Genomic DNA, 72089 nt, shown 5'->3' with positions numbered 1-72089 from the left:
CTATTTTATTGACATATACACATAGTACAAGTTATCGGTATTAAGTACAGATTATATATATCAATCAGCCATGGATCTGAATCCCCGACATTTTCCTGTCTAGCGCTCTCTGATCCGCGTGTACCGTCATTTCCCCGTGTCATCATGTACATTGTACAGTTGACAGAGGGTGTGATTAGTTGTCTCGTATTTCTGTTGGTGAGGGAGGGGGGGGGGGGGGATAGTTTTCATTGCCCCACCTATTCTGGAGACAGTATGATTTTGCTTTAACGTATCTGGGTATATCAAAAATAGGTTTGTAAAATCATTTAACTAATTTTACGTCCGCTATATCCGTGTTTATTGGCGGCCTTTCGGTTAGAGAGTAATTCATGTTTTGTATCCAGATCATATCCTGCTTACATTGAGATACCAGTGATAGGACTGTAGAAGTTACGTCCCTTTGATGGGATTTTTTTCTTTTTTTTCTTCATAAAGTACTCCAATTTTTCAACATAATGACATACAATCTAGAATTAAATAACTTGTTTTATCTTTCTTACTTCGGGTCGATGTTACATTTTCACATAGTTTTATCTTTAAGAACTTTGTGTTATATTTGAATTTAAAGTGTTATATTAAGGTCTAATTTATCACTTTCACTATTGTAGAATTTGTTAAATGTGAATAAATAATGAATAAAATCCCAAAATATCATTCGTAATCCACCTCTATATTTAAGTTTTACTTTTCCTTTGTTGTCGTCGTCATCTCCTCCTCCTCCTCCTCCTCCTCCTCCTCTTGTACATTTTTTTCATGACAAGCAGCATATACGCTGACAGCGAATGCTATGAGTTAAAGACAAGCAGCATATACGCTGACAGCGAATGCTATGAGTTAAAGAGTTATTCTATTTTATATACTACGGTGTATGTGTTAAGTCTACAGACTTCTGCTATTGAATATACTATTTTGTTCATGACAAGCAGCATATACGCTGACAGCGAATGCTATGAGTTAAAGAGTTATTCTATTTTATATACTACGGTGTATGTGTTAAGTCTTCAGACTTCTGCTATTGAATATGCTACATTGTATATAATAAGTGTAATAAAGATCTACTACTCTATATGCTACAGTGGAAATAATAAGTGCACAGTGTTTATAGTAAGTGTACAATGGTTTGTTAATTTAGGTCTCACACAACTACTTTTTCACCATATGTTATTACCAATGACTCCATCCCCTCAATCGCTCATTTGAAGTTCAGATGTTGTGAAATTTATATGAAATTAAACTTTGAAGATTTCCCTACCAGAAAAATGATGTTATTGGATAGGTTTTACAGCATATAAGAGCATACCCTGACATTCACAGTGGACAGGAGAGCCCCTGCCTGAGGAATTCCCCCTTTTTACACATGGAATCCTACATCTTTCTATTTATACCAGGAGTGTATATGTGTAATTTTTAAAATCTCCAGACCCTACTCTTTACTTTCGTATATAGAACGTATCCATTGCATATGTTATTTACTCAGAAAATAGCTACAAATCTCAGAAAAACATTTTCTTCGCAGGCTTGGTTCCGGAGACTTTTACTTGAGTTCTATTTGATAGTGTATAATCCCTCTCTGTCTTCTGTGATGGATAACCGAAAATGGGATCAATTGTCGATTGTTTGGATGAAAATATTGTTTGTCAGAAAAGAATTTCGCATTTAAGAACATATTAGTTTCATAAACGGAAAAGTTTACCTTGATCACAGAGCTCAAAGAGTTAGCTCCCTTGACCCACCAGCAGAATCCGTGGAGAGAACGTTTAACTATAAATTCAATTAATTCTAACAAAGTTTTATCGCGACAGCCCGCCAATCCAAATATAATTGTAGAAATAAAATCATCGGACGTGACCTTTATTATAGATATTTTCGTCCTCAGCAGTTGAACTGATTTTTGAAGAAAAATAATATTTGAAAGAGTCGTACACTTTTTTTCTTCTAAAATCTCGAGGTTCCGGAATTACACGTAAAAGTCATTTTTATTGAGCTGGCATCTATGAATTTAAGAGGATTTTAAAAGAGACCTATTATCAGGATATAATTTCACAAATGTATATACATGTAATTAATTTATTCGATAGGCCCCACTGTTAGACCCCTGTCGTGTCACTGTGCGCTTTAGAACAAATCGTATGTGAAAATATTAACACCTCTTCCTGTTTCAACTAATAGTTAACTCTGACTGCGAATAAATTAGCATATATGCAGTGGAAGAAAGGCTTAGCGGATTTATAAGCACGGGAATCGGTAGCATAATTCTGACGTCGACTATTTGTGACGTTACCGGAACGTCAACTGGCCGGCGCCATTTTGAAAGCACTGATCTACGCAATTTTAGCATTTTCTCCTGTTACCCGATGACCTCTGTACAAAAAAAAAAAATTAACGTCAAGTGAGTATTTTGTCAAAACCTAAACTGATTTTTTTTTTTAAATGGATGCATATTCTCAACGAGGTAAGCTAACAACAAATGGCTGAAGCGTACAGTTCCTAGAGAACATTTGACCACGTCACTACTAAATCTGTGTCAATACGTATACACGTTGTGCTGGACAACTATAGTTAATTTGAGACGGAAATTCTGGACTGTGAATATAGGTATTAAAGAAAAACGTTGAGTTGCGTCTACTACCACTTTTAAAGACTCGGGTTTGTCTCGGCCAGGGGACAGAACCCAAAGCCTTCCTCACAGCGGCGAACGCTCAACTAAAGGCCCAAAGTGAGGCATTGTCAAGGGAGACATTAGAAAGAAGAAAGTTGTTAAGAAAGGAGAGGAAAGATAAGATCTCGGAATCAGTCGCCTCTTACGATTTCTTACGCCCTACCTGCAGGGCCATACTGATATAGCACCTAGGTCTATAGTCAAAAGGCTGATAACGGCCTCCAATTACATTTACCTTGTATCTATTTTTAGATATCCAACGTAAGATTCAAAATAAATACCTATACACAATACAGCGTAAACAAGAGGCCAGAGGGCCTGTGTCGTTCACCTGGATTTCAGTTATCATGACAAAAATATCTTAAGACATATGATTAGTAGCGATTTAAAGGAATTACCCCTATTTCCCCCTACCGGGCGTTGCGTCTTTGGCCCTAGGGAGTCTTCCATGGCATCATGATAGACCACCATAAACATGTATGTTTAAGGGTCAACTCAGTCTAATACCGGGACGAGATGACCCCGCGCGCAATTGTACTAGGACCGAGGTGTCCTGAACTGATGTTTGTTACAAAACCACAAGGCGTGTTGGTCAGCGGTCAAGTGTAGGCCACATATAAACATATGTACATGTTGTCCTTGACCATGGATAACTGCGGTCATACAGTTCGCCCATCGTCTGACCAGCTTAAAGGTCAAATATAGGCTAAGGCAGAGTTTATTATTTACAAACGATGCATGATATGTATCCAACTAGCTTGTCATGTGTTAGAGGGGAACTTATCGGAAATATATGCATGCTAAACAATCTTTATTTCTAATGACATGATGAATTATCGGCCTGTTTTCCGAAAAAATTGTTCATGTACAAAGAAAAATGTAATAACATTTTGCAAAAATACAGATTCACATTAGGATAGAATGCAACACACATTTAGGTTCTTGGTTTTCTATACTTTATAATATGCTACTGCCTGTAGCCATATGTACAAAAAATAAAGGCTAGAGAGGATATAGAAAAAGCGGATATATTTCAACGCCTTCGAGTCGCCCACACAATAAAGTAAGCAAGTTGGCAATAAGCTTGGGTTTCGGACAGTTAATAAGGACGACATAGTGAATCTATCACTATGTCATCTTTTACATACAGATACTTATATATATTAATTTGTATTTTATATATACACAATCGAGGGAAATCTATACGTTTTATGTTTAAATAATGGCCAATTGAGGTTATAGCGTACAGAGGTATGTATATAAGTGTCCTCGTGGGTTATAAAGATATATTGTACGTACATACTTCATTGTTTAAAAAATGGCGTTATGCCCCATTAACAATGTAAAGTGATGGTTGACGAAAACGAATTATTAATATATACCACCATATATTAGCCCACCTACCATATACATATAGGTTTCCAATCAAATTTGATGGTTATCAATTTAATGGCCTGATTTATTTGTGTCGATAAGATGTCAAAAGACTAGATAGCCAACGAACGAATGACCTAACCTATATATGCAATAACTTGTTTGTCAAATTTGAATTAATTTGAATTATATACATGTACTGGACTTCTCATTATTGGCAGTTATGAAACTTATTGAAGTGAAGGGTTTTTGCATCAACACCATCCTCATCCAGGTCCTATTTCCAGATCCCCCTACCTTTCCATAACTCCTCTCCTTCCAGACCTCACTCCCCATCCAGTCTCTCCTCACCCGCCAGACCCTCTCCCTTCTAGACCTTCCTCACCCTAGTGTCCCTGTCCCTTCCTGGTCCCATCCACCATACAAAATGTACCTTCTATATCCCCCTTCTAGACACTCATCCACTTACAGACCTCCCCTCCCTCCCTTTACAGACCCCCCCCCCCCCCCCCCCCCCAACGCCCCCGCAACCCCACCCCACCACACCCCAACCCACCTCCCATCCAGCCCACTTCTCCTTCCAGCCCACTTCTCCTTCCAGCCCACTTCTCCTTCCAGTCCCTCCTTCCGAATCCCCCTCCCTTTCCAGACCCCCTCTCCTTCCGAATCCTCCTCCCTTTATAGGCTCCCCTTCCAAGATTTCCCTCCCCTTCCAGATTTCCCCTCCCCCTCCTGAACCCCCTCCCCTTCCGGACTACCACCTCAAATCCATATTTTCTCTGTCTACCGCGTATTTCGAGTTTTCGCTCGCCTCCTATCACTGACGAGTCCTAGAACACCAAAACACGCTGTATTATGCCGTTCAATAGATACTGTTTCTATTGTATCAAACTTAAACCGGCCACCATTCAACTAATTCCACGTAATATCTGAAGTAAAATGTAATGTGTATTGAAATTATTTGAAATTTGCTTTCTGATCTGACATAGATAACAACTTTCATATAACCTTAAGTAATATAAAATGGATCAGGCAACTGCTTGACAGACTTTAACACTAGCCCTCCACCTCTGGGTTGCGAGTTCGAAACCTTCGTGGGGCAATTGCCTGGTACTGACAGTAGGCCGGTGGTTTTTCACCTGGATTTACCTGAATAAACTAACTTATTTTCCATTAAGCCCAATTGTATTGAAATTTTTAAAATGAGAGATTTTAAAGATATTTAATAATACAATCTGTGTATGATTAAAACAACTTGTGATTTGTGGTGCAGGCAATCGAAATGGTTCAAATTTAGCTATAGCCAGCACTTTAATCGGATCCATTATCCGATTGGAATTTGCTGGTATTCCATAAGTAAACGAGGAAGTTCAACATAAGGTGATCGGAATATTCATGAATTAATTTACTTAGCGAGAGTCAAAAGCGATCGGAAAATTTCTCTCCTTGTCCATAATAATTGATCGCTAGCCAGGATATCTGAAACTGTGGAAAGTAACGATGTAGTAACTGTAATACGACGCACATTTACTTATACCGAATGAAATATCTTAAGATTTATTTCGACGAAATTTAGCGTTCATACATATGTGGAAATAACACGCCTGAGATAATATTGGATTTTTTTTTAATGAATTGTATCATTTATTTTTCTTTTTGACATTGTTTCAAGTAATATAGTGATTATGTTTCTCTTCTTTAAGTGAGCATTGCCTCTGTTGATATTTTTGATTTGGTATAATCTTTTTGAATATTTTGATATTTTTGATTTGGTATTATCTTTTTGTATATGTTGATATTTTTTATTTTCATATAATCTTTTTGAATATGTTGATATTTATGATTTGGTATAATCTTTTTGAATATTTTGATATTTTTGATTTGGTATAATCCTTTTGAATATGTTGATATTTTCTATTTGGTATAATCTTTTTGAATATTTTGATATTTTTGATTTGGTATAATCTTTTTGAATATGTTGATATTTTTTTGATTTGGTAAAATCTGTTTTAAATGCGGTGGCCGTCACCTGTGCTTAAGGATCAGGTCTCCGGTGCAACTAATACTAATTATTCCTTAAATAAAACCTACCTGGAAAACTTGGTCTGGTACTTCTTACTTAGACATGACTGAGATAAAGACATCGATGAGTTAACAGCGGCATACGATGGCGGATTGATGGTTTGGTTTGTTTTGTTTAACGTCCTATTAACAGCCAGGGTCATTTAAGGACGTGCCAGGTTTTGGAGGTGGAGGAAAGCCGGAGTACCCGGAGAAAAACCACCGGCCTACGGTCAGTACCTGGCAACTGCCCCACATAGGTTTCGAACTCGCAACCCAGTGGTGGAGGGCTAGTGATAAAGTGTCGGGACACCTTAACCACTCGGCCACCCGGATCGATGGTATGGCAGGGGATGTATTCTCGCGATTTTTAAGAGGCATGAAGGAGGGAAGAGACGTACAGTTATCCCACATTCTCTAATAACTGCCTTCAATCAGGGGGTCTGGAGGGTTAGAAATACACTAGCATCAAATAGGCCTATCTCGAACATATGTCACAGTACTTGCCACGACCTATCTCGAACATATGTTACATCCTATATCGAACATATGTTGCGGTATATCTCGAACATATGTTAGGCCTATCTCGAACATATGTTACGGCCTATCTCGAATATATGCTACAGCCTATCTCGAACATATGTTACTGCCTATCTCGAACATATGTTAGGCCTATCTCGAACATATGTCACGGCCTATCTCGAACATATGTTACGGCCAATCTCGAACAAATGTTACGGCATATCTTGAACATATGTAACGGCCTATCTCAAACATATGTTACGGCGTATCTCGAATATATGTTAGGCCTATTTCGATCATATGTCAAGACCTATCTCGAACATATGTTAGGCCTATCTCGAACATATGTCCCGGCCTATCTCGATCATATATTGCGGCTTATCTCGAACATACAGTATGTTACGGCCTATCTCAAACATATGTTACGGTCTATCTCAAACATATGTTACAGCCTATCTCGAACTTACGTTAGGGCCTATCTCAAACATGTCAGGGTCTATCTCGAATATATGTTACGGCCTATCACAAACATATGTTACGGCCTATCTCGAACATATGTTAGGCCTATCTCGAACATATGTTACGGCCTATCTCAAACATATGTTACTGCCTATCTCAAATATATATTACGGCCTATCTCAAACATATGTTACGGCCTATCACAAACATATGTTACTGCCTATCTCAAACATATGTTACGGCCTATCTCAAACATGTCACGGCCTATCTCGAACATATGTCACGACCTATCTCGTGGAGTCGTTAAGTTAGCCTGGCGCTGAGGTATCGAATGAACAGGACCATATTATAATTTTTATAGATATTTATCATACATGCAAGTAAAAGTGGGCACATATTCATATAATTATTTAGAAACATATACGCATGGTGCATTTAAAACTGAACATACATTGTACGTCCAAAGCGGCAATGCTAGGTAACAATTTCAAAGCAGATGTAGACCTAAGCATATATAAATTAAAATATAAAAGCTGCTTCTCGTAACCCGATATGATGAATAATGCAGACATTTTTATTTCTAATTAGCTGGAATCATGTTCAAATATACCGTCTGTGTTCGTCAGTGACGTTTAATTTCAGTAAGCACACAATAACAAATAGCATTCCTTCTTAGTTTGATCTCATAACACCAATTGATATATTGGTCTCATTTGAAAATATTCTATTCCATTAAGCGATATGAAGTGCGCGTTTGTTGCTTGTTGCACAGTTGCTCGTTATCACTCTATTTCGCATTTGTGATTGTGGCTGAACCGAGATTTGACCTAGATTCGAAGACGCTTACTCTCCCGTAATACCTGGTAATTTTTTTCTCTAAGTCTCCATGCAAATCTATAATGTCTGTTTATAATTTCCCTAGTTTAAACGACCTTGAGGTTGATCTATAGCTTCCTTTTTATGTCGGTGTGATCAACATTGGTAGAATTCTCCAGATGAATACTAATGGCAATCAGGAAAATGCCATTGTAATTTTTTTGTTATTTTTGCGATTTTTTCAAAGTTTTATTTTTTCAGTCAAAGACCCGCCAGTTTATGTTACTGTAAACGTGGTTATTTTCGCGGGGGTTCAATTTCGCGATGTTGATATGTAAACTATACGCGTGATGGTAGCTTTCACGATCGATCCAACCATTTGCACTTCGAGATTAGGCAAATTGATATCAAAATAATACGCATGGGACAAATTTTCGCGATACAAAGGGCTCCGCGTAATCAGCAAAATTCACCCAAATGTTAAAAAACTAATATTTCTACTTTCTATATTTGTAAATATTTTCCTATTGCTACATCATCTAGTGTCCTACCACCCAATTTATTACATAATGCTTATTGCTATATAAACGTGCATATAGTACTCACCCAAAAGTACACTAGCACTTGCAAGTAGTTCATGTATGTAATATAAACACACGAAAACATGCGTATGAAATTCCTGTGTGAAGGATGGAACGTCACATACGACTCTAAATCGAGAATGACCTGGACACGGTCCATGTTTAGTGCATGTTCTCATTTCTGACCACCTACCGACGAAAAATTGTGTAGTGCATCCTAACAATCGTTGTCCGCTTATATTTTGCTACCCAAAACAGTAATCCGCCCGTTGTTTATTTGTCCGAGATCCATGTCATAACTTCTGACACGATGAAGGTTTGTATGCAAATGACGTTAAATACATTTAGGATTTTTAAAAGTGTGGCGTCGCGTACAATTTCGGGTCCGTACGCTCAAGGTCAAGGTCAGAATGAGGTGAAATATCAAATGATATCCGGGACTTATTTTTCTGCGACCTGACGGGCAGATATATGTGTGTATGGATATACATAAACTGTTGTTTGGATGGTGGCAAGGTTGTGTGTCATGTACAATTTTCGGCTATGTATGCTTGAGTTCAAGGTCATGAACACTCTTGTCCTGGACTTCAACTCTGACTACTGAATGTTAATGTCATTGGATGGATGTAGTTAGGAATCTTTATCAGGCGGAGTATCTAAGGTTCTTCATATTTCAAAACCAGAGTAGAGTGATAATATGATTTTAGTAAATCAACGACATTTCCAACAGATTTGAATGTACACAATTTGTTATGCCTCTGCATTCCAAATCAATGAATGCTAGGAGCATAACCCACAGATGTAACTGGTACGAAAATATAAGTCTCGCGAAAAAGATACGATTTGCATAAAGCACATTTCTCATAAAAATGATACTTTAATTAACTTTTGAAAGTGAATTGTTTTGATAGTGTAACAGTAAATGTCAAATGAGAACGGTCCGGGCCAATCAGTATAATCTTTAAAACAACAACAAACAAACAAAAACAAATACCTGTACACGGAAGTACATGTATATATATGCCACTCCCAAATTCCGTTTCCCTAGTAAGCAAAACGATTGGTTTTGGTCAGGAAGACTATTCTTAGGATAAATATGATACTATCATATACTGATTCTGACAGTATGATGTTATGACATAGGATAAATTAAATATCTATCTGAGTGTAATTCTGCGAAAAGAGCTATAAAACATTGAGTTTGCTACAAAAATTGTAACATTGAAATTTTCGTATATTAATTCAAGACGCATACCTTGAATAGTTCTCGTTTTTTCCGTCTTTGTCCTATATTGGTACTAGTGATACCACTGACTTGGCAAAAAAAAATGAAGAGAATGTTATATACACTACACTCTATGTTTCAGCCAGCTGTAAAGCGCGTGATCACGAGATGATCATTGTCCTACTAACACACTCGTATATTGGGAGCACACACGTGTCCATTCACACTGTACTACACGACTACTCTTGACATCTGTTCAGCTCATCACCAGTTTTTAGATAGGTAGATTGCTATTACAGATCATTCTGTTTTTGTGAGTGTATTCAAGCCTTTGACCATTTCCCCCTTTTAACATGGGTTCGAGTTACACAGGTGCCGAGAATGAATTATACGCGTGATGGTTTAGCTAATTCCCCGACGATGGTACGTTTCCGATATATATATCTCCATCTACTGTATAGTGAGTAATATTTGAGGGAAATTTGATTTCGCTTTATTCGCGGTCGTTAAGCATTCCGCGAAATTAAGGTCGTTAAGCATTCCGCGAAAATAAATTCAAAGCGAATATTTAGATATATCCACATATGTGTAGAAGTGTTTTTTGCAGAAAGTTGACAAGGCATTATTGCGCGTTTGATACCCGCCAACTAAGTCACATGGGACAACCGCGAAATTTTTGCCGCGCGAAATTATAAAACTGTACAGTAATTTCCAAACCACAGCATGTGTTCCTTGGGCGGTATTGGAACAACACAACTAATGCTTGTTGTTGATTTTTAAACGAAATAAACCCAAGTTTTGTATTCATCTTTTTCATTTGTGGTGTAGAAACATGCAAAAGGAATGTTTTCGACGATTACAACTTTGATGCGCTATGTGCCTACAATGTGACGCGATCAAACAACGGAAACATATTTCAATGATCAATATTGTATATAAATTACGTGTTATGAACAATTATCTCGTTGAAATCATCGAATATAAGAACTACGACGTATTGCATATCAAAGAGTCCGGGAGGAGATTTGGAGACCATTCCATGAACACGATAAAATACTAACACATAAAAAGACCGGAAATTACCAGATCGGAAAGGAAACAATTCCAGTTCTAGATCAATTGATTCAGAATCATACACTGTAGACCATGCTACAAAATTAAACCAAAGTGATGGACAGACAGAATAATATCTAAATTTTAACGTCCTATAAACAGCCAGGGTCATTTAAGGACGTGGAGGTGGAGGAAAGCCGGAGAACCCGGAGACAAACCACCGGTCTACGGTCAGTACCTGGCAACTGCCCCACGTAGGTTTTCGAACTTGCAACCCAGAGGTGGTAGGCTAGTGATAAAGTGTCGGGACACCTTAACCACTCGGCCACCGCGGTGATGGAAACATCTAGATACACTGTGTACGTCCTAAAAACGAGACGTTTCGGTAACATTTTTCATCTCAGTGCACATAACATTATAATGTAGCCGATATGTCTTTTCGATTTGATTACCATCTCGTACTCTTTACACTTCACCGTGCATACGCTTCGCTATCATTTGTATGATGGTGGAGGAGTTTAAACAGCGAAAACGTCACGGTTATAATCCAATACAGGTGGTGATACACCAAAGTCTATTGACAAGATATCAGGTTATGACTTTCCAAGCCACTGGGTTTTCTCGGGGTATCCAGGTTTCCTCCCAAAGTACATGTAAGACATCTCACGCGCTCTCATTACGTGGGTTCGTTTGTTTGTTTGCTTGGTTGATTGTCCAGTTAATATGGTTATTTTGAGGCGGGGTCTCCTTGTAGCAGTTGGTGACTACCTCATTGAACAACATACGGGAGCCTATCGCATGCCACCCACATCAATGAGAGTAAAGTTTCTTGCCAATTGACACGACCATGACAGCACAGACCAGCCTGTTTCTCAGCTTCCCAAGAAATACGAAGCCGACGCTCTAACCAACTGATCTACCACGGCCCCTATCACCACGGGTATATATAAATGTACGTAAATCAAACTTTTTCATTGTTGACGTAAAATACAATGTACCTAAAGTTTATACAGTTTCTATTCGCGGTACTGATCAGTCTCAGTCACATGTCGCGTGATCGCGTGATAGCGTGACCTAAGACATGTTAGCTGGCGACTAAACGAGATTTCTGAATGTTATATAATTGTACATCGAAACGATCATCTACTGTATGTGGGATACAATGTAGCTTTATGCTTTATTTTCCCCTGGCCAATCGATATTTTTGTTTCAGCGATTTCTGTCCTTCGTCATCCATCTTTGTGAACTTGAAAGTGCATTTAATGTCTTAAAAGAAGCAAGAATGTATCGTTTTCATTTGAACTGTTTACCGATTGTTGGCTAGCAGTAAGCTAGACTAAAAAGTTAATGAACAGTGTGGTATTTCAGAAGACGTTTATCGCGATACTGTACACAAACTGAAGTATTGTAATCAATGTTTTTTTTCGCGAAGAGACTGAATCTGCAAGATAATCTGGTTTTGATATATACTGCTATAATTATATGTCACAAATCAATAACATTATTGTGACGTCATACATACATGACGTTTCACCAATGCTTTATTAGAGATAAAAGGCCTATTTCAGCCGTCGCTATCGCGATAAGTTATCAAATTTCCCGTAATAATGATTCTCGAAATATGTGGTTTACATTGTATCAAATTCACGTCATTGGCGTTTTACATTTATCAAAACAGTAGTTGATTTCATTTGAAATCAATTAATTGGGTGTTTCATGAATTTAATATTTTATTAAAAAGAGTGTCAGCACCTCCATGGATACAAACCATATTAAGCTTAGACCTAATAGCTAGTAGGCCTTCTGTCGTAGAATGATAGCTTAGGTGTTATTAAATACCGATATTACAACTCGTAGACATGTTTTGAATACGGTGGTACTATCAAAAGGATGAGACAGCTGTCCTACCCAATCCAACACCTCCGAAACCACTGGACAAATATTTCAAGCACCAAGACGCCACCCGAAACCAGTGGTAAAGACCTCAAATGCTATCATTGTATACATTTAAATGTATAATATTATATGTGACACTCAAATAAAACATTATTGTAATGTATTGTATTGTGTTGTATTGTGTTGTATTGTATTATAATGTATTTTATTATATTGTATTACATGTATATTGTATCGTGTCGTATCGTATTATATCGTATCGTATTGTATCGTATCGTATTGTATTGTATTGTATTCTATTGTATTTATAATCATTCCCGTCATCCCAGAAAAAGTTATGTCAATTGAAACGCACACTACGTGCCCCGCTTAGGCGTTTGGGCCGCCTGTTGCTTTTGCTTGCAGATTTCATTCAATTTATAAGTAAAATGGTACATGTACCCATGAAAATGGATCAGATTGACTCTCTGTCCATCTATTCATCGATCTATGCTAGTGAAAAAAAAAATACTAGACATATGAAACAAGATTGTGAGTCTTTCTTTTTTACCTCATCCAAATGCACACTATATCAATATATTATTGAGTATGTTGTCTGCAACCTTACTTAAGTAAGCATTTTCCTGTTAAATATCAAAAGGCAGTTATCAAAATACGTTTGTCTTCACATAACCCGTTAAAATCTGGACGAAATAGAAAAATTCCTCACAATTTAAGATTTTGTCCTTTCCGTAAAAATGACGTAGAAGATAAATAACCATTTCATTTTAAAATGTCACTCCTTAACGACCCAAGAATGAATCATATATCGGGTTAATCCCTCTGTCTATAAGTTGATGAATTTTCATAAAGTGGAAATAAACTACAGCTGTTGTATTAGTTTTGTAGTAGAATGCTGTTCAAGATGTTCAATTTCACCTGTTATATGCCTGTACTTTATACTATAGAAAGTATCATGTGCATAAAAAAGAAATGTAGTAAAGGACGATAACGGAAAGGAGTTATCGTTCTTTACGGAACGAAAGTACGAGACAATACACACATTTTTCCAGATATATTAGCGATGCGAGAGGAAAAAAATAGCACAGAAGATTTGCCTGTTTTACCCATGAAGGGTTTGACAAGAGAATGGGAAACTGACCCTACCCCCTCCGGCCCCGCCCATAATGACAATGAAACTACGTGTATTTCATCCGGAGACCAGCCCAGCCTAAAGTCAACAGAAGCTAACCCGTCCAGGTTTATCCATCCGTCAGTAACGGCATGTGCTTCATCAAATAGTATCAGTTAAATTTTAAGGTGGCGATTTAATGAGAATTTAATGTCAGACAATTGAGAAGCATTTATATAACGTAACCCAATATAATGTACATACTTTAATGTTTATGAGTTGTACCAGAAAAAAAATAAGTTTATTAGTCACGAATTTAAGGAACCTTGTAAAAACAAGCGACTTATTCAGCAAAATTAATCAATCGTATTATTTACCGCATATTTAATACATTTTAAAGATCAAAATGAAATACAGAGACAATAACTGCTAAAACAAGTGACGAAGTTATTGACACCATTTCACTTGAAACATACTTGATTTTGCGTGACAAAAAATCTAATGCGGAAATAATAACCAATATCTGAAATTTAAAAAAAATCACGGGCCTTTTAAAGTAAAAGACATTTAAATCAAATGAATTCCAAAATCATTGAAGTGAATTATTTAATCAAATAATCATCTAACACGTGCACTTTCTTTATATGTATCAAAAATTATTCATCAAAATTCTCATTTGAAGTGAAAGAAATCTTTCGCGTCTCGCTCATTTATGAACAGAGTTTATGTTCAGACTGATATGAAGGGTTGTAAGATTATAATGTGCAGGTTTATTTTCAGATTTTTTCCATCTTGGTTATCTTTCTAATTTACATATTGAAAATAATTGAATCTGTACCTGTGTGGCGATAACTAGAAATATATATGCTATGTGTATGAAATGAATCTATTTTTATGGTCAGGGTCAAGGTGATCGAAATGTTTTTACATTAGTCATAGTCAGCAAGGGTTATAGAGGTCAATGCCCTGTTGGTTTTTGCTTGGGAAGCCAGCTGTCTCATCACTTTGTACAACATATGTACTTCTCGTATATTGTATCCGACAACGTTTGCGATAGCGATATTCAGTCTGATTTTAACAGCTCTCCTGTTGAATCAACATGACTTGGTCAACAGATTTCCACAAATACTTCCCAATCAAACCAATTTCGGATTTTTTGACAGTGTAAGTCATGTCCAAAGTTAGGTTTGTTTATTTGTTTTCTTGACTGATAGCCCTGTAAACAGTCAGGATCATTTTGAGGCGGTGTCCCCTTGTAGTAGTTGGTGACTACCTCACTGAATAACATACGGGAGGTACGTCGTATGCCCTCCAGAGCAATCATGGTGAATTGTCTCGCTCAAGGACAAAACCATGACAGTAGAGACCTGCCCGTTTCTTAGATTCCCGTGAAATACAAACAGACACGGGTAGAGAACGCCCGACCATGCCCCTATACGCGGCTTCCTGGACTAACACTAAAATATATTTAAGGACATGACAAGGTGTGTGTAATTGTTTCCGCCGTATCACACCTGTATAGTTCCTTCTTTATTTTTTGTATTTTTGTGTATGAATACCTCCCCGCGTTTCTCGCAGGATATAGTTCCTACAAACTATTAATTCTGACAGTTTGTACTCGGTACTGGTGTATTAAGTACAAGTGGTACGTGTACCGCAGTACACTAAAGTACACAACATACTGTCTTACAAAATCAGGCCAGTATTGTAATAAACAGATTGCATTAGTCAGTATATGCAAGTCTTCGTCTGCAATATCAACAGGCCGGTATTACTTTTGTCACGTATACAGGCGGAATAACGAACATCTGACGGCAGAACCATTATTCCCACTGTTTGATTTAAAATACATGTAATTTAAGACCATAGTTAAAATCATGAAATCATCTCGGCATTCTGATTAACAGACTTAACTTTAATATGTTACTACATACCGTGTTCATCAGTTTTCTTAGGTGTAAAAAAGGACAGAATCGATGAAAGATTAAATGATACTGTTTGGGAAAACAACTGATTTCAGAGAGAAGTATATATGTTAATTAAATTATGCCTATTGCAAATGCAAAGAATCGACGGGATAATTGTGTTTTACATTTGTGTACATTTTGTTTATTTTTTGTCCCTTTCCAAACGACACAGACAAATACAGAAATAAATCGTCAGGACTGGTCACAGGACCAGAGTTGTCGACTCCTTGGATATGCAGTAGGAATTCAAATATCTTCTATTTCCGTAGTTTAATAACTCCAAGTAGTGTACTAAAGCTGCAAAGAAAACCGACATAAAAAACTGAATAACAATTAAAACTAAAACTCAATTAAACGAGGGCAAAATATACACAAAACAAAAGGACCAGGTGACATGAAAGAAGTAGCGTCCTCTACTTCGTCGACGACACGCGCCATTCAAATCTAGGTCAAATCGGGGTTAGTTCACAATCTCAAATCAAAGTTAGGATGGTGAATACGGAGCAAACCTGACAACAAGCAGCATACACGTCTGACTTAAATAAACTTTAAATGTTTATTATAATACCAATAAGTCTAAAATAACGTATATCTTGCTCACCACCATTTGATATAGTGTCTTATATGTTTTATTTCGTTATTTCGCGCTTAAGTTACGAAAAATATTATCGTTTTCCTGATTAACAATGTCGTTTTGAAGGCACAGAACGTCAAAATGGCAATTCAAAGTCCCCGATATTTTCATTATTTAGTACCACCACGCGACAATTTGATCAACTTCTGTTTTCACTTTGGGCGAGATAACGACAAATTACATATTTTAGGCGCCCTTTTTATTGAAAACGGGGTGGACGAAACGAAGATTGTCGTCTTTTTGCTTCATCGGGCGACAAAGCGAAATGCATTGTTACACGTACATGTATTTTGAAGCATGACAGCTTTTATCATCAATAGCTATCAATCATAACTAAGCGTAACAAAGAAATGAAGATTAACGCGTTATTTTTCGCAGTGCGAAAAAACGATAAAATGTGAAATAACGAAATAGTAAATATCAGCCATCATACTTCTCGACATAAAGTTAACCCAACACATTGTACATACATATATATATACTGAATGATATACTTTTCCACGGTAGTCTTGCGATCAGCTGTTCACGTTAGGCTCGCGTGCTACTGATACATAGGAAGGAAGTTTAGCCAGGACTTTCCTCGGCCAAGATAGCAGACTGTGCTGAGTGAGTACTGTGATATATATATATACATACTATATCTAATTAAACATAATTTGCCACTGTAAAATGAAACAAAGACTTTATATATAGAATAGCAATCCGTTTTATGATATATACTTAGGATGTGACTTGTATGAATACTAAATGATATATCTACAAATTGTAGGATGATGGTGCTTGTCCTATATGAGTTCAGCGTGGTTACATCCAGTTATTATAACATTGATATTTTTGTTACGATAACTTGTAGTTTTACAGCTAAGGATCCAAATGTTGACCGACTGCTTCTTAAAAGTGGCCAACACATTAGAGCAAATTTACAGTGTTATTTCACTTACCGGTCACGTGACGACCTTATTGGCATGGCAACCTTCTGCTTCGTTACATTATAATGAACAAATATATATGGACACTGGAATATATCATATATATGTTATATTTTGTATGCCCTCTAGTGTTCCGGATTATCGGCCAACGCAAGGACGAATTCATAAACTTATACAACTGTAAAATTGAAAAGACATACTTTTCTATATAGAAGCAAGGAAGACATGTTCATATTTACTATGTAGTTCAAGATTCAAACATAGGTGCTTAGCACGTTTATAAGTCCAATACCGATTATAGACTAATATATAGAGAAAGGTCTGGAACTCCTCCGTCCTGCAAAACATGGTCAATTTCATTCAAAGTGTCGTCAAAATTTTATCAGAAAAGATTTTTCAGTGGCGATTGACCCTAAACAAAAGGTAAGATAGTAATCTTTAATATGACACCAAGAACTCATACCTAAATAGTCTAATTCTTTCACGCATAGCTTCGAAACTTTGAAAAGGGATGGACTTTCTTTAGTCGAACACGATCGAGAACAGGTATCGACAGGTATCAGTGTCAAGTCGACGGCCATCTTGCCACTGTCAATAGCCGATCAATGAAATCACGGTTTCCAAAACTTGAATGGTAAGTAGCAAGATGGCCGTCGACTTGACACTGATACCTGTCGATGCAGAAAACAACCATGGGGAGCACGGAAGGAGAAATGGAATGAAGCGTTAGACAAGTAAATAAGTTTGTTTTGACCTCATATTTGTTAACACCAAACCCTGTTATTGTAGACCGTCACGTTTTCTGTTTTTCGTTTGAAATCTCGATCGTGTCCGACTAAAGAAAAATCTTTTCTGGTAAAATGTTGACGACACTATGAATGAAATTGACCAAGTTTTGCAGGACGGAGGAGTTCCGGACCTTTCTCTATATATTAGTCTATAATCGGTCAAGTACTTATAAACTTGACAAGCACCTATGATTCAAACAAAATAAGTCAAACACAGATTTGGTGAAAAACTGCCGCAGATAATTTTGACCAATTTCTTTAAAAAGTAGTTGAATTAATCTAAAAAGAAATGATATCTGTAAAGAGAATTTAACAAACCGCTGAAAAAGTAGACACCCACTGGTATGCTAGCATGCACGAACCACGACCCTTGATTTTGCATGGTTACCAGCAAGAAACCACGTTCGGATACCCATCCTGAACACCGAGATCTCGTGTTACTGCTAACCATAGTACTGTGTCCACGTAAATCTGAAACGGCTTACACCGTACCGAATTCCTAGACTTGCACAAGACCTAATTCAGGTCATGGCCCCGTATATTAATGCAACATATAGTATATGTATTCACTTAAACTAAATCAGTTTAAATCAATAAAGCGACTTTAACATCGGAGAATATTCAGTATGAAATCGCAAACACCAGCCACTTGGTATGGGTTGTAGCAGCTTACATCTTGCGGAAGGTTCGATAAGATATAGTATATGTTTTGGTTTATAGATGAAACAATTTATCAAGTCAAACTTCATAATACCTTGGGGGATTTCTTCATTCTCGGTCAATTCAGTAAAGTATGTAATACACATCCTAAAATAGAACGTGAAGCAACCCTGCGCAATCTCCAAGTTACAACCCCGAATCGTTTATAAAATTTAAATCCCGAATTTAAATCCCGATAAGTGATTAACAGACTAACGTTGACTTTGTGTAAGTCGTAGATGATGCTGTGCTTTTGCACACTCTTAGTACGTCTGATCGACTTTGTGATTTTGCATTCTGATCTATTAGAGTTGCATCCCTTAGTTTCACTCTGTCAGAACTGCACATACAATGTATGTATATAGCTTGACAGCCGATTGGGGCGAAACTGGGCTTACGGTTCGTGGATTTGATCGAGAGTGGATTCCTCGTAATCGGTGGGTAGTTCCCCGATTAAAAATGCAATTTCAACATATCTATCTTTAACTGATTTTTCATTTCATATGAGATTTTATGAGACGCTTCTAAAAATTGTTGCGATTCTTTGAATCAATCATATTTAAGATAATTTTTATCATATACTGTAACTCAGAAATCTGGCCTTCTAACAGATTTTGAAGTCTAATTGTGGAGAACAAAATCAAACTGAGGCAGCCATTTTGTTTGCTATTCGCAATCAATGACGTAACGTCATTATGCACATTATGATGCCACAATCGAATTCTGACTGACAAAGTCGATGAAAGGCGACAAGGAGTAATTTGCATCAGTGATGCATGTAAAATTATTACATTTGGTAATTCACTGGAGAATTAGGCGATATCTGATAAATTTACACTATAAGTACCCAGTCAAAACGACATACTCACGGAGAAACATATATCAATGTTTACATTTTGAGCTGTTTGCAGTTTTCGGACTTGATACATACCTAACATACCTATCGTGAGTCAGAAACTGAAATAAAATGTGTATTTATGACAGTATACGGGGAATTCCCAGAAATAATAACTGTGGCTGCCGGGCCAAGTTTTTCTGAAAATTAGTCCCATAATGCAACGGCGGGTTTTACAGTCCATACAAAATGGCGGAACGCCGCAAGCGTGGAACTGCGAAAACGCAGACAGATTCTGCCCAAAAAAAGACACAAAAGTGTTAAATCGGCAGAACCCGATTATTTCCTTAGGAAAAGAAATGATTCGTTGGAACTTAGCTAGAGAAGAAAAAGCAATAGACTCGAATTCCGATTTTTCCGAACGTCTATTGTATTGCTGGTTAGCTTTTGAACATTGTCAACTTCACCGATCTAAGATTTTACAGATGTTTTGTTGTGTGCATATTGCTACATTTTAAAATTAAGCTTTTAAATGTAAACTATGTTTGTTTTGTTCAGTTACCTGGGTGTTACGCGAATATTCTGTTAATATGTTTAAATGAAAGTGTTATTAGGCACAGTTCACGTATGCTCGATATGTAAACAACGGCCATGTGTGTAGTTTATGTCCAGTGCACGTTGTTATAGCCTCGTTCTCGGCTCCGTGACAAATCTCGCTATCAATATAAATGCGGAGAGTTATTTTTATACACTTATGTCTCAAGGTCTCCCCCGGTCAAGCGTCCAGGCCAGTTGTCATTTTAATGTTGGGGGAGCGTGAATGAGCATCTTGGATTGCCATTAATACACCTGTGCAACTAGAATTTTAGATTGTTCGGGAGTATGTGGTTTAAGAAAAATATATTTAATTCTGCTAGAATATTGGAGATGTACATATAGAAAATGTGTATATTATAGAGAGTAACGCAAGCCTCCTAACCAATCCCTCTACCCTCTCCCCACCCTCCTTCGTTAATCAAGAGTAGCAATTACCATTTTTAAAACTTAGGTATATCTCAGCCAGGGACATAACCCAAAGCCTTCCTTACAGGGGCGAACGCTCATCTAAAGGCCAAAAGTGAGACATTGTTAACGGAGATATTAGGAAGAAGAAAATTGTTAAGAAAGAAGAGAAAAGAAAATATCCCAAAGTTAGTCGCCTCTTACGACTCTTATGTAATGGGGGCAACAGGTACAATTCTGACGCCCTACCTGCAGGGCGTTCAATTTTACATATTACACCTAACATTGTATGATACACTTTGTATAACGATGTTAATTTTCCCTGTGAACATGTTAGATAAATAATACATATAGCGACTGGTCGTTTTCTCACGCATTCGCCTGAAACACTGGGCTGACACTTCGGGATCACTTTGTCCCTCGCCGCGCCGTGTTGTCTTCGGTGGTGATGGCATCGGTGTCGCCAGTTCAACTTTTATTTCCGGACTTTTTTCGCAATTTGTATGTGGCTGAATTATAACCTATTACAGATCAAGGTTGAACTCAGTTTCATTTCCCCTTTTTTAAGAGGTATGGCCCTTTGCATATTGAACATTCTCAAAGTCACACATGTAATTTTTATCTAATCTTTTTTTTTTTTTACTAACGCTTGTCATATAAACTGTAAGTAATTTGATGCATGACTTTATCATGATGGGTTACCGATCACGTGACAGATCGAGTTCGTATACAGTAAAGACAAAATGCATTTAACTGTGCCATATAACTGTTTCGTCATTTATAGGACTGGTCATAGTGGTCAGTGATGCTCAGGGCCTAAGGCATTGATCAGAAGAGGCGACAAAATTCTCGAGCCTACATGTATAAAAGCTGCGTCAAAGTTCAAATAGGAGATGCCCCAAGAACTTGAGGTAGGACGAGGTGTCCAAATGTCACAAAATCTTTGGTCTCATGGATTGTAAATAAACAAGACTAACTGATGCAAAACAGTCCGTAGTTTCCAATATATATATACATATATATTTGTGTCAATTTCAATTATTTATTAGTCCTGAGAGTATACGTCTCATCGACATCAAAGATATACAATTAAGTAGAATATAATTCAAGTCAGCTCGGGTAAAGTAATGCACTGGCATATGACATTATAACATGCATATATATATGTATAATGTGATTCAATAAAGTTAAATGAATAGTAAGGATCAAACAACTAGTTACTAAAAGCCATCAGAGTAGAACGTAGCAAAGATGCGTGGTATAAAAAATTGCCCAGATTACTTAATTCTTTACCATTACCAGTTGATAGTAAATTGATTAACTTATAGACAGAGGGATTAACCCGATAGTGAGGCTCTATATATTTTATTCTAAGACCGTTAAAGGAGGGACTTTTAAAATTACACGGTATTCATCTTCTACGTTATTTTTACATAAAGGACAAAATCTTAAATTGTGAGGAATATTTATGTGTCTTGATTGATTGAAATGTACACGTGTCTCCCTATCATAAAGTACTTGATACACATATACACTGTACATGGGACAGTAAAGCGCCTGTGAGATGAAGATTTACGTGACTTGTCGATATCATTTCTGTCGTTCATCCAGGTAAAACAGGTGTAAACAGGTAATATTTTCAGCATTTAAAACCTCTGAACCGAAAACTAGATTACATGATCGTCGTCCCCAAATGAACTGACAGGTATGACAATAAGGTTAGAAATTAGCTCATTTATCAAGCTTTTCATTCATACAAACTCCTGATCATGTCATCCGATGTTGTCAATAGTTATGTTGAATAAAAATATCATAGCGTTCACACGTCAAATTGTGAAGTTCACTCATCAGTTTGCTTTTGTTAATATTCAAAACACAGGGAGTTGGCACTAATAACCAACCCAACGGTCCATATACAATTTAAATGTACATGTATTATAGAATCTTGTTATTCGTGTCAAGTCCCTGTGATACAAGATGTTATATGAAATAATATGCTTGTGTATACCGTACTATTCCTATATAACAAATCAAACAAATCAAGGACGAAAGCCCCTAAGAAACATCTTGTCTTAAATTCCAGCCATGCATTTTCCTACCCTTAATTAATCGAAAGTTCTGAGATGTTCTATATGATTATATCGCAATTGAATGTGTGAATTTTATTTTCGAGCCGCCGTACACTTTTGAAAAACTTTTCTTATTTATTTATTTATCTTATTTATTTATTTATCTTATTTATCTATCTATTTATTTATTTATTTAGAAGATAGCAGAGTCTTGCAGTGTAATTCGTTATTCGGCTAATTATATATTCGTTTTACAAAAAATGATAAATACATCTGAAATTCGCAAGGGTGTACATATGTATGTCAAAATATTTATATATCAGTATTTTACACTCCCGGGTTCGTTCCTGTATATGTTCTATTAAACATTTTAATAAGAACGTTAACAAGTTGTGATGTACTTAACATGTACATCCTTTACAGACACAATCTACAAACCGTATCTTAAAATGCGGTTTCCTTCCTTGACAGTAGAACACGCGTATATGTGTGTACACTGTATGTTGGTAATGTAACAGTGGTCGGGGTCATTGGTTTGGTTTGGTTTATTTTGTTTAAGGTCCTATTAACAGCTAAGGTCATTTAAGGACGGCCTCCCGTGCGTGCGACATGCATGCGTGTGGTGCGTGCGTATGTGTGTTTTGGGAGGCTGCGGTATGTTCGTGTTAAGTCTCCTTGTGATAGGCCGGAACTTTTGCCGATTTATAGTGCTACCTCACTGAAGCATACTGCCGAAGACACCCAGCAGCACACCCCACCCGGTCACATTATACTGACAACGGGCGAACCAGTCGTCCCACTCCAAATATGCTGAGCGCTAAGCAGGAGTAGCAACTACCATTTTGGTCGGGGTCAACTCATAACATTCATAAACAACCAAACAAACAATAATTGAAGTAAGAATATAAGACAATACGGCTTATAATAAACATATTTTGACCTTACACCTTTGATTCCCATCTCAGAATTAAGAGGTGTTTTTTTTTTCCTTCGGGGACAATTGTTTCCTCTCTCGAATTAAGAGTCACTTAGTAAGACAAATGGCGACGGAAGACAATTTTATGATTTGTGCCCTAACCGGGTCTCGAACTCACGATCTACGGCACCTAATCGCCTAGTCAGGAAATACCCACATCTTTTACCACATCCAAGATCTTACTGTATATAAAGAACGTTTCAATGGCACGGTGATTGTCGGTCCGATTCTCGGACATGATCATAGAGCCAACAAATACATATGCACGCTAGCATTAAGTTCAACATGTGTTAGAATATTTCCCTTAATTTGATTGATACGTAATCTAAATATATATATGATTCCTAAACCATAAATCTGGCGACATTGTGAAGATTATAGCTTCAGATTAGCTTAACATTGCAACATCGTCATTTTCAACTATTTAAAACAAATACTTTACTGACGAGGGCATCATGATAGAGTACAACATAAATACATGCATATATGTGTAATGGTTAGCAAAAGGTGATGCACATTTATTTTTAGACATTTTGTGTGTAAAGTAATATATCTCGTGAAAATAATGATCACTCATTCATTTATTCATTAATCCATTCATTCCATTTCATTTCATTCATTCATTCATTCATTCATTCATTCATTTATGTTCATTCATTCATTTTCATTCATTTCATTTCATTCATTTGTTCATTCATATTCATTCATTCATTCATATTCATATTCGTTCATATTCATTCATATTCGTTCATATTCATTCATATTCATTCATTTCATTCATTTCATTTCATTTCATACATGTTCATTTCATTCATTCATTCATGTTCATTCATTTATTTATTCATTCATTCATATTCATTCATTTTCATTCATTAATTCATTTCATTACATTAACTTTATTTATTCATTCATTCATGTTTATTCATTGATATTTCATTTTACTAAATTTTGAAATAAAACATCGGTGTAATTATAAAGCATTTCACACAAAGGAAACACAATAGCCCGTTTGTGTAATGAATTGTGCAAAATATACAATGGACTGTGTTTGGATAAGGATATAGACAAGATATAACATATATACAACAGATATAATATTCAACGTCTCATACTTCCTTAATTCTACCATGAGTCACATACATGATTATTTTGATTTTTATGTGTACGTGAGTATGTCCTTAGATGAGACTTATGAAACTGTTCTTCTGGTTTTCATTTTGTGTTTTGCCCCAATCCCTGACAGAATATGAATGAACAGGAAGTAAAGAACAGTTTTGATTTAAAGTAGAGAGAGATGGCAGCGAGAGCAATGTAACACATAATTCGAATCATATGAATGAATGGGGTAGAATTAGAAAGGATGGGTTCGCACAAATCTAACATTTCATTAAATAACAAAGTGTTTACTGAATTATGAAATTAATGTATAGGATGGTGGTATCGATGTTGTTAACCATATTGAGTAAAGGTCACGAACCCTAGAACTGACAGGACATGAAATAGTCTCGAAAAACGAGCGTCATATACGAAATTTAATACGCACGCCCACGACAGCAACAATAGTGTTTAGTATGTTAACTTGATTTCAAATAAAGTTTCCTTTGATAAAGAAAGATTTCTTAATAGAAATTAAATCAGAGAAATTGCTAGTCCGATAATTCTGCAATAATGTTGCATTCAAAATGACAAATGTAATATTGTACGAAAGTTTGATGACAGGCCCAGCAAAACGTATAAACTATAGTGGTATGTGCTTACCAAGTACACTAGCCTGAAGGTGTCCGGGAAAGGCGATGCTAGCAATATTGGATTGAGTGAGTATCGGCCATTAAGCTATCAGACTGAAAAATCAACCTCTTAAGATCTTGACCATGACATAAAGACACGGAAATGAAAAGTAAATAAAAAAAGCGGAGAAGAGTTTGGTCATTTTAAAGGAGCGTTGTTTGTCAAGCTGCTGGATGGGATAGTGGACCAATTGGAAAAAAAGAAAGAAAAGAGGTTATCATATCATACTGTTTTCACGGATGCTTGACCTTCGTGACGTGTTGTGAACATGAGATTAGTAAATCTGTAGTAAGGAACGAAACATTAATCGATCAACCAGGGTATGGACAAAACGAAACAGTGACGCAAACGTTTGCTGGATTTGATTTTATGAACATTTGATATTTCAGACGCCATTTATCATTTAATATATGTTTTGTATTCAAGCCATCGAGTAATCGATCTAGACAAACCTAGGCAAAAGATCACGGGCTCTAGTTACGTACAAGGCACGAGTCTTTAGTCTTTCGTCGCCATATCCTATAAAATACACTGTATCATACCGACACACACTACAGGCATCTGGTTAGTATTTTTGGAATAAAATATTAGCCCTTACTCCTACGCAGGTTTTGAATTTAAAACTCTTCTTGTTTGGTAATTCAGATCTTTTTGTAGACCTAAATTCTCTTGTATTTTCGACACCTAGTTTTCAAACTAGGGGCAGATTATCTAGTATTAGAATTTAGCTTGGCATTTCTTAATGATAAAAAAAAACAACAACAACTTAGGGTTTGGTGGCCAGTCTACATGAAAGCCAGCAATAGATTTATATATATATTCTTGAACTCTTTCTTGTAAATTTGTGTCTATATAATATGCTATATGTCTACTTTATGTTTAGGCCTATATATGATGGGAGAGGCGTCTGTAAATTGAAAAAAGCCTATGCATAACCCTTTGTCGCAATCTAAATGGCATTAAAATATGTTTAAAGCCAAAAAGTCAAGTCCTACGACGACAATGTGTTGACACTGTGGAACAGAAGCAGGTTATCTATTTCAGAGCGGTTTCGCAACGGGCACCCTAATTAGTCGACAGGTTTAAAACAATACTAACTATAACGGTCGACCAATCAGAGCTTCCGTTTAAAACTGCGCTAAGAAAGATAGTTCCGTTCTACAGTCGATGCACCATCCGATCTTCCAGCGCTACACCACGAAGACGATTGATTTATATTTATAATTCAATGAAACCATATTATTGAGATATATGGTTACAATTTGGGTAGTTGGTTGGCACATTGGTAAGTTAAACAATTTCTTTTCACCTGACATGATATTTAGCTAGCCTAGTTAAGGAGAATCTCGACGTGTTTGGACGATTGTTAGGCGTTATATTGGGTAAGGCCCTACATCAAGATCTTGCCCATGCAAGTAAGCTATTTATATACGTATGTATAATGTAGAGTGATTAATAAGCAACAAATGTCCGGTCGCGGACGCTAGACCTGTTCCATTTATAGTGCATTTCCGATATCAATTCGAGAGTTCCTGTTTTTCAATTAAGAACGTTACACAAAGGGGTATTGTTCAAATGGGAAGACTATGTCTCCTTTGTTTTTGTTTTTCTTTCGACAAGTGCTCACTATTGTCTTCGACATGCTTCTGATAAATTCATTAATATTTGAACCATTATGTGCCAACTTCCCCGGATTGCTCTTTGTGAAATTCATATACTATTGATGCTTTGAAATTAAGAAATATGATTAAGAGGTAAGTATATATTTTGATGTTTTTTGGTGTCAATTCAAATATATATATAATGCTTTCCTTGTTGATGTAGCGATATATTACGTAAATCCACGTACGTCGCAACCGTTGTGTTAAGTTTTGGACATTGAATGAATTCCGATATAGTAGAAACTGCACCTAATATACACAAAACAAAAGTTTTGAAAAGGTAGGGTTATGAAAATACCCTCTGTAACCTTCTATTACCTTTGACATTCAATGGAACTGTCGACCTCTGAAGTTTTCTACGTGCATAATTATGGTATTTACTTCGTGGGAATATTTTGTTTTGTTCGGTTTTATGATTGATACACACATATAATATCAATTATTTGTGTTAATTTGTTTACTAGATATTAATGGGAAAAACCCACTTAATTCAAGGTCTTTAAACCCTGACCGATTTGCAATTATGTATATGACAATGCTATAATTGGTTTCTTTGCAAGTGATTACATGTACGTGGTGATTATCACGATTCAATACATACAGAACACTATTATTCTATTTTGTTACTCAATGGCAAAGTGCAAGCAAATTCTTAAGATACATATTTAAAGAGACAAGGATATGAAAGCAGAATATATGTATTATGCAGTTCAAGTTCAAGATTTATTCATTGTCAATATGTTTATGTACAAAATGACACTGCCACTCGTGCATCAAAAAGCATTCAATTAAGACAGGTAAGGTATATTTGCATTTAGAAAGTGTTGGCTTATGAGATGCAATAAAAATATAAACTACCACTGGTTCGCAGTTAGTATAATTAGGTCATACTAGGTTGGACTTGTACATTAAAACATGGAAGGTAAATATGCCAGTTGACACTGATTGACAATGTCAGTAACTGCTCATCGCAGTCCCATGCGATACCATACTTATAAACCACACGGTAATTAATAAAATTTTCATTGTGTTAAACTAGTTAATTTGACAAGACTTAACATATAAATTAATTACCTTGTCCTTGCAAAATAAGGGATGCTCAAAAAAGCATATCTATGTTTGTGTTATCCCAGTATGATGGTCAGAGAGTGTTCTCATGCCAATGTGCCCGCGACCTTTCAGTGGATTGCAGTATAAATTGACCCTTCAGCTTCTCATACATAAGATTATTCACTTGTACGCGATTTAATTTGATCATAAATAGCCAAAAAATAAGAATAATTAACCTATGCTTGTGTGTATTCTACCGAACCGAAAGTCGCCTTGACATATTGCTTCTACAAAACCTAAATATCGTGGTTCCACAAGCCTTATCAAACCCTCAGATATGTGTTAACCTTGAGCTGCCTCTCATTCTCAAGCGTTGACGGCAGTAGTTAGAGAGTAATTCGTTTATCACCCCGAGGTTACTGGCGTGTGCTGTTCACTCGACTAGAACAATAACATACAGTAAGGTATTTTGAGGAAGACAACTTTACGCGTTGAAGTCCAGTGAACGTGCCAGACGACTGTATTAATAGTGTCCTTACCTAGGTTCATTTCCAAGTACTTGTGTATGATACAGTATCAAATCAGTGCTCGAGGTTTAAAACGACCCGGTAACAGCAAAATAAATGTAAACGAGGTGTTACAGTGATTCAAACAAACGAATCTGTAGTAGAGGCTGAGAGTTTATATAAATAGTGCTAGGAGGGGAGGGGAATGGGTTTATATATGTCTCGTAAGCAGAAGGAAAAGGAGTAGATACTTCATTCTCGCTGCGAGGGGCCCCTCATTAGTACCATGCATTAAGTGAGGTACCTCAGGGGAGCAGTCTTAAGATGTTTTCTAATTCTCTATATTGATGGGAAAATACTCGTTTCTATTGTTTCGATGATAAATAATTCGCTGTGATCACTGAAAATTCGCATATCCACATATGACAGTCCTATAAGACTATGTCAGATGTATCTGTCGGTAAATAAAAGAGAACGCTACCTTGAGAAAATAACAGGTTTAAATTATTATGAGACTTTCGGTCACGTTGTAGATGATCATGGCTGTTGTTATGACCCCTATAAAGTTGTATCACACATTAAGACGCCCCCTCGTGGTGTTATGACACCCATCTTGTCCTTTGACACAGGTTTAACCATTGGTGCTATGGGTCAACGCCAGGAATGAAGAACCTACGCTCATTGGTCAGCAGTTTATTCCCCTCGCTTTACGTTAAAACCAAACCAAGAAAAAATAGTTTTATCAATAACGAAACCTGTTTAACAACTTAAGTGAATATTTTAGTTCAATATCAGTATTTATAGCTACATTATAAAGGTTTGTTAATGGCTGTTTTATAAATTATAGATATCAATCAATGTTGTCCACAGCCATAAGTTAGAAACGACCTTGCACCTAATTAAAGCAATTAGTCAGATTTTCATACATGTCTGATTTTCAATTTAAACATGTAGTTTCTCCAGTATGTATATTTTAAAATCCATTCATTTTGTGTTTAACATTATAGACGAAATGTCTTGTTCGCGTAACATCATTCTTACCTAGGTGGGCCGCCTTTCTTTATTAAATAACATAATTTGACAGGTTTGTTGTCTACCTCTTTTTTTGTATTATGCTTAGGTTGTATACAATTATCTAACCGGCATGAACAGGTTTGTTCCGGTTTTAAGCAGCGCTCCGTCTATATCAAGTCGTGCATTTATACGAACTGAACCCAGTTCTACCGACAGGAGATGTGAATAGGGAAAAAAGAGCCAATACAATTTATTACCGAGTCTCACAAGAACATATCATGCACCATAGTCCATCAAAGAGGCGATGAAATCCTATTCAATGTAAAAATTTGCGTATTGATTAGTTCGTCATGCCTCAAGTGCTTTCGAGTATGTGCACGAGGGCGTGTCCTAACCTCACGTGACATCACCTATGTACTCTGTTAGCGTGTATAAACATTAACACGATAGATTTTTCCATATACAGACGAAAGCATTTATCGGCCCAACACGTAAGTACTTTTTAAAATACATTTTTTTTGTTTCAGTTACAGTATTCGCCTCAACTACACCTGCAATCAAGAATACGAACACAATATTTGTGTGTGTGTGTGTGTGTGTGTTAAAATATACACACATCCATTTCTTTGTTTATTTTCTTGGATATGATGATCGCACGGGCCACACAACTCTAGTTATGTTGCGTGAAACCCCGGCTCTTTAGTAAGTTTTGTTAATACAGATATTTTATTCATTTTTTCTTTATATCGATATTTAGTTTCTTGATTATGTTTATAAAACTGATATAGAGGTAGATTCAATGATGGATTTATCGTCATATGCCGGAGCTTTATTCATACATATATATAGTTACTGTTGCAATGGATTCCTAACATGTGTATTATATATACACATAGTCTGCAAAAACTGCTTCATTCATCAGACAAGGCATGTGCCCTGATTGATTAAAGTCTTATCACAGTAAGGGACATCAGTCCTTAAAATACGGCCCAACAACTATAATGAATATGAAAGTGATGGGAAAAGACCATTTCCAGTTTGAGGGCAGTTCTCTTACATATCTTAAATTATTCACGATAGCGTTTCCATGCAGACTTCGAATTAGGATGTGTATATAGATCATGAAGTATATATGTGTGCATATATCTTAACCTCGAATCAATTTTCACTTGGACACTGTCGCTGATACTGACGTCCGCCATCTATAATTGAGCACAGATCGATTTTCACAACTCTGATCGAACGAATAGTCTCATTAATCTAACATATTGAGAAACAATGCCAAGGTACACTGCATTAACATTAGCTGTAAGAAGATCTATAAATAACAGATGCATTTATTTATTTTATTTTTTGTAAACAAATCTCGGTATATCTTAATAAAAGCATCAAAGAATAGATCCCAGTAAAATTTGTTTTGGCCCCCTTATCCTTGAATGGTGTCGTTCTAATTGAATACAGAGATGCTTGGTATATTATATGCGAAGCTGCTACGTGTACCGAAAGCGTTTGATCGAATGCTTTTGTTAGGGGCTCCACATGGGACTCGGATAAAGTCTTGAAAAACGTCATGGGTAAACGACATAAAGTCTCTGATTATTTCACCATCTAAGGCCTCAATTCGCAATTCTTCATAGGAAAATATCAGCGTTAAAAATAAATCCGATTAAATACAAAATAAGAATCTTTTCAAGGAATATATATCAGTATATGTTGTAAAGTTAAAAATATGAATGTTCGTTATCTATTTTATTTGCAGAGATATACATCTTGAAACGTCAATACATGGGTACACTTTGTAACGAAATATTATCAGATGTTTTTTTTATAAAGTCTCAACTTTACTTTGAAAAATACGTAACATTGGTCATAATATGAAAATTAACATTCTAAAGCATACAAAGCGTTTATGCCTCTCCAAACAAAAATCCTGAATTTTCCTTACATTGGCCGAATACAACATTTACAAATCAAATACAGTTAACATTATGCTGCCCGAAAGTCCCAGACAGAACATCCATTATTTTCCCATGAATTGTTTTACATGTCTCCAGACGAAAGAGCTAACAATTACTTTCTTTCATCTTACTTAATTTGATATACCATTTTATCACATAATCGGGTTATTATCCAGTGAATTCGCCCTCATATGTCACTACTATAATATAACTTTTAACGTTTTTCAGTGGCTGTGCCATTCAGAAATCGCTTGTGACGTCATACTATTTACAATGACGTTACGTCATGAATTGTAAATTTGGCAACACAATTGCTTCTCCATTTGATTTTCACCGAAGAACATGTCAAAATGCTAGTTTTCTGAGTCATGTCATTAAACTCGTCTCCTGAGTAATACAATCTCATATGAAATGAAAACTCATTTAAGAGCCTATATATAAATATTTCCCTGTGCAATTCTTCGGCCCGAAAACCCAATATCTAACAAACATCATCATATATATTCTCAATCAGTTGATACATCTCAAATCTAAATCTCAAATCTGGAAAGCAAGGCGCATAAATAGATATGAACAACCATCCACTTGAGAGAATTAATTGAATTAAATTATATTATAATAATTATTATTTTATATCTGATTGATAGTCACCAAATAAATCAAGAACACCGTGATTTATTCAAGAATTTCATTAATATGTTTCTTTTATCTATTAATTCAGAAAATATTAATGAATAAGGTGATTCGCCACTTTATTTGTGTAGATATTACTACAATCGTACATAAATGTGCTATTTACATGTGGGTAATATATATTGAGAATATTTTAGTACCGCTGTAAGCACAGAAAAAGCATCGCATATATATTTATATATGTTAGGGACATTAAAATTCTGATAAAAAAATTATATCCTATAAATAAAGCTTTCTTTACATTTTATTATCACAGAAAAAAATACATCCATGTCGCATTTCACACCGAATAATGCATCTACGGGTATTTGTATTCATATTGCATTTAAGAATGTTTGGGTAAATTATACACAGATATTTGACGTTTTAATGTGACACTTCATAGTTATATTTTTTACTTAAATTATCTAGTTTGGCGAAAACCATATTGAAAAACACATCTGTAAGAAGAAGAACCCGGACGTGCGACGTTGGAATGATGCGAGTTTAATTATTTCGCGAATAAATTATCTATAAGTGTATTAGCGTTAATGTCAGTATACAATTATTCGGAAGCACGAGCAGCTTACAAATGTTGTTATTGCATTAGGTTTCACTTCACTGTTATATGATAAAACGATATATAATGAGACTCAACCTATCGTACGGTCATGAAGCGAAGATACGGCTATCCATACATATATTATACTCTAGTCTGATCAACCTGTCACCTCCATGTGACACACAATGACGTCACTATGAAGACTAATATGACATCATTGTTTTTCTACGTGACACCCATGTAGATTATTAATTTGAAGAAAAACAAAAAACTTTAACATTCAAAATTTTTATAACGGTTTAATGCATTTTTAACATAATCATATATATGAGGAAAACAATCTGTTCACTTTCAAATGAGATAGATCGGTATTGAACGCATGGAGGTAACATATTTATTAATAATTCAATTCTGTACAAGTTTATGCGTAATCAACAACTAATGTATTTGTTTAACTTTCTTATGATTAATTTGTCTATATTTAATGTTATATGTACATGCATTATATTATCGAAGTTGTTAGGACAAATATTTAATTTTGACCAGTTTATTTATCTCTTCAAAAATGTCTGATTTGATTTAAGCACATTTATTCTAGATATTACAACTTATCTACGTCTTCTCTTAATAAAGATTTACACAGAAGAGTATTGACCCTCTGGGTTGCGAGTTCGAAACCTACGTGGGGCAGTTGTCAGGTACTGACTGTACGCAGGTAGTTTTCTTCGGGTACTCCGGCTTTCCTCCACCTCCAAAACCTGCCACGTTCTTAAATGACCCTGGCTGTTAATAGGACGTTAAACAAAAACAAACAAACAAAGAAAATACAAATACAATGAAAAATGCAATATTTTTACAATAAAAAAATGTTACCATTAACATCTGATGCTGGATTAAATAAACGTTTGCGCATATCTAATAACATTTGAATTAACGCCTATTGTAAGATGCAAGTTTCTAAACAAAACTTTTTCTAAGTTGCATTAAAAAGTTGAATTTTTGAATATCCTTTCTTTTCTAAAAAGACGACATTCTATAAAGTATAGGAAGACATTATCACAAGTACATGCAGCATTATTTAAAAGGTTTTCCCTAAATAGATTATAATTTAAGGGGACTACAATGGTGTCCGAGCAAAATGAAGATATTCATCTTACGATCACCAACCCCAAAATATATAGGTGGGGTGAGACTGCAAATCTGATTTTAAAGAGTATATAGATAAATCTAACGTATGTAGTGAAAGCACTGCATCACTTAAGATGTTCCAACTGTGACGAGTAGAATGAATGAAAGAGGAGATGATAAGGAAGGGTATAAATTGGAGCTAGTATTAGAGAGTCTAAATTGGAGGTGGTAATAGGACGTCTAAATTGTAGCTGGTAAGAGAGAGTCTGAATTATAGCTGGATGAATTGAACAATCCTGTAGTTATTTTGTATGAAAATATCCATTAGTTACTTTGATAGTATTGCTGACTAGTTGTTAAAGAAATCTGAAGTCAATAGTCGGTTGAATGATTTATTAAAATCCAATTGAACGTAAGTTTAATGCTACAATTGAAATGATGAATAGATAATGAATCAGAATACATATAATTAACGTGCTGTTAACATGAACATAAATACATTTATCGACCAGATTTTAAACCTAGAATAAAAAAGAGTATCATAATATGAAATATATTTCTTACATCAAAGTAAATATTTTCTTACATCAAAGTTTATGTTTTGTTATTGGTGTTTTACACAGCGTGTTTATATTTGTGTTTATTTGAATGCACTGCCTGACTACAGTGAACACAAAATAATTATTGAAACATGTGTTTATATGACTGTACATTAAACACCTGTGCAACATATGGTTTCATATGATTTATCTGTATATGTGTACCGTACAGACATGATCAGTTGATGAGCAGTGGATATTTCATGGTGCATATTACTTGGCACTTGTCATCGAGCTCTTCTGTTAGGCTTTGGAACCTCTCTGCGCCATTTGGCGTTGTTAAAAAGCGGCAAATAGGCGAGTAACTAAGTGTTTGATTGATGCAAACAATCCTTTTGAATGATTGGAAAAGCTTAATTTTGTCTAAATTACATACATGTTATTTTTTGTATATACCTAAAATGCATTGTGTGTTTACAATATTCCCTTCAAAGCAGAACGGGGTCACACACATATATATACATACACATGTTTCATAATCATCTTTCTAGCTTTTTTATTAGTTCATATGTTCATTACGGCATTCCTTTTCATTATTTATGTAATACTTATAATGAATAATACAGATTAGTCTCAAATTATGTAATAAACCATTGTTCTTTTTGCAGGCTCTGATGATAAAAGAAATGGAGTGAGCTTCCAGCTATGCAGTTTATTCAACCTGGATATCAACAGGAATAGATTGTCGTTGGATACCATACACGACCTTGACCCCCAGCATAAGTAGACTAATGAACTCCTGTTTTCTCCTGAACACTTGATACAGACAGAAGTCCCATTGACTGTGTTGGGCTAGGGTGACTCAATAAGAAAGTGAAGCAGTGAAGGAGCCAAAATGTCTTTCGATGACATATTTCAGGTGCTGGGCGAATTTGGGACTTACCAGAAAAGAGTATACCTCATGCAGTGTCTTCCTCAAATATTCAGTGCCATACAAACTTGCCTATCTATCTTCATTCTTTTCACGCCAGAACATAGGTAAGAAAACAATCAAGCGTGACAGTGATCATATAAATGTGTGTTTTATATAGCAATGGAATATATTAGAGGCAAATAAGGTAATAAATCAATAATGACAATAACAGTCATATAAAGTATATACAGCATAGTGTTATGGCAACAACAAGTGTATTTAGTTCACCAAAATATTGTTGTATAAACAACCAATGTTTGTAAACATACTTACACAAGTACATATACCATAAAGTACGTGTGCAAACGTCTCATATGCTTCTATTTATCACATAGATCACAGACGACACAAAAATCAGTGTCTCATTGACGAATATATTTAACCTTATCAATGGAATCACATAAATATGTAGCACGCTAATGTAAGGATAATCTGCACGTGCCGTCCATCACCAAATAAATCGTAATAATGATACAGAGATATATTTATCAATATGATGACGTAGTGGTATTTTCCTGGATTCTAAGATGTCTTGAAGAATTCCCTGCTGAACCCCTGTATAACGTACCACATCATACTACAAATTATCACTGTGTATGAGGTGGTCTGGGGATCCCTTGCAGGATAATAACCTATCTACGTTTTGTAACGCTAGTAAATAATGTCTCAAAAACAGGTCACTGGTTAAATGCATACCGGAATACGTAGCTGCATATCATGATAATAAATCTGTGCAAAATGGGATGTCAGAGTCCCTGCATCCGAACACAAGAGGGGGATTAAATCCGCGTAATTTTCATGATTTCCCCCAAGAAGGCCCCGTCACTCTCTCTTTGCCTCATGATTTAGGTTCTCATTTTGATATGAGATTCACTCCCTTGCGCAATTTGTTGCTCCTTATCAAACTGAAGAACACACAAAAACATGTTTTTATTAGGAGCAATACATGTTAAACGGAAGCTTTTTTTTAAAATGCGCTGATTAATTAAATAAATGTATACAAGCATTTACAGAATGGGTCCAGATTTTCTATATATTAACTCATATTTATTTAACCGGAAACGATAAATTCAGTAAGAAACATTTTTTGAGGAAAATAACTTCATGCTCTGGCTACTTTGTTAGCCTTGTCGCTCCGACTTGTTGTCTGATCAAACAGAAGGCGACAAGTAATATAAAACTATTGATTTATCCGGATCACATTCTAAATGAAACGTTTATCATGTATATGATCAAGATATGATATCATTTTGATGATGATTGCTTCATTTAATACTACTGCTTTGTTTATAGAAAATCTGTTATTGATACATAATACCTTTTTTGTATGTATGTTCGTTAGTTCATTATCCGTGTTTTGAGATAATTCTACCAGTATTATACTGCAGGCTAAAAGTTTATAAAAACTGGACTGTTATTCCTGTTCAATTATCATTATGCAATGTCTTTATATCTTATATTAATTCCTGACGCTATTCTGCTTTCATATCTCCTACACATCAAAAATCTACGTTATTAAAAAAAAAAAAAAAAAAATAAATAAGCGTATAAAACTTTCTTTTTGCCTTGAATATTACACGAGAAAACGCAATATTGTTTGTTAAAAATCGGTTCAATAATAATGAGATAGCAGAAGACAAACCAACAATATCCCCTTATATTACGATAATGACAGTGAAAACCAAAACAATGATAACATTTAAAAAAAAAAATGCATTTATTCACCTTGAAAATCGTGTACGGTGGAAATCGTAAATACTATAACTTAATTTCCACGTGGATATCATAGATACTAAAACTTTAAGTTTTTTAATCAAATTTATATTTTTCATTATATAAGGTTTACACACGTTTGAATCAATCAAAAATAAAGTTTACAAAATTGTTTTATTGCAGATGTAGCATTCCATTTTACGAAAACGACACGTTTCATGTTCAAAGCATTGAACATCATGGCCTGCTCAACTTGACTATTCCATACGAAGAAGTTTTTGACCAATATGGACATCCGATGACAAAGCATTCTCGATGTGACATCAATAGGGTCATCCCACTAAACTCAAGTAAAGAGGGCAATGCTTCTGTTGTGACTTACAAGTGTCATTCCTTTGTTTTTGACACGACTATATTCCAAAGTACTTTCACTACTGAGGTGAGTTGTCCTACAACGGACATAGGAGATAGATGTGTGTCATTTTTTATCCAGAGATTTGGTTGTTTACTTTCTGATGCAATATATTTCATATTATAAATGCACCAGGTCACTATTTAGAATACGGAAATAATTTTAAAGTAAATTTTATTTGATATTACATACGAGTTTAAATTGTTCATTACCATTGTACCTACGACTGTCGAATAAATCATTACTGTTTTAAAATGTGAGACTGTGTTCCATAACAGGAAAACTTTCGCTTCAGGACAATCTTGTGTGTCAACGAAAGAAATACATTGTGCACGCCACAATGTCCTTTATGGCTGGCTTCACGGTCGGGTCGCTCTTACTCGGGATAATGGCGGACGTGTAAGTAAACTGCATTCAACACCACACATCCTCTTTCACCCTCTCCCACACCCTCACTCACCCTTCCTCCCTCAAATTCACCTCGCACACATTCACACACCCTGACACCATCCCTCCTCCACTCCTACCCTTCCTCATACACCCTCACAAACACACCCTCACATCCCCCTCACACACATCACCCCCCTCCCCCCCCCCCCCCCCCCCCCCCATGTGCAAACACACAAACACACATATACATAACATAACATGTACATTTGTATTCTGCTGTGGCATTTTCATTAAATAGTTATTTCAAAATTCATTGATGCATGCAGTATAATGGGGAAATTTGAACATATCTCGCTTACAAATCCACGATGTTATCAACTTTATGTCTCCTTGTGTCTGCTTTCAACGTCCCTGTTGCAAATTCTGCGTCCATTTACCAGCAGTTTATCCTGCAGGGATAATTGTTTGTGTTCAGATATTATTAACATGTGTAAAATGTCCCTTGAAACAATATATGATTCCTGATAATCTCAACACATATATACCTAAATGCCACAATGGTGTGACAGTAGGTATCTAAATATCCCACATTTTGCTGCAATGCTGAATGCGGACAAGAAGGTCCAGAGGGCCTGTATGGCCTCCCTGGATGATTTAATAGTAGCAATTCATTTTCATTTGAAATTTTTTGTTCATGTGTGGATATCCCTCTCACTGACAGGCATACTACAGGCAGACAATTATTTCTTATACTCAACTGTTTGGTGTCTGACTCCTAATATAAATTAACATTAATTCAATGGAATTATATCAACCTTAAGATTCATCCTGCTCCCCCACTGAGCCTTGTCCCTTTGTCCCTTTTCAGTTCCATGCTTCACTTGGATGCACTTTAAACAACACACATTGGACCTAAAACAGCTGTCGCACATTTCAGCTGATCTAAACTACTGCCAATATGGTAATTAGAAATGTATAAAATGCCATATCATCGTCATAGTGCCTAAAAGCACGAAACAGCTGTATGATATAGATAGATTAATTCATTGTTTATACCTGGAGGTCCTCGATCTCCTAAATTAGATAGTTGTCTGATTTAGATGAAGGAGGAGAAATGTCACTACTGTTTATTAGGTGGTAGAAGGGCTCTGGCTAATAATGGACTATATGCCCTTCTCACTAATGTAATGCAGGTCAAGTCTCGTTTCACTTTTTTCTTTTTTTATTCAAAGAAGTGATAACGGGAATATTGGTCAGTGCTTTCTGCTTCCAAATATGTTCTTTGGACAGTGTTTAAGTGAAAATTGAGGACAAGAATGTCAAGCTTATAACACGCCGTGAAAGTTGTGATAAAATTAATTTAATCTATGACTTCTAATAAGATTCTACAATCATTCGAACAAAGAACTAAAACTTTAACAATGTCTAAGAATGAAATGGAGGCCTTAAAAGAACTGTCAACAAAATTTCGCAAAAGCTGGGAATGAATGTCATAGATTTGGGGGAAAAAAAGAAAATAGATACATGATAAAAAAAGATATTAAAAAAATAGAATAAATGAATGAAAACTTAGAAAGATTTATAAATAAATAAATAAATAAATAAATAAATAAATGTTTAATTGACCCAATGACAAAAGAAACATCAGCAAAGAAAAATCAGCCATATGTGATAATCGTTGGAAAATATGCATAACATGTTGCTAACTTATTAATGAAAAGGGTATGTATTTCTGATAAAGAAAAATAGTTTTCTCTTGTTGAAACTTGTTAATGTAACTTCAGAAGAGAACGGCGATTTTTCTTTCTGAACAACTTAAAGGTTTTTAAATGTCCCTTTCAAATCGTGGCGACTTACGGGTTGACAAAAGAACATAACGATCACCTCAGATAAACCTGTTTCTTTTCCTTGTCGTATATAGATTAGATTATAAGGGAGATATCGTAAGAGTTATAAAACGTTAACCAGGAAGTAAAAAAATTTCAATAGTGACATTGGTGACATGCAAAGTAAAACATATACGGTGGTAGAATATGTGTCTGTATAATTAGGAACTCAACATTTCAGTTTTACTTTGAAAGGCAAAAACCACAGGCGTCTGCATTAGCCCCTACCCGTATTAAATCAACAAGGTGTAACACTCGATAGACTGGAAGTGTGTGGGGTGGGGGTGAGGGTTGACGAGCTTCAATTCACTTTAAATTTATGTTCAACTCGATTAAAATATCAAATGCACATCAACTTCAATAGTGTACCTTGGTTTAGAATCCTTAAATACCAATGCATGTTATTCTTTTGTCGCATGACAATGATCTGATTGGTCGACAGCTTTGTAAACAATACTAACTGTAATTGCCATTCCACAGGTGATACATCGTAGACTTTCAAGTGTTACACCTTGTTGATATAGTAGGAGTAGTGGCTATTTTTCTATTAATACTAAACAGATGCGGACAACTGTGAACAAACATTTAGAAAATTTAAGAAAACAATATGTATTTTCCCAAATTTAAGCAGTAGCATCCGACGGACATGGATGGCATTTCATGTCAATTAAATAATGTCCCGACACTTTATCACTAGCCCTCCACCTCTGGGTTGCGAGTTCGAAACTAACGTCGGTCAGTTGCCAGGTACTGAATATAGGCCAGTTGTTTTTCTCCGAGTATTCCTGCTTTCCTCCACCTCCAAAATTTAGCACATCCTTAAATCACCCTGGCTGTTTATAAGACGTTAAAAAATAAACCAAACCAAACTATATTTTAAATTTTCGATGAATCTTGAAATGTTGAAAGATATAATTAAGTAAAGGTAATAAGTCATCGCAGGAAACAACAAAATGTGTTCATCAATAAATATTAAACTGTTGGTTTCACTCTCATGATATTTGTAAACATAAACGGTCACTGTTTACTGTTCAACAAATGCCATCAACAAATGTTTGTATATGTGGTATTTGTTTCATGTATAACACACGAACACGGCTCCAGCAGTGCTCATGCTGTTCATTGAGTGCTCAGATATGTATCTTGTTTGCGATCCGGGCTTTTGATGGCTGTATTACCACAGACGACCATAAAGCTATTACCCAGTACATACAAATGTCTATTGAAGTATATAAAGCTAGTCCCCCCCCCCCTAATTACCCCCTGAAACATATTACTTTGTATTTGGTGTTTATGTTTTAGTAACAGAGACTTGCTGAATTAATCAGTAGGCTATGACTCTCAAACATTTCAACAGTAGTCTCCTATCTAAAGCTTGGATCTCTACCTCGTGGAGTTGTGCTTATACTGTTCCATGCTTTCTATGAGATAGTGCCTTATCGGTTATATAAGAGAAACCAGAATACATACATACAAACAAACAAACAAGCAAACAACCATACATACATACATACATACATACATACATACATACATACATACATACATACAAAGAAACAAGCAAACAAAGAAACAAAGAAACAAATATACATACAAACATACATACATACAAGCAAACAACCATACAAACAAACAAACAAGCAAACAACCATACATACATACATACATACATACATACAGACAGACACACATACATACATACATACATACATACATTTTATCCCATTAGTGTCATTAAAAACCTATTTAGATAGATGCAGGACATTTAAAACATTTAGTAGTTTAAACCTTTCTTAATAAAATGTATTCATAACAAAATTACCCTAATGACTCATTATGTTACAGGATGGTATTCACATATACAAAATTAAAATATTAAAAAAGGTAAACTATATTATATCAATCGCGATTGCGCGTGTTAGTGTTATGCTAAACACCGACTGAATAATGACACTTACAAGCTGTTTCCCTGAAGAATCAGCCATGTTTTAGTGTTCATCATATATTATTGATGTTGCATTTCATTATCATAGATCTTGTAAGTAATACCGATATTGATGACCAATATGGGTTCCTGATCACCACGGTTTGTTGAATGTCTCTGTATATCATGTGGATGTAGTACTAATTGCTGTCTGGCCATTGCAATTTTAAAATGAGCGAGGTCCAACGCTCCTTTGTTATGAGAGCATATAAAACTATTGTATACCGTAGACTCATTAATGAAATGTATACACTATATCTCATGAGGAATACAAATTGCCCATAGTCATATATAAGCATCATAACATCAAGGTGTATGCCTGATTCGACTTTGGTAGTCATCAACCAGTTTAAAAACCAGTCAAAGATTGCAATCAAAAGTCATGTAATGCGTACATTATTCACAGGTAACTATGGTGGGGTAAATCTGTGTGAGATTGTTAAGTTATTTCTATTGCGTTTCAATAGGTAGTCGATAACGAGTTCATGTAGTTCTGATCAATTTAAATAGGGATTCCTCTCCAAAGTCAGTCTTTAGAATTACAACATAAAACAACCGGGAACACACAGAAAAGGCGGACAGAGGCACAGAAAACACATTTCTTAAATCTGAGACTAATCCCAACACAACATCTCCACCGACAAGACGACAACATAATTATTTATTAAAAAAAAATATATCCCTTCGGGTCAGTTATAGTCAACTGAAAATATAACAAAAACAAAAACAATAAACTTCCTGAATTCCACTAGACCATATTTTGATCACGGAAATCGATCTATCGTGCTACATACTTTGTTTATGTCGATAGATTGATAGGAAAACATGCATATGGTTATCTTAATAATGATGAGCTATTCTATTTTCACCTTTTGTAGGCTCGGACGTAAAAAGGCGATGATTCTTAGCATAGTGCTGTACATCATCCCAAATATCAGTGGCAGCTTTGTTGCAAGCTTCGAACAGTTCGTGGTTTGTCGGTTCCTGTCGGGAGTTTCCGTAGGTGGACTTCTCGGCACTGGCTTTGTGATGGGTAAGGAAAAAATGTTACGATTGCTAAATTTATCTTGTTGTTCTCGGGAGAAAGTAATAAGTAAGAATATTGAATATCTTTGTATATTTTGCTTATACGAATCAAAATAGATATGGAATGGTTTATTCTCTTACCCTGGACAGGGATATCCGCAGTTTTACCAGGGTGAGATTTTATTAGCTCACCCTAGGGAAAAGACAAGCTACACATGCTCTTTGCACGTTCTGAATAATTGCATTTCGTCACGTCAACAATACCATGACGTCATGGCAACAGTACGATGACGTCACGTCGACAATTCAATCACGTCACATCAATATTTCCTTGCATTGATGTAACATTAATATTAGACACATACGCTAAGAGGGTAAACAGGGTAAGAGAAAAATAATCATTCACCCCCATGGACGTGAGACAGGGGCATCTCAACCCTCGGGGTAAGATGATTAAGCTGCCAAACACTCGGCAAGCCTCGTGTTTGGCAACTTAAGAATCTTCCCCTCGGGTTGAGATTCCCCCGTCTCACCCCCAAGAGGATGAAAGATTCTATTAGTCTTTGTTTGTAAAATGAATGATTCTCTTCAATACCAGGGGTATTACATCAACAAATTATTGAATCATACACTAGTTATTATACAATGTAAGATTACCAAAGGTATTGGGTATATTTTATTGACTTTGATGGACTTCTTGCTGTAAGTTAAATACTTCCAATCTCACAGCATAGGTCTTGCGATAATACATATACAACAATTCAAGGACATATACAATTGGTGGCACATTAACTCTTACATCCCTACTAACCATATTGGACTTCACATGATGAATGAATGGCAGAGTCTACTAAAGGTTCTTAGGGTTGAAAGGGTTAATAGTGCTATTAACATTTGTTAGTTTATTTTAATGCTGCTTGTTTACATTTAGATGGTGGGACAGCCACGATATGTATTTACTAGGTAGATTTTTGGTCATTAAGACACCAAAAACACCCAAAATCACTCAAATCGTAACCTCTTTCCATGTATATGAATAATTATTTGCACGCAACAGCAATTCAGTGTTTCGAAAGGCAACACAATGTCTATAACTGATCACAAATATGATTCTTCTGTTAAGTCGCTAAGTCAGGCCAATGATAGGAGTACTTTACCATCATATGGCTAAGCATTTGCTAAGGTTTTACCCTTGAATAATAGATTAAGTATATTTCTCAAGCATATGGAAAGCTTTGCGATAGTGACATGCCCCTGTTGTCCGACCCCCCCAGCCATCTTTTTTCTTCATATCAATATGGCCCATCGGATCGCATTTCTGACACATTGGGACTGTTTAGTACTTGCCATCTATCCCCAGGTCTATAATATTCAATACACAGAAAAGTCCACGCCATGTTTTTGCGAATAAATTACAAAATTGACGCAGTTGTACATTTATGCAAATGGCGGCTCGACGAAATTTTATGCATTCATTTTGAACAAAGAGAGATTGAAAGACGTTAATATAAGTATTTAACTGTCTTAATTTGGTCTATGGACGATTTAGATGAGAGCACAGTATGACTTCTTTGCCAGCGAAGTTCTGTCTTTTAGATAGGGCCGCAATGACCGAGTGGTTAAGGTGTCCCGACACTTTTTCACTAGCCCTCCACCTCTGATTCGCGAGTTAGAAACCCATATGGGACAGTTGCCTGGTACTGCCTGTAGGCCTGTGGATTTTTCCAGGTACTCCGGCTTTCCTTTACCTCAAACACCTGGCACGTCCTTATATGACCTTGGTTGCCAATAGAACGTTAAACAAAATAAAGTCTTTTAGATCGACCATAGGTATCCTAATCAGAAAATCAATGTTTAAAAATACGTATATTATACAACTGAGATGTTTAGAAATACTTGAAGTACTGGTACCTTCTGGGTAGACTATTTAAAGTCTTTTGTGATTCTGCGTGGTAAATTGAATACGTATCCGATCATAACATATCTATGTCGATTGTGAGATTTAAATATCCAAACACCCTGCATGATTATCTAGTGAACTTGTTTTAGTGGGTTTTTTCGCATAACTATACTGTTCATATAACAGGGGCTTGACACTTGCATATGAGTTGACCCAGAATGAAAAACAACAACAACAAATGGTTTGGTAAAGTTATGTAGGGATCGGGCCGTATGGTTTTTTTTAACCTTTGTTGCTGTTTTTTTAAGTATTCTGTGACATATAACTTATCAATACCATTTGGCTCTTATGATAGGGGTCGTGATGGCTCAATCGGTTCCAGCGCCGGGCATGCAACCTCGGATGTAGATCCGAGGTGCGTGGTTTGACCCTCACACCCGTGTCGGTTCGTATTCTCGGAAGCTGAGAAACGGGCCCGTCTGTGCTGTCCTGCTTCTTTTCCTGCTCAAGACATTTTAGAGCAAACTGCTCTGGATGGCATGCAACGGGCCTCCCGTATATTGTTCAGTGAGGTAGTCACCAACTACTATCAGGAGACATCGCCTCAAAATGATCCTGGTTGTTCATTGAGCGATAAACTCAACAAACAAACAAACAATGTACTGTCTGTATCTTCCGATAGATGTATATACATGTGCTACTTATCTGACACAGTTTACCTCCTCCACGGCGAATACCCATTTGCATTCCCATACAGTGTTTGTAGCTTGACAATGTCTTCTTTGTTCCCTTGTTATTAAGGACATGTGCAATTTCTGCTAACTCATGATTCACAATTCCTAAATGTTGTCGTTTTATGCATACTATGAAAGCTACACTATAAACCAGTATAAAATATCTCTCCTCATAAACAATAAAAGTCATAGCAAGGACACCTGCTCATAGAACATGGCCGAAAGGGGCGTATTATTACAAGAATCTTACATTTTATCAGCACATTGAAGATCTTTATGGCAAAGTTGAAGTTTAACCGCCATCATATCAGAAAGGGTCATATGAGGAACGAAATCAAAGCGCATCTCTCCACTCATAAAAAGCGAAAGAAAACGTGAAGAGGAGAAAAAAAAAAGAAAAAAAGAGGGAAGCTTTAATGAAGATCGCATGTCGAGTCGAGCCTCTCCAAAAGTAGACGACACAAGCGCAATATTCTGAAGTTCAAAACTGTGACAGCGTCACCGACATGTCCTTAGCGAACGCTCAATGCTATACAACCTCTAGCTGTCAGTGGGTATTTCACAACCCTAGTCTTGCATTGAAATGTACACATTATACACACTGATATATATTCACCAGAGATAGATCTTATCATAATAATAAATGAAAGAAAAATTGCTGTTCGCATCACCTGACACTGACAATAACAGTTTTGTATGTTAAATGGCCCAGATCGAAAGACGTGATCCAACCTCCCGCGTTAGTGTCGCGCCCCCTATAAAACATGTAGGGACATGGTGATTTAATCTACCCCCCCCCCCCCCCCCCCCCCCAAAGTCTCTAGGATGTACTTCACAAAAACAAAAGTTATATTTCCATTTTCCTGAACGCAATGATTTTGGTTGTTAATTTCATTCAATGAATCGAGTCTTGAATGCTACACATACGTATACCTTTCTTAATTACTTCAGCTGTCAGGGGGAAAATGCTATGACGTATTTAGTTTTTTTGTTTGTATAGGTAGGTGTTCACATTACTGCCACATTTATATATTCATATAAATAGCTGATCTGATTGAATAGATAACGAGGCAATGGATATGAAACGAAAGAACGTGCGAACGGTAATATAACCCTCTGTGTTGTAATTCCACACTGACGTAAGCGTAGCATTAAACTCCGGCCATAAAATACATGAAGCTCAAGCTCCGAGCATATTTAAATAATATTGTTTCGTCCGTGTCACATGTGTGTGATATACATGCAGGAGAGAGAGAGAGAGAGAGAGAGAGAGAGAGAGAGAGAGGCGCTTTGTCAGTCGAATATTTGAATGGACCCGGATGGCTGTGGCTAGCCGCTGGTAATAGTCCATGTCATCTGAAAAGCGGGAGGGAGGGAATCCATACCGCGTGTCTGCGATATGAAACGCCTTCGTAATATCCTCTATTCAATTAAAAATCGCCATTTCATGATCTGAATGTGTTTCAATGTTTGGATAGGAGGTTAAGAAATTTAACCAAGCATTTACCTGTGCAACGTGTATTTTTTCTTTTACAATCAAATAAATACGCAGTAAACCGCATTCACGCCATGATAATTACATTTCACATGTACAAAACACAATGACTAGGTATATTTGTAGGTATCGTACATTACTCACCATTTCCACCAATGCTTAAAATGACATGGTTGTCTTTCCTTTAAATGCTGAAAGGTAAAATTAAAAAAAAAATACCCGATCATTAGCTTGTCATAAGAAATGCACCCAGACTTGTAGGTATTATTCGCTGTAGATAGGGTTTAATTACCTGACCACAGTGTGATTCGTAAACAGGTTTTATTATAGGTTCTAAAGAGTTATTACGTATGTTGGTAGGCTAGTCCCTCCCACCTACTCAATCTGTCAGAGTGGTATACGTTAATGCTTAATAAAATCCCTTCGTAAAGAGACGAATTTTAAGGTTTTCGATAACCCAGGTATTTAGCGTCAAAGTACACGGGATTTTCCTTTTCAGGACCAATATTACATACAAAATAAATATTGTATAGGTAACTATTTAATGAAATGTATGAGTTGTATAGTATTTTCCATCCTATGTGAGTGTCATAAACTACGGCGGCGTATTAGGGCCACTATGGAAATGTTCATCTTGTCCATACAACTTAGTACATGTATCTTGTGCGTACAACTATGTACATGTATCTTGTACGTACAACTAAGTACATGTATCTTGTACATACAACTATGTTCATGTATTATGTACGTACAACTAAGTACATGTATCTTGTACATACAACTCAGTACATGTATATTGTACGTACAACTACGTACATGTATTTTGTACGTACAACTATGTTCATGTATCATGTACGTACAACTACTTACATGTATCTTGTACGTACAACTATGTACATGTATCTTGTGCGTACAACTAAGTACATGTATCTTGTAGGTACAACTAAATACATGTATCTTGTACGTACAACTAAGAACAGGTAGCTTGTACGTTCAACTAAGTACATGTATCTTGTACATACAACTAAATACATGTATTTTGTACGTACAACTAAGTACATGTATCGTGTACGTACAACTAAGTACATGTACCTTGTACATAAAACTAAGTACACGTATCTTGTACGTACATTAAGTACATGTATCTTGTACGTACAACTAAGTACATGTACCTTGTACGTACAACTTAATACATGTGTCGTGTAGGTACAACTAAATACATGTATCTTCTACGTACAACTAAGTACATGTATCTTGTATGTACAACTACGTAAGTACATGTATAATGTACATAAAACTAAGTACATGTATCTTGTACGGACAACTCAGTACATGTATCTTGTACGTACAACTATGTACATGTATCTTGTATGTACAACAAAGTACGTGTATCTTGTACGTACAACTAAGTACATGTATCTTGTAGGTACAACTAAATACATGTATCTTGTACGGACAACTCAGTACATGTATAATGTACATAAAACTCAGTACATGTATCTCGTACGTACAACTCAGTACATGTATCTTGTATGTACAACTATGTACATGTATCTTGTATGTACAACAAAGTACGCGTATCTTGTACGTACAACTAAGTACATGTATCTTGTTCGTACAACTAAATACATTTATTTTGTACGTACAACTAAGTACACGAATGATGTACGTACAATACAGTATATTGTACATACAACTTACTATATTACATGTACAAATGTAATGTACAACTTAGTATCTTGTACGTACAAGATACAATGTATTATCTTGTGCATACAAATTATATTGTAAGTTTCTAGTGTCTCGTAAGTTGAAATTAACATCTTGTACATAAAACTTTATTCGTATATTGTACGTACAATATTAGATCTCCTCTCTCCAGAATTGAAGGTGTCTTCTTCTTTTGTCATTCGGCCTCCGTCAAAAAATGACAGCACAAATCCGTCCAACTATTCACTACAACTCAGTAAGTTAAATGGCAATATCAGCTATTCACATCGAGATGGTGCGTAAAGCATAAAATTTCACGGTACAATGCCGTACTCTCACAACATTCCCAAACTAGATTAAAACCGTCATGCTACATGTATATGTCATCTTATATTCTAGACACAAACAAACTCAACGAAATAGCAATAGTTTATTTTTTATTTGATAAAAACACTTTCATAAATATAACATTGTATAGTCTTTTATAGATACATGTACATAAACACAACGAATTGCGAGCTAAGGGACACAACTCTGAAAATTCGCTCTCGTTACAAGTTAGTTGCATGAAGTGTGCGTGGCTTTATTCACCTGGTTCGAGACTTTAGCCTTCACTATAACATGTGAATATTTAATTGTGATCTAATAAATATCATTAGGGAGGCCACATGGAAAACTTACTAAGTTCCAATATATTCATAAAAGGTTTGGACAAAATTGCACCGTGTTCTAAAATTGACACCTACAAGCAGTAGAATTAAAGACAGTTGGTTCATAAACACTATCTTGTACGTACATGATTCTAAGTTGTATATAAAGGTTTCTAGCTTGTACGTACACTATAAGAAGTTAAATATAATATATGTATATGCACAAGATAGATAAAATTTAAATAATGGCCCAATTACGCCGCCAAAACTTATTACACTAATAAGATTTTTGTTTTCCTTTTTAGCTCGCCAAAATGGAATTTTGTTCTTTGTATAGTCTTACGTCTGATTTCAGACAAATATCTCACTGATTTTTGGCGTCAAAATCAAATAATAAAAGCAATCAAATATTTTTTTATTTTCGTTTCTGTACCTGCAACGAAGTTTGGATTTGGGTAACTACATATTGCTTAGTTAGTTAGCGTTACATTAGGTCAAATTTGTACTAAACTAAGAAATATGTAGGTACCCAAATGTAAATTAAAAAACATCTGATATTTACACTTTGTAATAATGCCATTTTGTAAAACCTTCGAAAATCAATTACTATATACACATATACATATAATATGTACATTGTAGCTTCAACAGCTGTGAGTTTATAAGAATTGTCAAATTATACCGGAAGCACTAGGTGGCGCTGCTTTTCGTATCAACGGCGAACAACAGTAATCAAAACAGTTCGAGGAGAAAATAATTCAAGAAATGCTTTTATTATCTTTTTTTTCTGATAAATTTGGTGCGTTTTTTCAATTTGAGATAGCATTTACGTTTACGTTTACCATAACATCATATTCTAAGATAATAATACATGAGAATTACGAAGCTACATTGTACACTCTATGTAACGTGTAATGACGAGACGTCTCAGGAAGTCGCATGTACAGGTCGTCAAACTGTAATGATAACCTCTTAATATTTTTCCACTCTCTCTCGAACTCAATTCAGTAAAACTCTCAATATTTCGAGTACGACCGCAGCTGGACTTATGATGTATGCTGCAGACGACAAAATTCCAATTTCGCGTCTGCTAAACACAAGGACGTTTTTATTTTTAAGTTTAATTTTTATTTTCATTAATGCCATGATTGTTTATTGATATTTACTATAATATTGATAATCTTGATAACATTTTAAAACTTTGTATGTTTGAATTCATTTTTCAAGCGCTGGTGGTTTTGAAACAAGTAGTTCTGTTTACATTTGTCTCTGGTATTCTTGCGCAAGTTTAATCACCACGCCTAAACATTGATAATTACATAGATTAGGTGTGGTTAAATTCATCTACTTACATGTTCATTAATCACAAGATAACATATATTAGACAAGAGAAATATGACGATGTGTTCGATTTCAAAGATAGGACTGGTGGCTTGATAAAATTATCTTTCATGGAAAAATAGCTTTACTTACAATGAATCATCGAATTCGAAATTCCAGGTATAGGTAAATGTATCGGGATTTTTACCAAAATTTGTCTCGGCATAAAATCAGTGTCGATGTTTTTTGTTTTTTGTTTTAATTTTCTCGCTACATTAATCGTCAAATGACTTTTAATATATACCATGTTTAGTTACAACGTATTATTAAGTGCAGATACGTCATGTTTATTTTTGAACAGGACTGGAGTTTGTAGGCCCCAGCAAGCGAATGTGGGCTGGAATAGTGATCGAGCTGTTTTGGGCCAGCGGGACCATGTTGCTCGCCCTACTCGCCTACCTAATTCGAGATTGGAAATATCTTAATCTTGTCGTGTCTATTCCTCCGGTCTTGTTCTTATCCTATATATGGTAAATTGCCGCACATCCTCATTTTCTACCTGTATCCTGTCCCACAATCACAACTAAGAATCCTAGTTCTCATTTATACATCAATGGCTAATCTGTAATTAACATAACGTGTAACTTGTAACAACACGCAAACATCAAATAATATGTATTTTTTTCTGTAAAGATTTTTATCCCGATTGAATAAGGTTACAAGAGTTATTCCGCTTTGTGTGCCAATAATTCAAACATATAACAACCTTGAGTATGAAAATGCAGGACGGGCGGCGAAAAAAATTAGAAAATTGTATAATTATTAAAAAAAAAATCAAAAAAATCAACACATATACGGTAAAATATTTCTGAAAATATGGCATATCAATGGAAAATCCCAAGTTTCAAATAATGTTTTAGACTGAATATGGGACACAGTTTGCAATCTTCTGCCATTGTATTTACGTGCATTTTGGGCTACAATGTCAAAACTACAATATATTTGTATATAAATATATATATTTACACGATGTCCGTTTCAGTCATAGTTTGTTAAGCAGTATTCAACTTTTTGAAAAAGATTTGTGGACATTAAAATTTCACATTTGGTATTAGTACACATTCCAATCATTTTTTTAGTTTTTCTTGCCACCAATGCATCTCTTAATCCTTTAATTAAGCCTGTACTAAACCATGAATTACCAGTGTTGCGTTATATACCATAAGTATACCTCGTAATTATTCATTATTAATTAGCTGTATAATCAATTACTGAGCAGTTGCTTCCTTACAGCGGGTCAGTAATTGATCAGTTTGTTTATTGCATCTCCGACACGTTTTGTTTTACATGCCGCCATTGTTTAGAGCTCCCACGTGATTACGTACCTGCCGGTTTTCTGAATACTGAACGTATTTTGAATGTAATTTTAAATACTTTTTTCATTTTCCATTTAAGTATTTTATAACTTATAATCAGTCTTTACTATTCGTCGCCATTACCCTAATCAGCTCCGTATTTTTTGTTTTTTCGCTGTTTTTTTTTATCTTCAATATACTGTAGTGTCCCGCGAACGTTCCGAGTGTAATTTTGTTTTCAAATGACGTAGGGGAGACAACTCTCATGATTCTACAGAACCGCCATACCCCCATGATAGTTAAAGTGCTCAATTCTGAAAAAAGGGCATATAATCATCATAACAATTGCAATTATACAATAATTAAGGATTTCAGACCAGTGAAAATCATGGTAACCATATGAAAAAAAATTAATGTTTGCAACATATTGATTCTTGACCCAAAATGACAGCCTTACCTACATACACATTTATTTTCTAAAACATATTTGAATTTAAAGATCTTTTTCCTGATGATAGAATTAAATTAATCTTGTTTTGACATAGTCTTATTTCGTCTGCTACAATTCGTAGTGTGCTTTGACGAGAAAATATGTTTGTTGATCGTGGCCAAGTGAGATGTATAGCGCATGAGCCAAGCGTTGAAATGAATTCCGGAAAAAAAATCTAAAAAAAATCCAACAAAATAAACATAAGAATAAATGAATAAATAAATAAATAAATAAATAAAATATGACCATGGAAACAACCCGTTACTAATAAAGCGTACCTCACATGTACTGACACTCAGTGCGGACGAAAAAGAAGTTCCGGTATGCTATACGAATCAACAGAATATGTATTATCAAAGTTACCACAGAATCGAGACAGCGTATGCACTGCTTGTAGAATAAACAAACAAATAAATGATAAAAGTAATAATAAATAAATAAATAAATATATATCATATAAGATAAAGGACATCCATTGTATAGAAACATGGAATATATAAATAACTTCCAACAATTTATTAAAATACCAACAACATCCTAAAATGATTGTTTTTAAGGCCGAAAGTTACATACTTGTTCATTGTACAAAATACAAAGTTGAAGTACTTCGGAATTTCTTCGCGTTGTGATTAATTATTCATCAACTCTGAATTCTAAAGAAATGCTAAGATTTTTGAATGGTGATAATTGCTTAAAGTATGTAACGTTTGGTGCTGAATCAAAATCAACAACAGCATACTCTTGCTTCCAATCGATCATAATTACTCTTTGTCGGCGTAAAGCATCTTTGATATTAACGTGTTGGGTAAAGGCGCTGACATTTTGTCCTTTAATGAGAGGAGAAACTATTACCGGTACCGTAAACGTTAAGGATAACCGCGTGGAAGCTCTTCTCCAATGGTTTCCGGGCAAGGTCTCAGAGGTGCAATAATACGGAAATCCAGTTCTAATATCGCATTCCCTGGTGAGATTTTCTGGCCATTCCTTGGAAATATGTGTATGACAATACAATACTACATATGCGATCATTTCAATCCCGATTTAAAAAGAAGAAGAAAAAAAATCAATGTTGCCATCTCACCTAATGCGATATTTGAACAATCATTTATCGTCTTTAAATTGTAAATACACAATGTAATTTTATTGTTTGATGTTTTACTGAAAAGACACTATAATTTATCATCTTTCAATAAAAGGATTTTACCCTATTATTGAAAATGTTAAAACATATCCAAAACAATTGATATTGATATATCTATGTACTAGTCCTGTCATACGTAACATCAATACCTTATTGTTAAGAAGAACTCATTGTTCATTTTACAATTACATAACTCGCTCGTCATTATATCTCGTTATTACGCTGTGATAATGCCAGTCTTCAGTAAAGCTTCATTTTCTATCTAGAATGTTCTCATTCAATTGACAATTATTTGTTTACGAACCCAATTATATTCTTACGCAAATGAAACATTGTTTTTAATGAATGCATTTCAGATGAATATTCATATATTTTCTATGTGTGAAATATTTGCTTGCAGGATTATGCCAGAATCCGTTCGATGGTTGATCATTAAAGGTCGGACAGACGAGGCAATGGAGATAATTCAACACGCAGCACGTGTGAACGGAGTACATATACCAAGTACAATTCTTCAGAAAGGAAATGAAGAAAAAACGGAAACAGAAGAATCGTCATGTTTTCCTGTGTTTAAATTGTTCTCGACAAAGCGCATGGCCATACGGTCGTTAATCATCTTTCTCAATTGGTAGGAAAGCAGCTGTCAATCATGTTTCACCTAATATAGTCAATAATCTCTCACTGAATATAGTCAACCATCTCTCACTGAATATAGTCAATCATCTCTTACTGAATATAGTCAATCATCTCTCACTGAATATAGTCAATCATGTGTCACTGAATATAGTCAATCATGTGTCACTGAATATAGTCAATCATATGTCACTGAATATAGTCAATCATGCCTCACTGAATATAGTCAATTATCTCTCACTGAATATAGTCAATCATCTCTCACTGAATATAGCAATATATTCATACCTCACTGAATTATGTCAATCTGATTTCAGATGAATATTCATATATTTTCTGTTGAAATATTTGCTTGCAGATTATGCCAGAATCAGTTCGATGGTTGATCATTACAATGTCGGACACGAGGCAATGAGATATCAACACGCAGCACGTGTGAACGGAGTACATATACCAAGTACAATTCTTCAGAAGGAAATAACAAAAACGGAACAGAGAATCGTCATGTTTTCCTGTGTTTTAAATGTTCTCGAAAAGCGTCATGACCATACTGTATCGTTAATCATCTTCTCAATTGGTAAGACAAGCAGCTGTCACATGTCATATGTCACTGAATATAGTCAATCATCTCTCACTGAATATAGTAAATAATCTCACTGAATATAGTCAATCATCTCTTACTGAATATAGTCAATCATCTCTCACTGAATATAGTCAATCATGTCTCACTGAATATAGTCAATAATCTCTCACTGAATATAGTCAACCATCTCTCACTGAATATAGTCAATCATGTCTCACTGAATATAGTCAATCATGTCTCACTGAATATAGTCAATCATCTCTCACTGAATATAGTCAATCATCTCTCACTGAATATAGTCAACCATCTCTCACTGAATATGGTCAATCAACTCTCACTGAATAGAGTCAATCATCTCTCACTGAATATAGTCAACCATCTCTCACTGAATATAGTCAATCATGTGTCACTGAATATAGTCAATCATCTCTCACTGAATATAGTCAATCATATGCCACTGAATATAGTCAATCATCTCTCACTGAATATAGTAAATCATCTCACTGAATATAGTCAACCATGTCTCACTGAATATAGCCAATCATCTCTCACTGAATATAGTCAACCATGTCTCACTGAATATAGCCAATCATCTCTCACTGAATATAGTCAACCATGTCTCACTGAATATAGTCACATGTCTCACTGAATGTAGCCAATCATCTCTCACTGAATATAGTCAATCATCTCTCACTGAATATAGTCAATCATGTCTCACTGATTATAGTCAAGCATGTCTCACTGAATATAGTCCATGATATGTCATTGAATATAGTCAATCATTCCTCACTGAATATAGTCAACCATGTCTCACTGAATATAGTCAATCATCTCTCACTGAATATAGTCAACCATGTCTCACTGAATATAGTCAACCATGTCTCACTGAATATAGTCAATCATATGTCACTGAATATAGTCAACCATGTCTCACTGAATATAGTCAATCATCTCTCACTGAATATAGTCAACCATCTCTCACTGAATATAGTCAACAATGTCTCACTGAATATAGTCAATCATATGTCACTGAATAAAGTGAATCGTGTCTCACTGAATATAATCAGTCATCTATCATTAAGGAATCTTAAGATAGCATGAACGAGAAAACGTTAAGTGCATGTTGTAATTACATGATACTATCAAATACATTCATTATATTGTGACAGAAAGCCATAGAGTTAACTTGTCATGAAAAGGATTGAAGTTAATGCATGCATAATCCAATTTCATTGAATGCAATCATATAACAAATGTCAAACATCCCATAGATATTCAATCCATACAATTGAAATATTATCATTATCTAGTTAGTATGATAATCACTATTGACTATTTGCTTTTTGACAACAGGACGGTTTGCAGTATGGTTTTCTATGGACTTAGCATCAATGTCGGAAACATCAGCGGGAACATATTTCTCAACTTCTTCTTCATTAGTCTGGCAGAATTACTTGGTTTTCTCAGCCTGCTGTTCGTCCTCAACAGGTATGGCCGGAGACCTGTCTACATCGTGTCAATTGTCAGCGCCGGAGTGTTTTGTATATGTACGATATTTCCAGTTATCTACGGCTCACCAGGTTAGTATTTAAGTTAATAAAGACTTGCCTTCAATTTACACAAAAGTTTAAGACTAAAACATAAAAACAGTAAACGCATGATAAAATCTTCAAACTGTTTCAGATAAAATACATAGAGAATATCTAGCAGTAAAACCAAATATATTTTACGAGTGGGCTAATATTTTGATGTTATAAATATTAGCCGCACAGGTGAATATTGTGTTTTCACTAGTGAAACATATCACTTTTACAGAATGGATAATTTTCGATACTTCACTGGTAAAAATGTAATAAAAATATTATAATTACGGGTACCTCTTTAAAGATGTAAAGTAGAATGTATGTGACGAACCTTTGAAGTCTAGATAGGAATATTTTATATATATATGGAAACATGATTATATCGTAGAAGGATAGACAAGGTCACGATTTAAGAGATAAGAAACTTGATTTATGTGACTGATATCTATTCGGGTCAAATGCTGATGTAATTGCGCCATGATTTGAAAATATAAATTATTGTTAAGAAAATAAGTTTTAAGGAAGATCTTACAAAAAAGCCTGGGGTATGAATAGGTATCATAAAATATATCATGGAAACACTTTCGATTCAAACTGGATGAATAACACTGTTACCGGCAGTCGGCTTTTGATGATTTGTTTGGTTTATTTTGATTAACGTCCTATTAACAGCTAAGGTCATTTAATGACGGCCTCCCGTGCGTGCAACATGTGCGGCTGCGGTATGTTCGTGTTAAGTCTCCTTATGACAGGCCGGAACTTTTGCCGATTTATAGTGCTACCTCACTAAAGCATACTGGCAAAGACAACCAGCAGGACAACCCACCCGGTCACATTATACTGATAACGGGCGAACCAGTCGTCCCACCCCAAATATGCTGAGCGCTAAGCAGTAGCAACTGCCATTTTTAAAGACTCTTTTATGTCTCGGCTAAGGGCAGAACACAAAGCCTTCCTCACAGCGGCGAACGCTCAACTAAAGGGCAAAAAGTGAGGAATTGTCAAGAGAGACATTAGGAAGAAGAAAGTTGTTCAGAAAGAGAAAAGATAAGATCCCAAATTAAGTCGCCTCCTACGATCATGCAATGGGGCAGCAGCAGGTGCGATTCCTACGCCCTACCTGCAGGGCTTTGGATGGGAATGCTGTAGAATAAAACAAAATTTTCAACTTTGATACCCTATCTACTGTAACACTAATCTTTCGCCTATTTCCGTTTCAATTTTTTCTTTCCCGAGTCATGTTTTCTTTTCTGTAGATGATTGAAAACTACGTACCAGGACTCATCGATCAAAGGTCAAGGTCACTGTTATCATAGCTGGCGTTAACGTCATATACGAGTTGGTCGTAATCGACGACTATAGAAATACAAATATTAAGATTGGAGTTTGTATTTGAAATGATTTGTATAGGTTTAAAACGCAAACTGTCAAAAGTCAGTGAAATAAATTTTCTTATCATTCCAGTTATCATATTTAATTGCACACTGTTGATTTCACAGGTATATTGCTATCGCTAAAATCACGTAGGGTCAGTTAAAATCTAGGCATGGTCAGCAGAGGCCAATACCAATGTAAAACTATAGTTTTCCTGTCATACTATTCAGATTATTATTACTCCCACAAAAAAATGGATTGGAACAACGACATGATTTGATAAGAACTAGGGCCAGTTGTTCAAAAGGTGATACATTAGCTTAAACACTTGGTTCGTGAAAATTTCATTTCTCCTTTACTTCAAAACCACTGTATTTATATTCATTAAAATAGTCCGGTAGGGGTGAGCGATATTGTTTTATAAAATTTTGTCAACTTAGTTTAACCAGAATTGATTTTATCGGGATTTTAACATAGTCGCTAAACAGTGATTAGCCTCATGACTTTTAGAAATACTTGGCCAAGTGCCATACAAATAGCCCAGTTCCCCGTTGATTCATTTTGAAGAAAGCATATATTCTCTTCATAATATATAACACGTCACCAATGCCATGGCAGTTGTTCTACATTACGAGTTATTTATCTATTGTTTTGATACGAGCTGCATCTTTCGGGATTTAAGTTAACCAATCTTGTTAAAAGTACAAGCAGTTTTTCACATACAGATATATGTTATTCTATAATGCGTTTTCCTTATCCACGTTTCATATTTCAGCTGTCTTTGTCCTTGACAGTTTTGTCGTTTTATTTTTTCCTGAATAGTAGTGTCATATCATCTACAGAAAAGAAACCATTACCACAGGAAAAAATAGTGAAACGGAAATAAGGGAAAGACAAGTGTTACAATAGTTGCGACCGATATATAAACACGGATAACTACACGGAAGATGTCCTACATTAGCTCACATTTACGACATGATAAAGCAGAAGTATATCGCCTAATTGATTTCAGCGATATCCAACAGGGAGACAAAGGGGGAAAGAGTTTATCAATTCACAGATAAGATGGCATAGATTTCATCCTACAGGATGTGAAATGGCATTTGACAATATTTTAAATACTCAGAACTCGTATCAGCTTTCTTCGAATTACGCAATTGGTTTGAAATTTCTTCCTTTCTCCTATGTTATGTCATTTGATAAATATGTATGCATAACGACAAATGCTACATCTGAAGCCGATGAAAGCAGAGGCTGTACGTACGTAAAGTGACAACTGACATTTGAAGTTTGACTATGCTAACGCAATATCATAAACATTATCAATTTGATTTACGGTTATGCTTACACTAGGATATTGTCTTGTCCTGATATATTATTAGAAATGAGGTATAATATAGGATTTCTAATAAAAAAAATAGAACTGTCCATTTGGGCTGTCACGAAAATTATGTTCACGCTCATGACAACAGAGGAAGATAATGCACGCTAACAAAATAACACGATTGATATCCTTTTCATTTCGGTCACTCCACATTAAGGTTTTTCCCCTTCAGAGATACAGTGGGTTGCCATCTTGTTAGCGACGACAGGCAAAGTTGGAGCCTCGGCAGCGTTTGCCACAGTGTTGCTGTTTTCAGCGGAGCTATTTCCGACAGTTATCCGGAACTCCGCAATGGGAGCTGCTTCGTTCTGCGCCAGAGTCGGCGGGATGTTATCACCATATATTGTTGATATCGTGAGTAAATCCGTTCTGTTACAGCAGGACATATTTTTCTCTTCGCGGCAACACTTTAAAATATTGCTAATTGTTTTTCTTCTTTCTGTGTTTTGTAAAGTAACAAAGACTAAAAGGTCTGTACTCCTGGAAGTTCATACAGATGTCAGTTAAGATAATAAAGGCAACTGTTCGAGGTTAACGTCCTCAAAAGTCAAGGCCACACGAACAGAGCTGTCTATCAGGATATACAAAACGAGCCCAACGCACACATAAGCTAGATTATACAGGAAAGAAAGGCAAATTGTCTACAACGATCTAAGTGTATCATTAGAGACAATGAATTTTGGGTACTTAAATATACCTTAAACTATCAAAGTTGCTTTTTTCCTGGATTAATCGTCCTGTGAACAGCCAGAGTCATTTTGAGACCGGTCTTCCTGTAGTAAACTACCTTACTGAACAACATACGGGAAGCCCATCGCATGCAATTCAGAGCAATTTTGGTAAAGCGTCTCGCCCAAGACACATTCACGACAACACAAACCCGCACTCTAACCAACTTAGCAATCACGCCCCCAGGCGGGATTAATTGTGTATGGTGTCTTTAAATGGAATGTACGGATGTTATCATGATATTCTTTTTTATGCTTACTTTTGACGCATTATGGCTTCTTTTACGATATGTTGATGTCCATTTCCACAAAGGTCATACTAGTATATTGGAAATATATCGTACTGGCACTCACTTTATGAGGGTGCCAATATTTACTCTGTCAGATGTCTTTCATGTAACTGTATTAAATATTGGATCTCAAATAAATTTGATCCGAGATGTTACGGAGTGAGACTTAGATCGTGTTATGTCTACGTGCCTTGAGGAAGCAAAAATAAAAAAAAGAATAAAATAAAATAAATGAAAAAAAATTCATAAATTACCCAGAAAATATTTTGAAAGGTTTAGAAGTCAAACCGTGGAGGACTTAACTAAACGGAGATAGAAAATGTGTTGCACTATTACCAATTCATACTGTCCATAATCATTATGACGTCACAATGCATTTCTGATTGGCTCAGCTAATAAAAAATCGTTCAAGGGTATATTGCATTAGTGATATCGACAAAAATAGTACACGAGTGAATCCATCAGATGACAGGCCGATTATGTGATCATTATATATGCAGGTGAAAGATTGTTTATAATTTAGTATTTTGATTGATTTATAAAAGCCGTACCTCCTTTCAGATCGTCGTTAAAGACCATTGCATAATCAATTTCATGTGTTGACTTTTCAAACAAATATTTGAAGTTTTTAGAAAATTGTCCATAAACTTATATCTGAACATTGTGTTTTAGGTTGAAAGTGTAGATGGAGACATTGGACGTGCTCTTCCTATGGCAGTATTCGGCCTAGGTGCCATTATATCAGGCTTATTGGCATTTAGTCTTCCCGAAACGTTACGTGAAAATCTACCAGAGACTATAGAAGACTCTATACCAAAGTAAGTCACAGAGAATTATTATTTGACCGGCGTTACTGATAAAGAAGCACAAAATGAATATCTTAATACAGACATCATTTCATATGCTAAATGATTAAAATATTGTTTTCTGAGGACGTATCATTTTGGTCCATTCCTATACTTACATTTGACCACTACGTTTGATTTCATTCTCAGTTCACTGCCATTCGCAAAAGCAATTTCCTTGAGAATTACAATGTATATCATAATGTTACAACCGCTATGGCCGTATGAACACAGTACGAACGCCAGAATAACTACTTATGCAACTTAAAAAAATAAAAAAAATAAATAAAAAAAGTCAAGACAATTGCAAATAATTGCCAAAAATGTGAGAATAACACTATTGGGCACGTATTTGGTTCTAGATTTACAATACTCTACTGCTTGCCATTAGCATTAATCAACGGTGAAAATCGATGATTAGAAAACAAAGCGTGTTTAAGAATTTGATGCAAGCAGGGGCTAAAATCGCTTTACATGTGACATGGATGTTATATTTAGATTTTCAAATGTAAATGTACTTTTCTTTTCTATCATGGACAATATTACAGCTAAACTGAAGCAAATATGACTCCAAAAATAGTGAATTGCGTGGAAAAGACCACGTGGTAGTAGCTAGTGATTGCGAAGGCATTCCACAAGTGCGTAACACAAATATAAATGCTTGGAGAATTCAAATATTGGCTAAACCATTCCTAAAAAATTAAAAAGTAACCAGCTTATCGTTGAACACGTTAAGGGTCTCACAGTAATATTATGTTATGAATGTTTTCCTATTGTAGACCAAGGAAGTCAAAGCCAGACATTACTGATGTCGAAATAAACACGACAAAGCCATTGATGAATGGATACAATATACGGCAGGATGAAAATAACGTATACCAACAGGCGTCAAAACAAACGGGAACAAGAATATAACGTAACAGACGCCATGTTTAGTATTTCAGTGCGAAGTTGGAATACAAAGAAGTGGACTTAGTAGATGGAAGCAAGGACTTAATCCATTCATTCTGTTTCACATTCCGTGTTCTCAAGCTAGTCATACTACTATCATAGTACTTAAGTTATCGGAACACTACTTTTAAATGTTAGTTAGAGTTAATGCCCTTGAAAATATAAACTGTTTAATATTCTACCATCGAGTTCATACTATCAGGGATATTACCAAGATTCATCACCATATATACGTTTTATAACACAATATCTCACTCCAGAATGAAATACCTATAAATGTAGGTATTTGTATACTTTTTAAATGTGAAATTTAAAAATGAGGGCAATTTATCGTTAACTGCATTCTGTTCATATATCCGAATGTGCCATTCTGTTGAACAGTGTATTTTGGTTATCATTCGTGTTGTAAATAATATTAAACTTTCGTTGTTGATACAAATTTTCCCACTGCTCATATTTACTTTTCTGTTAGCAAAACAATATTACACGATGTTTCTTACCTCATGTACCATAACATTTCATACCTATTTTTCCAGTTTTGATATTTTTCTCAGCTACCGTTCTCATCTGTGTGTAGCTTATGTGTGTTTCAAACATATCCTCATCGACAGATATCAAACATGCATAGCACATGAACCCGGTGACAGCGGAGGACGTGGTTTTTTTTAAATTACAAATCTGGTTACACTGACGGCCTTATTTGTGTTCTTTCTCATTAAAACTCCTGTACTCATCATTTTTATACAGAAGACAATATTCTTCCTAAACATCTTTACCGCATATGCAACAACAATATATTTAAGTACAGTCAAACCTGTGTATTACGGACACCCAAGGGACAGATACAAAAGTCCTTTATTTACAGGTGTCCTTTATACAGAGGTTAACTATATAGTAAATTGAAAGGAGTAAGTATAACAGTTGTCCTTTATAGACAAGTGTCCTTTATATAGAGGTGTCCTTTATGACAGGATTTACTGTATATAGTTTGATATATCTACACAAAACACAGATACAACGATGAAACTGTGTAAATAGCAATCCTTCAAAACAGACGTAAAAGGACTGGGTTGTATATCTACACTAATCACAAAGATTCTCGCAATAACACGGATAATGCGTGCAATAGGCCTTGTGAAACAGGCTTTAGTGTTATCCTTAAGAATTTCCCAAATGGATTTTATCAGAGTGAAATCATGTCGGTGTATGTGACAAATCACAAAGAAATGAAACACACCGCCCTCAATAGAATAGCTATTGCCCGAATCAAATGCCAATTTGATAGATACGAAATATTCGATTTCAGATGTTGAATATAAATCTCGCTACGGCATTGTTACATAGTGATGTTAATGGGAATGTTGACCTTCACAAAGTGGACCGCTTCGTGTGGTAAATTATAAATCTAGTTACATTCTTTGAGCATGTTTTGCTGAAAAAAAAATCCACATCATTACGAGTCTAATCCAAGGCCACACGAATGGATACAAATTGATGAGGAATTATGTTATTTTTTACGGAGAGGTTATTTGAGAATATTGCGTTGGAGCTTATGCTATATTTCTGTTCAAATTATTTCATTTTATGTTATTTGTGTAAATTTGGTTAAAGCTATTTTAAACATGAGTGATGACAATGTCGTGTTAAAAGCAAATGGATTATGAAGGTTATATAATATATGAATATTAAATGTAATGAAATGACACTCCCCCGGATATTGGCATTGGCAGGAGTTGATTAGATATTTTCAGAAAACACCATTTTCCTCTAACATCTAACACTCCCTTAATATTGGAGAGTCCCCGATCGAACCACAACTTTTATTTCACTTAAATTAGAAATATGGTATAATGCAAACGTATATATTTTAGCGGAAGTCCTACTTTAGCGGCAATCTTATTTTTAGCGGAAGTGATATATTAGCACTGAAAGCATTGTACTAAAACACTTTAAAGTACTAATGTTATAGGTAACAATGGGGGCGTGCTAATGTATACTCGATTTGTTGAAATAGAAAAAATATATCGTTTTTCACTGAGTATCTGTTCAGGCACAGATGTTATCAAGGTGCCTAAACCTGTATTTGTATGTTTTTTCTCTCAAATATGACACATTCAAATGTCTTATTTGTATTTTTGACTTTATATGTTTGAGTATCTGTTTTCTGCTCAACTCCTCTGTAATGATATTTTATGCACAAAGATCTCAGAATATGCCTTGTATTTGTTATATTTCCTTTCGTGAATCGCTCATAATATCCGCAATGTATCTTTCTTGTATATTTATGTTTTAGAAATATTAACCCACCATTTGAAATAATACTCTCCTGCCTTTAAAGAAAGCGCTGTTTAAATGCTATATAAGAAAGCAGCGACTCACATCAATATATATATTCATCCCAAACTCCTAATCGATACATTGTAAATGCCTAGTAGGCTAACTTCATATTTGCTTTTGGTTCAGCATGGTCTAGACTATTCAGTCATTGTAAAGCTAAAAGAAGCAACGGAACAATAGCATGTGTACCTATTGTTATTATAACATAACCATTGTCTTATCATTCCCCACTTGCTCAATCATTTGTTTTCAAACATTAGCGTGTAGAATCATTATACGAGTTCTTATTGACAAAACAATTATGTTTGCCAGTTTTGCTCAATTCCTTTACTTTTAAATGCTTACTTCTCATACATAGCATCATTGTGAAGCATCACCATATCAAGACACTAAGCATTAAACAATATAATTATACATCATTTATCTGACTTCTGATGGCTATCCATAATTGTGACCAGGGAGAGGTTACAATATTGGCATATATCCAAATCGAGGCAGCTCGAAATTTTTGGACTTTAAAAACGAACCTCAAATTCTTAACTATATTTTGAACTTGGTTTGGACAACTTTTTTTCAAGACGGTAACACATACTCTACAATGCATAATTCTTACATGAACCGCTAACAATAATGTAAATGAATTGAACCCAAATGTATCCGTATGTATAACTAATCCGTGTTATACAATGAAAATATCCCCAAATACAGTGTGAATAACCCTCTTACCAAAAGACATTATTGACTACTACAGTCATAAGCGTGTCGCTTATGTGAGAAAAATAATTTTTTGGCAAGAGTTGTTATGGACATCACGTTAGACATCGGTAGAAAGACAGCTTGTGCCATCGCATGTGATAGTAATTACAATATCATATTCGGTCAGCTTAAACACTTCTTAAGCATCTTCAATTTGGATATACACACATGTAATTATGGATATGTCTATGGAACTGTGAATCATTATTTGATCTTTTACAGCTAGTACGGTGAACCCGTGAACCCTCAATTTAGATTGATCAATAGCGTTCACTACACTCTAGATATATTAGAAACTGTCCGATATATATAGAAATTTTACTTATATAATATACAGTGTAAATAAAAAAAGGTATGCCTGTTTCTAAATCCGTTTTCATGTTGAAATCAATTTTGCTGAACTTTAAGTCATTGTTTGATATTTGATGTGGAGTAAGTCTGTAATTAACCACCCTTCACATTGTATATCTATACATATATTTACGTCGACATATATATGTTTCCCCATATATTGAAATGGTGTTTTTTGTATGCACTCAAATAAATAGGTTATATTTTCATAAAGCTTATATATGATATACACTTATTTTTAATGTGTTAATAGGTCTGTAAATACCTGACGGAAGTTGCAATCATTAAACTATATTTACATCAATATTTGAGTCATTTTGTGTTGATCAAATACTCTGAGTTTCTCACAGTATCTGGTGTAGGCAGCAATTCAAGCCAATTTATGAAAATTCTATGCAGAAAAGTGAAATACATTGCCATCCGTTAAAATCTATACAACCACGTTTGACTTGTTGCAATATTATAAGTGCATCATAACCCTCAACTTTGCTTTTTCCTGAATATAATTGATATGCCAGTAACAATGGCATTTTTTAATGAAACTAATTCATAAAGTTTGAGGGTGGATCAAGGACGGTTCTGTTTATTATTCCAAAGATACATTTTGTTTTAAAATGTACCATAACAACGCTATGAATTATCTCTTAAGAAATTGTGTTATTCTATGAAAGTATGCTCTCAATTTAATAAAGTTTCTAGCAAAACATAATATTGTAAACATTTTGCAATGTTGACTATGATCAATAGCCGTGATGAACATTGATAAACAATACAAGCATTATGGTGAAAGTTTAAATACAAACTATTACAATACACAAAAACATGATCATATATACTGAATTTCTAAAATATTGTCTAAAAATGTATAGGCACCTGTAGACGGAAGTGTATTCCATATGCAATGCCGTATTTATTTCAATGGTGTATTTATATCTCTTTTCAAAAACAAATACTGTTGTGTTAACAAATGATGTATGTTTAAACACTTATTTAAACATAAAAAGATGTGATGACATTAACGGTAGTTAATTTATTTTTCTTTGTCCATTTCCAAACCTCATTGAACCCTGTAAGGATTTTAGCGTCCAGCTGTATGCATCATATTCTTATCTCTAGGCGCATTAACTATATCAATTAAGAAACCTACTAATGATATTTATTTGAACGTTTCCCCACGTGATTTGTATGTACAGGTATTCTGCTAATAATGCATATCTGTCGGCCATCTGTATTTTATTTTTTTTTATAATCGGGCCATTTCTGTTGGGGTTTTGAAATGATTAGTGGTCAAACATGCCACCAACCCTGACTATCCCCGAATGTTAGGTTGCCATACTTTTATTATCACGCAGTCACAAGATAATCAGTGTCACATATGTTTCAAATGTATAATCGTTGTTATGATAAGAATATATTTGTTTTTATAATAAAGAGAAATGTGGTTTCATGTCTGTTCGCTCATTTTTTCTGTCCTTCAATTTATCATGTCTTACTTGACGCCAATTTTCTTTTACTTTTGCCACAACACTGACGTTAAAACGAACAAAGAAAATCAGGTTTGTGCTAGATGATTTGATATTGAACATTGCATGGTATCTAAATGCAAGTCCATGTTGATATTTATAGTAAAAAGTTATGTTGTTGTCGATAGCCGAGACATACCAAAGTCTTTAAAAATGGTAGTTGCTACTCCTGCTTAGCGCTCAGCATATTTGGAGTGGGACGACTGGTTCGCCCGTTGTCAGTATAATGTGACCGGGTGGGGTGTGCTGCTGGGTGTCTTCGGCAGTATGCTTCAGTGAGATAGCACTATAAATCGGCTAAAGTTCCGGCCTATCACAAGGAGACTTAACCCGAACATACCGCAGCCTCCCAAAACACACATACGCACTCACCACACGCATACATGTCGCACGCACGGGATGCCGTCCTTAAATGACCTTAGCTGTTAATAGGACGTTAAACAAAATAAACCAAACCGAACCAATCGATGATGTTAAAAAAAATCAATACTTTGATTATTTACGCAGTCCCATCCACAAATAACGACAAACTTACATTGTAAAGGCATTATTATTGAATTAATACAAAATGTAACATTTTATTTAAAATAACGTATTTAAGTATTACAATGATAACCATTAATAATTTAGGAGAAATTGGCAACAATGTCCATTCCCAAAAAAATCATGAAATCATAAATGTTTGGAAATATGTCCATCCTGTGAAACAAGCATTAGACTTGGTTTCAACAATGGCATTCCTAACCAGCGGTATCTACAGACAACAAGTTGTGTCTAGCTGTAGAACTGGATATGATATTTCATTAGGAACGTGTACATCAACACCTTTCAATGCTATGAAGTCGGACGTTTAGTTAAGTACGGTTTCGTTATCATGTCGGTATTCTATATTTTTATCCACTATCCAGCCCTCCTTTAGGGGTGGGTTTCTTCTCGGGTCTCTTATTTGACTACATCATTACAGAAAAGAACCACAAACTACTATTTGGCGACAACAATATTTCTACAGAATAAATCATTCACCTGTGTTATTTCTAGAACAACTTAAGAAGAATTTAGGTGACAATGCGCCTCTGTTTGAAGCCCAGTTACGTGATAGTACAGGTGTCCCGACACTTTATCACTAGCCCTCCACCTCTGGGTTGCGAGTTCGAAACCTACGTGGGACAGTTGCCAGGTACTGACCGTAGGCTGGTGTTTTTTCTCCGGGTACTCCGGCTTTCCTCCACCTCCTAAACCTGGCACGTCCTTAAATAACCCTGGCTGTTAATATGACGTTAATCAAAAACAAACAAACAAGCAAGTACAGTTTTACCTGTTAACAAATTTCCACAACGACCATACTGATCAAGTTTCATAAATATCGTTTCAGTGGATGCTATAACTTTCGACGACCGACGTAATGCGATTGCTAAAACTGTCCTCACTATATGCTCCTCATCACTTTCATTACTACATAAGGATAAATTGACAATTATGTTTAGGAAACGATGTTTAATTTGGTTTGGTTTATTTTGTTTAACGTCCTATTAACAGCTAAGGTCATTTAAGGACGGCATCCCGTGCGTGCGACATGTATGCGTGTGGTGGGTGCGTATGTGTGTTTTGGGAGGCTGCGGTATGTTTGTGTGAAGTCTCCTTGTGGTAGGCCGGGACTTTTGCCGATTTATAGTGCTACCTCAATGAAGCATACTGCCGAAGACACCCAGCAGCACGCCCCACCCGGTCACATTATACTGACAACGGGTGAACCAGTCGTCCCACTCATAATATGCTGAGCGCTTATTTTTATTTGTTTTACACTAACCTCATACGGTCTTGCGTGTCTATGTTTGGGTATATTATATATCAAATTGTACATGTGTCAAAAAAAAAGAAGATTTAAACAGGTTTTAGTCAACGTTTATAGTTAAATATATTAAAATCTCATTTAAGGGTAATGCACATAGCAAATTCTGCCAAAATGCCTTGCTAAAACTATAAGGAAATAAATAATGTTTTAAAAAAATCCATGATGAAAACTGAAATCCCATATATTAACACCTTATAATACAAGAATGATTCCCAAAATGTTTAGGTTATGTGACATTTTGAGGGTAAAAACTCAAAAAAATATGCATTTCTGGAAAAGTTTTAAGGCTCTCAAAATATGGTAAATAAATAAAGCATCTTTTTTGAATAATAAAGTCATATCTATAATGAAGTTCGTGCCAGCCCGTTTATATAAAAAAAATTGGCCAGTATCCACAACACAGCACAAACTTTTTTGTGTGTCAAAGATTTGAGTCGTGTTGTAGTCGGTATTTCCAAATTTGTACCCTCAATTTACAGTACTAATCGAGGCCGATCACAGGCCATACCATCTTAATTATGCATTGAACATGAAATTTAAACCTTAAACTTGTTATTCGTGGGTCACATTGTTGGATTGCATCTATTCGATCACTTTTGTGGCCTGTTCTTGAAAAGCCGTAATTACGTTGTTCCACTTCCTGTGCGGCATCTTGTCGCGCAATAATATATAGTTGTATTTTAGTAGAAATGTGGATTAAAGTGTTGTTGTACTTATTTGTTATATGATTTTGATTCATCATATTCCAAACCATTGAAATGTTTATATGTGGTGAAATGTCAGTGTGATTTAGATATAAATAACAATTCAATTTCATAAATTTTCTTATAGCGGAACTACTTCCGGAATTGTGTGTCCGGTTGTGCTTCGGCTATTGATACATCAACACGACGAGTAAACATGAGGTTTCTTACAAAACCACGATATTAATCAACGATGCAGTATTTATGAATATATATAGGTAAGTAAAATGTAACCTTATCCATTACTGCAAACATCCGATCGTTTGTTTTTAATGTTATATGAAGGAATACAGGTAAGGTTTTGACATTGTGACATGCGGGTGTTACTTGACAGTACCGCATATTCAGATATGTTTATAGTGTGCAATATTGCTTCCAAAAATAATATAAATACAAATTCAACATTTATATAATATATAATTGCTATAGAATAGTCATGAGTTGCTAGTATGTTTTTTATCAATTAATACAAACCAAACGAAGAATGTACGGAGTGCCATAAGTGACACGTGTAATATCAACACTGATGAAGTTCGTGTAATGTTTGGTGTACATGTGAAGACTACAGGTTTTGTATGTTTGTGGGATGGTATGATACACTTTTATAAGAAAAGGAATGGCAAACAAATCCAAAAAACACAACAAAACGCCATTTGGTAAAGCAACAGGAAAATATTCCATTCAAAGAAAATGGAAAAGAACAAAATACTATACAGTAAAAGCTAACTGTGACAGAAGACCAGTATATAAGGGCCAAACATATAGATACAAAAACAAATTGACAATATTCAGAGACAGATTACTAAAGCATTACAACATCAGGGCTAAAACAAAGAACAATGCGGTGAAAAAAACATATTTCAATCATGATTTCCAAGACTTGTATAGCATACACAAGGTACTGGTGGATTCAGAGGATGGTGGGTTCAAATACAGAATCAAACGGGTCAGTTCAACTGAATATGATGGGTACAGATTGGTCAGTCTGAACCAGTTTCAAGATTTTCTGGCAACAACTACCTTGCACTCGATGCATTGTAATGGTCTTCGTGTTTTGAATAAAGTATGTCCAAATGTACCTCCTTTGAAACTGATACGTGAAATTAGAAGCAATGGGTTGGCAAGTATTATCCTCACAGAGTGCCAAGGATGCAAACAGACATTTAAATTTCAATCAAGTGCACAGTTACCATTGTCTAATAATACCATGAATACTAGTAGTAAACATTATGATATTAATGTCCGTGCAGTATGGGGAACGATGGTGACGGGAGGTGGTCTTTCTCAATTAAATGAGTTCTTGGGAACAGTAAATGCACCAGGAATGTCACAGAGCACATTCACTACTATCGAACAGGAGATAGGAGATTTATGGGGTGAAATTCTGCAAAAGGAAATGCTTGAGGCGGGTGCAGAAGAAAGACGCATTGCCATTGAGAAGGGAAATTATGACGATGGAATACCTTGCATATCAGTGGTTGCTGATGGAGGCTGGAGCAAGCGCTCCCACAAACATAGTTACAATGCCCTGGGTGGGGTTGCAGTTATCATTGGCGCAGAGACGGGAAAGTTGCTCCATATTGGAGTCAGGAATAAACATTGTTACCTCTGTAATAGAGCAGACACCACCCATACACATCCACCTCCTCATAGATGTTTTTGTAATTGGAAAGAGAGTTCACAGGCAATGGAGGCTGACATAATTGTTGATGGTTTTTTAAAAGCAGAAAAGGTCCATGGAGTAAGGTATACGAGACTCATAGCTGATGGTGATTCATCTGTTTACGCTAAAATCCAGGAGAAAGTGCCAGTGTGGGGACACCATGTTGCGAAGATAGAATGCGCGAACCATGTTTGCAAATGCTTGCGAACAAATCTTGAAAAACTGGTTGCTGATAATCAGTACTACAAAGGTAAAGGAAAGCTATCGAAGACAGCAAGAATGAGAATTGCAAGTTGTGTTAGAAGTGCCATTCGAATGCGATCCAAAGAAACAAATAAAGCAGAAGCTGTACGCAAACTTCAAAAAGATATACACAATTCAGTCCATCATGTATTTGGAAACCACATTAATTGCAGTGACTTTTGTAAGGCCAGGGATTGTAATAATGTGTCTCTACAATCAAACATAGAAGTTAGTAGCAACAACGTTGACAATACAGCAGAAGAAACAATACCAGATGTTCTAGAAGAAGTCACTGATATATGGGCAGAAACATTGAATGCCAATGAGGAAGAACTGTCCAGAGGGGATTGCAATATATTAGAGACATTGGATTCGATGATGCTTAAGGATATCAGCAACATATTGGAAAGAGTAGCTGCCAAATCATCAAGATTACTTGGAAACACAACTACAAATCTAGCTGAATCTTGGATGGCGATAAGGGCAAAATTCGAT

The 72089-nt window shown here is 35.5% G+C and overlaps 1 protein-coding gene across 2 annotated transcripts; it reads left to right on the top strand.

The window, feature by feature from the left end:
- Positions 1-16917: 16917 nt before the first annotated feature.
- Positions 16918-67019, top strand: LOC117327044 (organic cation transporter protein-like). 2 transcript variants are annotated; one of them, XM_033883869.1, is made up of 11 exons: positions 16918-17006; positions 35245-35614; positions 37446-37701; positions 37970-38073; positions 42813-42967; positions 51131-51299; positions 54156-54383; positions 56325-56551; positions 59485-59666; positions 61003-61148; positions 61955-67019. In XM_033883869.1, exons 2-11 carry the CDS (start codon positions 35472-35474, stop codon positions 62088-62090), a joined length of 1746 nt encoding a protein of 581 aa, XP_033739760.1. In that variant the 5' UTR covers positions 16918-17006; positions 35245-35471; the 3' UTR covers positions 62091-67019. The 2 variants fall into 2 exon arrangements, with proteins under 2 accessions (XP_033739760.1, XP_033739759.1); XM_033883868.1 differs by lacking the exon at positions 16918-17006 and adding an exon at positions 30095-30208.
- The last annotated feature ends 5070 nt before the right edge of the window (positions 67020-72089 follow it).

This window comes from Pecten maximus, chromosome 5, assembly GCF_902652985.1.
Source record: "Pecten maximus chromosome 5, xPecMax1.1, whole genome shotgun sequence".
Taxonomy (NCBI): Eukaryota; Metazoa; Mollusca; class Bivalvia; order Pectinida; family Pectinidae; genus Pecten; species Pecten maximus.
Note: the sequence above shows the minus strand (reverse complement) of the source record. Positions and strands in the feature narration are given on the sequence as shown.

Excerpts from the sequence above, each read along its gene's own strand:
- LOC117327044 (XM_033883869.1), top strand. The coding sequence starts at position 35,472 with ATGTCTTTCGATGACATATTTCAGGTGCTGGGCGAATTTGGGACTTAC. Across the intron at positions 37,702-37,969 it reads AAAGTACTTTCACTACTGAG|GACAATCTTGTGTGTCAACG; the intron begins GTGAGTTGTCCT and ends CTTTCGCTTCAG. Across the intron at positions 56,552-59,484 it reads AGTTATCTACGGCTCACCAG|AGATACAGTGGGTTGCCATC; the intron begins GTTAGTATTTAA and ends TTTCCCCTTCAG.